This window comes from Pleuronectes platessa, chromosome 15 (assembly GCF_947347685.1).
Source record: "Pleuronectes platessa chromosome 15, fPlePla1.1, whole genome shotgun sequence".
NCBI lineage: Eukaryota > Metazoa > Chordata > Actinopteri > Pleuronectiformes > Pleuronectidae > Pleuronectes > Pleuronectes platessa.
Window position 1 is genome coordinate 7,638,427 of NC_070640.1, and position 60,948 is coordinate 7,699,374.

Sequence of the window (60,948 nt, forward strand, 5' to 3'; positions counted from 1 at the left end):
AGGTGTAGGGCAACAAGTAACTAACACAACGATAACTATAAAGCAACACTGAGTTGTACCAGTTGTAAAACAGGTCTCGCAGAACAACCTTTATGTTAAGTACGAGGAACAAATGAATGATAAGTGATGCATAAAATGGGACTTGAGAGGAACCCAACAACACATCGCCTGAAGCAGTAACTAGAGAGGAGCTTGGCACCGTCGCAGCTGAGACAAACAGGGGTGAATACCATTAGCATGGATGAGTCCTGCTGGAGGCCACAGCACCGGCTAGCACAGCAGGATCATGGCTGGGCTTAATGTGAAGTCACAATATTGTTACAGCTGATAGACTGTCGGATGTGCCAAAGTGTGTTAGGAAGTTTATCCATATTTTTTTAATATAATGCATCTTTAATAGAGACTATATTATTGATATCAGGAGCAGAAAAGCCTCTAATACTGCCGAACATGTCAGGTGAGTCATTGGTGAGTACGCAAATCTATGTACTGATGCAAGTCTTTGAAGTTTATTAGTTTCCCCTCGATAAAACTTCCATTTCCTGGATATCACTTCCTCTTCGCTGCTCCGAAGAAGCAGTTGTGCTGTTCTGCCACTGGCAACTTCTGCTCCTACAGCGGCAAAGAAGTTGTAATTGCTGGTAGTGTAGCGTTAGGCCAGAGCCAGTTAAAATGTCAGCAATTTGGAAATATTTCACACTGGAAAGTCCCACAAGCAAAACCACGACGTGTATCATATGTAAGACTTAATTTCCGAGCTATTTAAAAGGAAGTAATTGTTGTGTATTCCTAGATTTGTGTGTTTTTTTCAGTTATGACTGACAAACTATATGATAAAAGAAGCTCCGAGGTATTCATGATTCTCTTTATGGGTAAATCGTTTTCAAAGGGTTAAACCTGAGCCAGGCCATACCACCATGATAGCATTCATCACTTTCATACAGGGTTAGTAGCATGAAGCTGCAAAAATACCGGCCGATAGTTAAAACCCAGGTATAAGAGAAACGGCGCTAATACACTCTATGGTTTGTCCACTTCTCTCATATTTACATATAAAAGTTTCATCACAGTTTTGTCAAAGAGCAGGTGTCACGTGTGCATGTGTGTGCACTCGTGTGTGTGTGTGTGTGTATTTGCTGAGACAGGTGTAATCTGACAGCTGTGAAAAACATATCCTTATTTTAAAGTGCAGGAAAAACGATTATCTGAGCCATTGGAGTAAATAAGGTAGAAACGTGTGTGTTGTGTGTGTTTGCTGTGTGTGTGTGTGTGTGTATCCGTCATTTCATTAATGAGCACCTTCCAGGCAGGTTACTGTGATGACAACTGGTGCTCTGCTTTCCACACAGCGATGACAAATGATGGTGGCAGCCCAGAGTCTAATTATAAAGTGGGGCCTAACAAACCAGTGTCTCTCATAGCTTATTGCCTCTGAAGAGGAAAGCGTGGATTTTCCTCTGGTGTTTGTCATTTTTTGTTTTTTTTAATCTTTCATGTGTTTCACTCCTTCAGAAACGTGATGGTTGCTGTGCGTTGTGCCTCCTCCTCCTCTTCCACCTACACACACTGGACCGCTCTCATCCACCAGCAAGATATCTCTCCCCCCCGTGACTTTTTTTCCAGGAAGTAATGACATCACCAACGGAGGTTGTCATGGAAATTAAACTGTAATAGTGTGTGTTGAGATATTCAATCTTTGTTTGTTCATTGTGTGGTTTGAGGAGTGAGTATTCCTGCACATACCCACGAGTAGAGTGAAGAACTTTAATGTCCTACGGATGATATTACGTTTGCTTGCTGGTCATATGGCCCCAGGACTGACACTTTAGAAAAAAGGAGCAGTGTGAAGGATTTAGGAACAGAAAGGGAATTTGATATTCATATTTATGTTTTCATTGGTTTGAATCACCTGAAACTAAGAGTAGCTATGTTTTTTGACAGCTTAGAATAAGCGCTTCACATCTTTAAAGATAGCGGGTCATATTCACCAAACACTGGCTCTTCAGAGGGTCTTTCATTAATTTACCTGAAGGCCTTTATCCTGCATGCTTGGAAGGGGGGGGGGGTGAAGGGAGTGGTATTCAGTTGACTGCAACCTCATTGTGAAACTAAAGGGGCTATAGAGGTAAATGGTTTAAGATTTAAGGGTTAAGTAGGTAGAAATGTTCAGATACAGATACCAGCATCAGAAATACCAGTATGGTATTGCATGTAGCTGATCTGATACCATGTCTTTATGGTAAATTGGTTTCTACCAGATAAAATTGAAATGTACTTTTCATGGAAATCACTTCTTCGTTGTCACTGTCACTGTTTCTAGAGCAGCAAAGGAGAAGAGATTTCAGGTCGTGCAGCATTAGCCGGCGATGGGGATGTCCGAAATTTGGCAATATTTCACACTGGAAAGTCCCATAAGTAAAACAGTGACGTGCACCATATCAAAGACTACAGTTTCCTGTGGTGGCACTAGCGCTGCCCATTACAATCACTAGCACTAGGCCACACAACAATCATAGCAGGCTCACCTACCGAAACCTTAAATATAAAACGTCACACAACTATGAAATGGAACAAGAAACACACATCTGGGCTTTAGATTCAAAGATGACAAACTCCTGCTGCCAGTTTCCAACAAACACCACTAATAAACCAACAGTTCTCACCTCTACAGACCTAATGTTACCTGAACAAGCATCAATAACTATAAAGAGTCAGAGTTAGAGCCTCAACCACCAAATACATTAAAGTTATAAAAGGCACCAGAGGAAAAGACTTGTGTACTCACCATGGAGACGTGAGGAGAAGACACAGTGTGTTGTTGTTGTTGTTGTTGATGATGGGTGGGGTTCAGTGATAGTAGTCTCAGTCCAGGCTCCTTCTTCTCTCACTGATATCAAACCGTCACGTCACCTGATGGTGGTTTCTAAACGACGCAGACAAGACGTCAAACTTCTCTCACAGTTTCCAGGTGTGAAGGGAGGCGTCAGAGAAATACATTTCCCGAGATGAAGCAGGTGCAGCTCAGCTTCCTCCTCCTCTTCCTCCTCATCTTCCTCCGTCCTGGGTCTGTCAGTGACTCCGGCGGTAAAGTTGTTGTCCAGTGTGCTAATGCTAATGCTAACGTCGCCCCAAAACAGGAAGTGAAAGTCTCCAAAAGGTCAGAAGTTCAACACCTGCGCTGCCCCCTCTGGTGTAATCAGGTCACCTGTGTTTCCCTTATTCTAGAATAATTGTTTTTATTCACATACTTATATATTATTTCACTTTTTAGGGGTTGCTATGATTATCCCATAGACTTTATAGAGATGCACAATGCGTCTCAACTTCCTCCCACAATCCAGAAATGAGAAATACAAATATCAGGGATACAAACACTGCCATGTTGTGCATTTGGAGCCAAAGTTCGCACTGTAGTGAGGTTCCAACGATAAATACACAAAAGAAACACTTGAACATGCATCAGTGAACAACCTCCTCCATGTTAATGATTTTAGATTTGACGACCTATACTGCCGTCAGCAACCAGATGACAATCGAGATGATTTGACTTGTCCTCTGGGGAGCTGCCATGTCGTCCATCTTTTAGAGTCTATGGAGTAAACAAAGTCGAACGTGAAAGTCAAAGTCAACTTTATAGTCAATTCTGCCACATATACAGGACATAGACAAGATTGAAATGTTGTTTCTCTCCGATCCTCAGCGTAAACATATAAGTAGACAGATCATGTAATTGCACAAAAACAGAACGTTTAAGTACACAACATGTTAAGTACTCAAAACAAAGTACAACATAGTGTGCGGTCTTAAGGCAACACAGTGGATAGGATGAGAGTAGTGCAAAACGGAAAAGTGCAAAAATGGATTGAGATTTCAAAAACACTTCATGGGAAGTAATGTCATGCATATTAAGATACGATTAAGATACATTTATTTATCCCAAACACATGCACACGCAGTTGGAATTGTAGGGAAATTTAACCTCTGCTTTTAACCCATCTGGTGCAGGACACAACCATGTACGTCGCCCCGGGAGCAGATGTTGGGGGAGTAAGGTGCCTTGCTCAGGGGCACTAGACAGAGCAGGGAGAATCCTCTCTTTTTGGACAGATCAATCCAGGTTCATCTTTATGTTTTTTCTCCGTGGAGTCGAACCAGAGACGAACCAGAGACCTTTTCTGCCCATAGTCCAAGTTTCTGCCACTAGTCCACCACCTCTCCTACATCGACAGCATGTAGTAAATACCAGTTAAACATAACAGCATTTACAGTAAAGAAAAAGGTGAATGTCGCCGCTAGTTTGGCTAAAGAGTCATGAAATTCTTGCAACCCCGAAATCTCCTGACATTTCCAGTGAATAAGTGCAGTCAAGTCGTTACATAAGAGAGCGAGCCAAAGCAAGCAGATGAAAAACAGTTGGAGAGGGGTGGAGGTGGCGGTGCAGCAGGAAAACTCAGCAGCTGCAGCTCCTCCTTCACCTCGGTGAAATTAGATCAAACGGGTCTTTGATATTCCTACACTGACGAACAGGCGCTATCATGAAGGGAAAGTACACTATCCAGAAATGTGCTTTCAGGGATCAGTGACGTCGATTTCATACATTAACACAATTTCATTGTTCAGCGTGTAGATTATAAAACAGCTAATATTTCACATAATGAGTAGAATGTTCTCCCTAATCTCCAGTGAAATCAGGATAAGTGTAGAGAATGCCCTTGCAGGTATTCCTGCTAAAATGATATGTACAATAGTGGACAATTAGCTGTGCAGTAATGATTATTATACAGTGGGTGGTTTCCGCCAAGCAATCTAAAGCCATAAATTGTAATTTGTTTAATGCCTGAAGTAAACCCACGCTCAATACTGATTAGGCCTACATTTAATTCTGCACCCAAGGTGCTTTACAACAGAGAAGTGATTTAAATGGAAATTTGCTTATTACATTTCTAGCTCTTTCATGAGACTGGTGATTTCAATTTAATTTCTAAGTTATTTCACAATAGTGAAGCTTAGCTGATTACAAATACAAACGCGACCAAAGATTTTGATACGTTATTATGTTTGATTTTTGGGTACAGAGATGAGTGACGGCAATTTAAAAAACTGCTCTCACAGAGTCAATTATTGACTCCTTGGTCTTCAATTTAACAACACAGGAACAGTTTGATGCACTTGTGAAGTATCAGGACAAGGTTAAATCGAAAGGCAAACATCCAAGGTTTACTCTCCAATCACAGAATCAGATGCCAGGAGAGCCACAGCCAACACAAACTGAACTCTGGAGGCAATGCTTGTGATGGAGCGCCCTCTATGGGCCATGTGCCACAGGCCAGAGCTGTTGAATTGAATGTCACCCACGGCTGTTATGTACTTCCAACTGATTATGTGCTTGTCAGACCCTGAAGAAGACCTGGAGTCGATGCACATCGGTTTGTTTGTTTGCCAATATGCTCGAGGAATGAATTAATATCGTTTCACCTGCAGACCTGCAGAGCCTATTTTGTATTCATTGGTTCTCTGTATTATTTAATATCTACCAAGACTTTGGGGACTCTTTTTTATTTATATTTTCAGATTAAAAGTTTCTTTTTTGCCAGTATTAAGATAGCTTTAATATGAAAGGCAGATGGAGATAAGAATCAGGCAGAAACTCAGACACCGAAAGATATTAGTTTCCAGAAATTCCTAGGCAACTGCTGCTTCTGCTTCCAAGATGAGTTTATTATATAATATTTTTCTCCTTTTGTACTTCTAGAGAGCTTTTGTGCAGTGGATATTGAAGGCGGAACAGCTCCTGTGTAACCATACTGCCCCCTATTGAAAATAAAGACAACCCCAGCATCACGCCTGGTGCTCGCCTGACTTCAGAGCCAAATACTTTCTGTCACAGATTATTTCATAAAGTTTATACCTTTCTAAAACGTTTGTTAAAAGGATAAACTCGTGAAAGTGAGAGCTCAGGAGAGGGAGAAGGAGTTAAAGCTATAGAAGAAAACACCCTAACAGATGTAAATGTAACTGCAGCCCACAGAAGCATATTTCCTAACCTGCATCATTTCATGCATGGGATGTATTTTTGCTGAACAAAACCATAAATGATTAATTTTCAATCAAAATTAAGTGAAAGCTTCTGATGAGTTTCCGTTGAAAACTATTTGAAGTCCTCGTTGCTCAGGTTTCAATAACACAGATGGGCTGGTGATTTTACCTTCCACTGTTTTATGTTCATCCATTATTCCACATCAGACACACTGACGACAGAACGTAATAGGACAACCTGCCACCTCTCTATTAAACAGACCATGAAATTGACTGAGCCGGCCTGAGCCTTATTATCTTGATGCTTTCCACCTTCAGCGTGCAGCATTTAATATGACATGAGGGCAGAGAGAGGAGCCGTGTGTATTTAGTGATGGGGGTCAAACTATAAGCAAAGGAAATGGTTTTAATGAGAAGTGGAATGTGCATTTTAATATTTTATTTTTGATTGGGGGATAATGGGATTCTGCTGAATGCTGTGCGCCTGTCGTTACAGCTTTAAACTGGCCTCTGTCTCCCTCCAGTGGTAGGCGGTCAATCTTTCTTTGAATCGTTACTGTATGTTAAATATTACTGTGGCAGGTGGCAGGAAGTGGGCCGATCTGCCGGTGATGATTCAAGCACTATCTTCACAGCCAGTTTTCAGTCGCTCCTCCTGTATCTGCATTATGAGAGGTCGATAAGTCAGCTCTGTAGGCCAGGAGACATCTGCTATAATCTGCTATAATAGTACGACTGTATTTGTACAACAGATGCTGACACAGCACAGCCGGAAGGCCAAATATTAGCACCATGACTCTCTCCTCCTGCAATGCCGCGATTAGATTTCACACATAGACACAAACCGAACGCAGATGAGGTCATTTTGTGTTCCAAACACCGTCCTCCTAGAAGGCAAGATTTCATTGTCTGTGTGAAAACTGCTCAGTAAGCAGCCATCTGCTGATTTTTCTCGCCAGAAGATTAGAGGTATGAATTAAAACTGGAATCATTTTGGTTGCATGTCATTAAGAATCCTTATTTTGTATCCTTCTTATTTATATAAGCCTCATTTTTATAATACTGTGTATTAAACGATGTCTAGTAATTGTGAAATTATGTATATTTTTCATCTAAATGCAGCACAATTTTAGCTTCAAGCCATCTGTCGACCTGTAAATCACCAAATCATGACCCACCTGAACAAATCATAAAACTTAAACGTGAAAGCTTTTAACTGTACTTCTGCGGTAGGAGTTAACGTTTGGAGGGTTCGTGCTGAGAGAACAACTTGATTGTCCCATCATTAGAAATTTACTCAACAATTTTGATAAAGAAGTCATAGCAATGTCACTGTTAAGGAAAAGGATGAAATCACAAATATTTTTCTTTCTCAAGCAACTTTTCAATAAACCTTGGTTAGGCATTTGTGATGGGTATTTCTCACTATTATGACACCTTGGACTAAATAGATCAAGGTTTGATAAAGTAAAACAGATCAAAAGATTTGATCAGTGGCTCTCTATAGGGCTCTGTACCATGATGCTGTCTGCACATTATGTCCAAAAGGCACATTCCAGAAAAACTGCCCAGCCCTCTGTGAACTGCAGGCGCACATACATGTACGTTTAGCTAAGCCGGTGCCGAGGCGGCGGTGCTTGCGAGGGGCCTCAAAACCCATCTCAACGTGGCCCCGACACACAGTGATCAAAGGCCGAGATCAGATGTGACTTTGGGAACATAATGTGCTCAGCCAAGTGCACCGAGCCTTCCTGACAGGACAAAGTTGGTTCAGGGTTGACATTGATTTACGGTGCGGTGCAGAGTGTTCTTTCTCTTCGGCGGTGGAGAGAGGAGTCATGGGGGGTCTGCAGAACATATTGTAGATTCTTGTTACGGTGATCGGATCACACTGTGTTCAAACCACAACTGAGACGTCCAACTAAACATGTAGAGTCTCCCCTTCTGTTTCATACTTAAGATCCAAGAAGCTGAAGCCAGTGTTTCCCCCCCGGGCTCTGTAAGTGTTTTCATCTCTTGTACAAGCCGTCCATCTGGGCTCCCTTGAGAATATATGGTAGCTCTGTGAATGCTTATATATATATATATACGTGTGGATTCCTTGTGAATAATTCATTGTTTAGAGATATCTCAAACTTGAGATATGTAAATCTTCTAACCGGGTTTATAGAGTGTGAAGAAAATGTGCCTGAGAAAATATTCAAACAGTATTTCTTTGGAACATACCACTCAAAACACATATTCATACATGTATATCACTTTCACTTTAAATTACACTTTTTGCATAATTGAAAACCATTTGGTGAAGTTATATTAGAACTTTAAAATGTAACATTAAAATACACATGATAAAAAGTTTAATTAATGATATTCTATGATTATAAAATGCACTGAACGATTGAAAAGTTCTTTGTCATCTGATTGATTTTGATTTGATTTATATTCACATCAGTCTGTGGACAGTTGTGCAACACTTCAGACAGACGTGCACAGAGTAGATCACGTAAAGGATGAATGGAGTGATACTTTACTATTGTCAATCATTTCCATGGAAAACTGAATCCCAACCATGAACTGATCCCATTAACAGGTTTTGTCTGTGTGGACGAAGCTTAACGTAACTTATTTAACACGTCCAGCAGTTTTAGGAAATGACAGAACATTTTATTAGATGAAAGTATATGTTTGAGACTTGTTGCTAAATATATCACCTCTTCAATTGGAGCAAATAGACTTGAGACAGAGCCACAGACATTATGGTGAAGTGTTGAGAGATTGGCTGGTGCATTTCTGGTTTTGATCTTTCTATGTATTTATTAACTGTAGGAAAATTATAGAATAATCATTCTCTCCAGTGACAAAACAAAGGTCCCTTCCTTGAGGTCAAATGTCAAACCAAAAACAATAACGTATCAGTTGAAAACTTTGTTTTTCAGTGTTTTCATTTTTTAGCCTGGCTCTTACTGGAAGCAGTGGGGTTACTGCCGGGCTCTTTCTCCCACAGCCAAACAAAACCAGGCTAAAAAACAACCTGAGCTGAGTGAGACAGATACTTATGTTGCTAGGTTGTGTTCCATTAGGCTGCAGCTTTGCACTCAAGACCATGAATATCCACAGTTTCCCACCCAGCCTGGTTCCCACAGGTGATTGGAGAGTGATGGAATGTAAACACCCACATTACTGTGCAAACACATAAAACGTCCTATCAGCAGAAGCAGCAGAAAGCATGAGATACAGTTGGGTTTGTGGAGTTTGGGGAATTGAGACAAATGAAGAGACTCAGTGCGACAGGAAGATAATGAGAGAAATATGACGATTCAAGCCCCAGACTGAGGGAGGATAGACTTATGATATGAAAACAATCCTCAGTATTCACAGTGTGTGTGTGTGTGTGTGTGTGTGTGTGTGTGTGTGTGTGTGTGTGTGTGTGTGTGTGTGTGTGTGTGTGTGTGTGTGTGTCTGACCAGTGGTAGCACACAACCCCTTTGTTCACACTGGCTGCTACACTCGGTCAACATGCAGAGATGCTGCCTGCTGCGAGCGTCAGTCCTGCAGTGACCTTGGCTCAGACACATGGGTCAACCACTTTTTTTTTTTGTATCAGTCAGTTGTGTTTATTTGTCACACAAACACTGGTGCTTGCAGCTGATATGGGTTGGCTGCTGTGAGGTCAAGTGTGTTAACTTTACATGTAGAGAGCTTCTGACCGCGTTTCTGAGGTTTCCAGTCAGAAACAGACAGAAACAGGAAGTAGAGACGCTGCCAGGAAACTGTGAAGCACAGATGTGTGTTTTATCCTTTTGTGTTAGTCAGTCAGGAATGACACTATCTTAGTTTGCACAGCTAATCCTTGAAGGTCAGAAAATGGCATGAAGCAATCCTGCAGCTGACCTCCATCTGGCACTGAGAAACTACTACAATCTGCAACAGCTCAATGGACTGCATTGGAATCAACAAATTATATCCTATTTACATCATAACTTTTAGTAAATTAGAGCTAATTGAATTATTTCCCTTATTACAAAATAGAAAATAAGTTAAATGACTTCCATTTAAGTTCTCTTTGCCATGTATTTTGTGAGGCACTTTGTAGCCTTGCTTAAATAAGTCCTATAACAATAAATGTATTATTATAATAATTATTAATATAATTATTGCATTGCCATGTGATGCAGCTCATTGCTAACACACTCTCACACACGTCGTTTCTTCATGACTTCAGAGAACATTTCATTGTCTGACATTGATTTCATGGAGTCTTCACCTTAAGATGTAATGATTTACATTTTGGGGACTTGCTCTTCGACCCCACATAAAAGACAAGTCACTGTAATGTGGCTGTTTAACCGATGTATGTGGAGCAAAGAAGGAAAACAAGCCACAAAGCAACACTGAGTGAGGTTTGCAGCATTTCCTGGTCTGTAATCTTTGTTTTTGATACGTTTGAAGGAACAAGGTTTAGTTTCCTCATCAGTTGTGAGATATTACAACATGTAATACACTGCAATGACCACAAAAAAACACCAAACAACCAGTTTAGGTCAATGCTGTGACGTAATTTCAAACACAATGAAAACTAGAGCTACGTTGTAGCACTAACGGGCCCAGAGCACAGGCGATTTCAAGTATGTTGCAGTCGGGGAAGAGAGAGCGATCGATGACCAAGCGCACGTCTCCGCCTTGTGTGCGTTTTAAGCTCTGCAGCAAGGATAAACGCTTCACTTCCTGTAGCCAGCAGGTGGCGCTATGATTTGAAGTCATGGTGTCTTTGTGGATGTCATCAAGTCGCGACTCTTGTCTTACATGTCTAGTTTGGACTCGATTGGACCAAATATGTCAAAGATACAGAAGCTTGTGTTTTGATGGCCTGTGATCAAACTTTGACGCCACGCAACGGTCACACCGTGTGAGTAGAAATGTATCTTTTAATAACTTTTAATCTCCATCTTGTTGTGATGACACTCATCTAAAGTTTTACTTGATCTGATGAAAGCCCTACGACAAGTACATCGAAGTAAAACTGTGGAATATGGCCAAAATGGCCACCAAATCCAAAATGGCGGGCTTCCTGGTGAAGCATATCTGTCTTATTTCTTTGTCATGAAAGACACATGTCCCTATGTATTTTTGTAAATGTAGACCAATCGTAGTGCCGGGGCTACCCTTTAGGGGGCGCTAGTCAGTTATTTTGCCATGCCCATTCCTTAAAACCATAACTTTGGATCTCCATTTTGTTGTGATGACACTCGTCTACATTTTAAGTTGATCTGATGAAAGCTCTACGACAAGTACATCAAAGTAAAAATATGGAATATGACCAAAATGGCCACTAATCCAAAATGGCGGGCTTTCTGTTGCGTTTTTCATAATGGTCCTTGAGGCTTTTTTGTGCATCTGGTCATGATACACAACTATCCTCATTTTCGTGAGGATCAGTGAATGCTAAATGAGGGGCTTTTCCGTAGGTGGCGCTGTTGAGCCATTTTGCCACGCCCATTTCTAAATTCTCCAGAATACGTGAATTTTCACCACTTTCTAATTTACTTCAAAGTTTTACAACTTTTTCTAGCACGTGGAAAAATGCTCAGAATAAATGGAATGTTCCGGAAAAAGAGAACTGTTTGGGGGGACGTTTAGCCACCTGGTAGAGCTGCTGCCTCGGTCCCCCTTTAACAACTAAGCCTCTGTCCTATAAAAATAAATAAATAAAGGTTATACAAAGCCCGAAAAATACATGCAAAAGTCAAGGACTGTTTAAGATCAAACATGTTTAATGTTAAAGATTAAAGACATGTTCAATTTTCTATATATCAAAGGCTCATGCTCCTTGGTCTTAACGGTTCCATTGATAGGTCCTTTATAGCAAAATAAGAGGAATGGGATATACATATCCCTAAAATGGGTATTGTGATATCATTTCAGAAAGTGACACCCACTGTGATCAAGAGAAAACTTCTGACGCAGAGATCTGTCCAGAATAATTCAAACTTTCTACTTCAAACTAATCGATTAAACCAGTGATGGAAGATTTTTTTCACCAAAACGTGGGGACTATTCATGACCCAGCAACAATTCTGCAGAACTCTTTTCTTATGTCTCAACAAATAAGCTACCTCATAGACCTGCTGGCCAAGAAGAATGCCAACCTTAGTACAGAGTACCCCTGGAGGATCCAACTGAGCAAAGAGTTGGAGGAGAACAAACAAGAGCTGTTTCGACAGAAAAAGCTGAAGGTAATGTCCATTAACAGAGGAAAGAAAACAAAGCAAGAGCTGGAGCAGTTACAAAGGTACAGCAATGCAGAAGCCCTCAGCGCCACAAAGATCGCCTCTCAGGGCAACAACACCATCAAAAGGAAGAATAAAAAAGATCTTCAGAAAGATTACGAGGAGCTGAAGGTGGCATACATCATCAACCAGGAGAAGTTCAGCACTGAGCTCCAGGAGGAGAAGACTAAAAAGAACCATCTCCAAGAAGAGGTGGAAGCTCTCAAATCTTCTTATCAAATTGTCTTCAAAAGTCGTACAACAAACCAGGAGAAGTTCAACACCGAGCTCCATGAGGAGAAGAGGATGAAGAACTCTCTCCAAGAAAAGCTGTAGAATATCAAAGCTTCTTATCATGAGGTCTGCCAAAGTCACACAACCAACCAGGAGAAAATCAACACCAAGCTCCAGGAGGAGATGAAGAAGAAGAACTCTCTCCAAGAAGAGCTTGATAAGCTCAAAACTTCTCATCACGACGTCTGCCAAAGTCACACAACCAACCAGGAGAAGTTCAACGCCAAGCTCCAGGAGGAGATAAAGAAGATGACCGATCTCCAAGAAGAGCTGGAGAAGCTCAATACTTCTCATCAGGAGGTCTGCCAAAGTCTTACTACCAACCAGGAGAAGTTCAACACCGAGCTCCAGGAGGAAAAGAAAAAGAACAACGTTCTCCAAGATGAGCTGAAAAAGCTCAAAGCTGCCTACCACGTGGTCTGCCAAAGTCAAACAACCGCCCAGGAGGAATTCAACAGTGATCTCCAGGAGGAGAAGATGAAAAGGAACATTCTCCAAGAAGAGCTGGAGAAGCTCAAAGCTTATTATCACCAGGTCTGCCATAGTCTTGCAATCAACCAGGAGATGTTCAACAGCGAGCTCTTTGAGGAGAAGAAGAAGAGGAACCATCTCCAAGAAGAGGTTGAGGTTCTCAGAGTTTTTTATCACGTTGTCTGCCAAGGTCGCGCAACAAAGCAGGAAAAGATCATCACCGAGCTCCGTGAGGAGAAGAACGTTCTCCAAGAAGAGCTGGAGGAGCTCAAAGCTTCTTATCACAAGGTCTGTCAAAGTCATAAAACCAACCAAAATTATTTTAACAGCGATCTCCAGGAGGAGAAGAGGAAGAAGTACATTCTCCAAGAAGAGGGGGAGGCTTTCAAAGAGTCTTATCACATTGGCTGCGAAAGTCGCGCAACAAACCAGGAAAAGTTCAACACCGAGCTCCATGAGGAGAAGAGGAAGAAGAACGTTCTCCAAGAAGAGCTGGAGAGGCTCAAAACAACCATTTCGATGCCTCTGTACCTTTACTCTGTGTAATGACAATAAAATTGAATCCAAAAAGCTCAAAGCTTCCTACCACGTGGTCTGCCAAAGACAAACAACCACCCAGGAGGAGTTCAACAGCGATCTTCAGGAGGAGAAGAGGAAAATTTAGATTCATATATAGATTCATTACTGTTCAGTTCTTGCAGCAGCTCAGTGGTGGCCTGTGCTCTGTTCTGCAACATGAAAGCTAAAATCAGGACCCTTACACAAATTCTCATAAAAGAAATGCAGAGAGCAGGTGGGAAGACAATAGGAAATTGTGTGTAAAACAAAAAAGTACAAGATTAAAAGCCATACATTAATTTATTTTGGCAAAGAATACCTTCCCAATGCTGTTGTTGCTCAGGAAAAAGCTGCAGGACAAGATGACAAGGTTCATGAGCGCACAAGTAAAACCAACACATATCATTCTCACTTTCACAGGAACATCACTGTCTTACTTGTTTCCAACATCTTCCCCAGACACCGTGTGTCCATTGACTATGGTGAATGCGCCGATACCTGAAAAACACATAAATGAATCCAACAGAGAGATGCATTCAGTAGCTCCTTTCCTGTGATTTACCTTTCATTTTGTTAATAAACTGTGAATAGTGAAATAGTTAATAGAATACTAAGATTCAGAAAACTAAAGAAACACGTTGAGGTTTTTTTGTCGATCAGTCTAAAAATCTCTTTTCAATGATATAAAACCATGAAAATACAAATATTTTAGAAAAAGCAAGGGTTACTGGCTAAATTAACATCCTCATATTATCATATATATATATGAACATTAAAATAATTCAGAGATAGCTAAACATACTTAAGACTTTCTATGTAATATGTTTGTGTATTTAAGACTTTTTCAAACAGCAGTAATTGTGGATTCACAGTTTTATTTCATTATCTTAAACAATGTGAGACAAAAGACTTCTTTTACAAATTTAACCGATTTCACAGAGAATAATTCATGGATCTTAATGAGAATAATAATACAGTTAGGGGACTGCTTGAATCCACGATTATTAATCTAGATTTTTGCATTTTGTGATGAAATATGACTATTGAAAGGAAACATGTAAAAACCAGGTTCTACGTTGTAGCACTAACGGGCCAGAGCACAGGCGATTTCAAGTATGTTGCGGTCGGGGAAGAGAGAGTGATCGATGACCAAGCGCACGTCTCCGCCTTGTGTGCGTTTTAAGCTCTGCAGCCAGGATAAACGCTTCACTTCCTGTAGCCAGCAGGTGGCGCTATGATTTTAAGTCATTGTGTCTTTGTGGATGTCATCAGGTCGCGACTCTTGTCTTAAATGTCTAGTTTGGACTCGATTGGACCAAATATGTCAAAGATACAGAAGCTCGTGTTTTGATGGCCTGTGATCAAACTTTGACGCCACGCAACGGTCACACCGTGTGAGTAGAAATGGATCTTTTAATAACTTTTAATCTCCATCTTGTTGTGATGACACTCATCTAAATTTTTAGTTGATCTGATGAAAGCCCTACGACAAGTACATTGAAGTAAAAGTGTGGAATATGGCCAAAATGGCCACCAAATCCAAAATGGCGGGCTTCCTGTTGCGTTTTTCATAATGGTCCTTGAGGCTTTTTAGTGCATCTGGTCATGATACACAACTATCCTCATTTTCGTGAGGATCAGTGAATGCTAAATGAGGGGCTTTTCCGTAGGTGGCGCTGTTGAGGCATTTTGCCACGCCCATTTCCAAATTCTCCAGAATACGTGAATTTTCACCACTTTCTAATTTACTTCAAAGTTTTACAACTTTTTGAGCACGTTGAAAAATGCTCAGAATAATCCTTTCAATTTCAATAGGGCCTCCCACCGGAGGTGCTCGGGCCCTAATGAAAGAGACCTTTTTTCTATGTTCTATTCGTGATTATACATAACATGGTAAGTTGTGGGCATGAGTAGTGAAATATAATATAATCTGACTCCAGTGGCAGAGGAAGTACTCACACATTTGTCTTTGTTTAAGTACAGATACCTAGACAAAAATGGACTGACGTAAAAGTAAAAGTAGCCCATTGAGTTTTTCTACTTAAAAAAAGTAGGTACAAGTATAAGTATTGACATAAGAGTACTTGTAGAGTGTAGCCTATCCCCTAATGCAACAATGGCTGAGTCTCAGAGTCTTCATTAGGGCCCGAGCACCTCTGGTGAGAGGCCCTATTGAAATTGAAAGGATTATCCTGAGAATTTTTAAACATGCTCAAAAAGTTGTAAAAGTTTGCAGTAAATTAGAAAGTGGTTTAAATTTACGTATTCTGGAGTATTTGGAAATGGGCGTGGCAAAATGGCTCAACAGCGCCACCTACGGAAAAGCCCCTCATTTAGCATTCATCGATCCTCACGAAAATCTAGACAGTTGTGTATCATGACCAGATGCACAAAAAAGCCTCAAGGACCATAATGAAAGAATTAACAGGAAGCCCGCCATTTTGGATTAAGTGGCCATTTTGGTCATATTCCATATTTTTACTTTGATGTACTTCTCGTAGAGTTTTCACCATACCAACTTCAAATTTAGACCAGTGTCATCACAACAAAATGGAGATCAAAAGTTATTGAAAGATCAACTGTTCGTCATACCGTCTGACCGTGGCGTAGCGTCAAAGTTAGATGAAACGCCATCAAAACACGAGCTTCTCTATCTCAGACATATTTGGTCCAATCAACTCCAAACTATACATGTAAGACAAGAGTCGCGACTTGAAGACATCAACACAGAAATAATGACTTAAAATCACAGCGCCTCCTGGTGGCAGCAGGAAATGTCTTGTTTTTGGAACATTTTACACTTGGATGTATTTCTCCTCATTCACTTTGTGAAACCATGTCAAACTGTGTCAAATAGGTCTCAAGACATTGATAATGTAGGCTTACGATTACTGTGACTTTTCATCATGCGGATTATTAATGGCGTGTCATCAAAGTTCAACTCGCCATGACACACGGAATTGCTGTAACTTCCGTGTTCATGGGTCCAGCTCCCTCAAACTACATGTGTGTATCAACAGCCCACCCCTGAAGATATACAGATAGTTTTAAGGACTGGGCGTGTCAAAATAACTGACTAGCGCCCCCTAAAGGGCAGCCCCGGCACTACGATTGGTCTACATCTACAAAAATCAATAGGGACAAGTGTCTTTTCATGACAAACAAATAAGTCTCTTGGACAGATATGCTAAACCACACAGGAAGCCCGCCATTTTGGATTTGGTAGCGATTTTGGCCATATTCCACACTTTTACTTTGATGTACTTGTTGTAGAGCTTTCATCAGATCAACGTGAAATTTAGTTGAGTGTCATCACAACAAGATGGTGATGAAAAGTTATTAAAAGATATATTTCTTGTCTCACGGTGTGACCTTGGCTTGACGTCAAAGTTTGATTACACGCCATTAAAACATGAGCTTCTGTATCTTGGACATATTTGGTCCAATCCAGTCCAAACCAGACATGTAAGACAAGAGTCGCGAACTGATGACATCTTCAAAGACACAATGATTTAAAACGATAGCACCACCTGCTGACTGCAGAAAGTGAGGCGTTTATCCTTGCTGCAGTGCCGAAACGCTTGTAACACGGAGACGAGCGCTTGGTCATCGAACGCTCTTTCTTCACCGACCGCAACAGACTTGAAATCGCCTGTGCTCGGGCCCGTTAGTGCTACAACGTAGCCCTAGTTATATATGTTTCATGGAAATGTATTATGTAACTGACACACATAAAGTCAGAGCTCAGATTATCATCATGTTTGTCTCTCGATTAAAAAATCAAGTCACAGGACAAAATGAGAAATAAAAACACCCCTGGGTCTGGAAGAAGATTCTCCAGCTCCTCATCAGACACTGTTGACTCTGACTCAGAAGAATCTTCCATTTCCAGAGAAAGCTCGACCATTTTGTGTGACGTATCCCGTATGTCTGACCCACTAACACACTTATGAGAGGGAGAGGCGGCGTGACGTCACGCGAGAGGGGGCGGGGTCCTCTTCGTTGAAAACAGAGACTGCCTCTAATCCCTCTACTTCCGGTTCTCTGGAGCTTGTTTTTTTGCGCTTAATTCTTCTTCTCTCTTTCTTTACGTCAGGTATTTAGAGAACACCACCTCGGCAACTACTTCAAAGCTTTAACATCATTTCCTCTCACTTTTTTTTTTAAATTTATAATGCGGCTGCTTTCGTTGGATTCGACGCTAAACCCTTCCGAAGGTTGTCCTCTGCTGCCCAATCCCGGTTGTGGTGTTTTGTTTGTTCGCTGCTCTGGAGGAGTGAAGCTGGATTTACTGTAGAGCTTTAAAACCCGAGGGAGACTCGTTTAAATGCTCCTGTCGCCGAGGAGCGTCCCTGCGTTCGAAAACCAAGAGGTGAGAGAGAGAGAGAAAGAGAGCGTGAGAGAAAGAGAAAGAGAGAGTGCAAGCTTTATTGTCCGAGGCAGCTGCAGCTCGTTATCCCGCTCTCTCTCCCACACACACACACACAGAGAGACAGGATCCAAACACACCCGCACAGCAGTGATTTTAAACTTTATATGTGTTTGCATTGAAGTCTGGTGAAGTGGCCCGTGTTTGTGTTGTTGTTGCTGTTGAAGCTGCGCCTGTTTCCTGCTGCACACTTTTGCTGACCCACATCACAATAACGGACACACAAAAGTGGCCCGTGCACAGAGGGAATACTTTTCAATACAATAAATATGTCAATGAGTTGTCGAGCTGCTGTTTTCAGCCTCAGAAAAGTTTTATTTTAAGATGATTTTTTTTACTTTTATGATGATGAATTTGTGTTTTTATTGCATCATCTTTTATTTCCTTCTGTTCCTCGTAAACAGATATGAACATTTCAGACAGAAATGAAATGTGAATTGAAATAATCCTACAATATAAATGGCACCCGGTAGACCAACAGTCCCTTTATGAAACCACACTTAAATTCACCAGATCCAGATTTTAATCCAGAGATTTTATCATCCAGGCTTTTAATCCCTCTGCAAAATGTCATGTACTCAGTAGCTTTTGCTTAATCCTGCTAACAAACCAACACAGAGGAGAACATATCCTCCTTGGCAGAGGTAATAAATAAGTGATTCTTATGGTTTGACCTTTGCAGTGGGCCCAGGTCATGGATTCCTCAATTTACATGGAGGATTATAAGATCATGACATTTACAGGAGTCATGTGTAGGTCTTTTTATTCTTAATACTTAAAATCCAAATGGAGATTCTTTCAAGAAAAGACATTACAGCATAGACAGATACAGATTTATAAACTGATATAAACTCAATCATCAATGTTTACATCAATGTTTAAACTAGAATGTCACTAATCAGAGCCATACCTCTACCATGGCCCAACAGTCCCCTCATGAAACCACATTTAAATCCACAAGATCCAGATTGGAATTTGATTCTGCACCAAAAATACTCGTCCGTGTTTAGTTTTTTTCATCAAGATCCATGAATAGTTCTCTGAGAAAGTAACGATCATTTGGGAAAACACTGTATTTCGCAATGTTCAAGAAATAGAAATCCTAGATCTGTACCATAATGTCTTTCCTGATCGACACCGTCTCCTTCCACCAAATGTCATGATAATCCACCCAGTAGGTTTTGTGTAATCCTTCTGTCTAACAGACAAACGAAAACATAACCTCCTTGGTGGGTAAAATAATGAAAACATATCACTGTGGCCTTGTCGTCATGTGTTTGCCAATCATCTTACATTGTACTCTCTCCCTCTCTTCCTCTCTCCCTCTCTCCCTCTCTCTATCAGGTGTGTGTGCCCGGGGCGCAGCCTGGCCTGTGCCTATGAAGAACCCGGGAGCTGCAGAGAGCCGCCGGCTGCTCGGGCTGTTGGAGGGCGCCCTGCTCCGAGAGGCCCGCCTGTGGAAGGCGCCCGTCTTGAAGAATGGATGCATCGAGGTGAGACACGTGATGCGTCCGTGCACACATTTGTATTTCCAGCAGGTTTAAAGTTGCAAGGAGTCTTTTTATTAAATTGTTTATCCTTCTGGTAAAATTTGAAGTTAACGTCCTCACTTTTTTTAAACATGGTCAAATATGGCTTTAAAATTACATAATTTATCCCAGTGTCTTTTGTCTGTTGACACATGCCTGCACAATACTAGTTTGTAGTTTGTAAAACAAATAGTGGAAACTTGAGGCTGGATCCTTTCAACCGAAGTTGTTTGATTTCTGTAAAACCCAATCGCTTATCATCCAATGTCCCCCGCCCCCCCCCCCCCCCCCCCCCCCCCCCCCTCCTCAGGGTGCGGACATCTCTTCATCCCAACACAAAGAGATGATCGTCTGGCTCGGAGAAATGAGCCGACTCTTCCATTTCTGTCCAGAGACCTTTGCACTTGGAGTCTGTGTCCTCAACCGCCTGCTGTCCAGTGTCAAGGTACGTGGCTACAGCCTATAGTGGTTTCCATTCCAATCAGGTCCAGTATGTAAGCGTTACTTAAAAAAAAACAAATTCTCCTTGAGCCAGTGGTCTGTATTTATGGAAGCTATAAATTATCCTGTATTTGACATGTGATCATGAATAAACGTATATTCACTTAAGTCCATTTACTTTGAGTTTTAACAGTATAAAATACTTTATTAAGTACTAATAGTTATTTGACATGGAAAAGAAACAACACTCCAAATTCAAACTAGTATCAACACGTCCGATCTCTCACAGCCACTCCTTACATTTCTTCATACTCTTGTTTTTTTAAATGCATGAACTGAGCAGTTAAAGTATAAGTGTAAGAAGTTATTAAATGTGCTTGTTTCCCAGAGTCACTCACGTTTATATATGTTTATATATATGTTTAATCTGTCAAATCAGTGAAAATATTTGCTACATGTTTAACGAATGTTTATTTTTTTAGGCCCAACCAAAATACCTGAAATGCATCTCGTTCACCTCCCTGGTCCTAGCCGCCAAGATCAATGAGGAAGATGAGGTGAGATCACACACAGACAATAAAAATCAGCTTTATAGGAAGAAAGAAAAAAAATCACACACTGACTTGAATGCTATTTGAAAACAGTACGTTTATTTGCTTCCCTTTTTGTTTGGAACAGGTTATAGGTTCTGTCAGAGACCTGGTTGTGCAGAGCGGATGCAGCTTTTCAACAGCGGAGATTCTTCGCATGGAGAGGATCATTCTGGACAAGCTGAACTGGGACTTGTACACAGCCACACCGGTCGACTTCATTCACATAGTAAGTTCAGACTTCAGCAGAGAGACGGGCGAACAGAACACTCCCCCCCCATCTGTTTCTAACCGGACCTGAAGTCGTCGGAGCGTCTCACACGGAGCCGCTCGCACTCGGAGACGCTCCGTGACTCGGGTCCCGGTCTCGCCCTTAAAAACACAGCAGTACAAAAAGCACACGTTAAAACCATCATGCTCGCTTCGAGGTGGTGCTCACCTACACCCCCTCCCTCCCCTGCCCCGGGAATCCCCCCACCCACCCACAGCAAAGAATTGGTCCTAGTAGAGATTGTGCATTTAATTGATTTGACTCCTTGTGCCCACGATTCTTGAGACACTGCAGCCAAGCGTGAGAAATAAAATAAAATCTGTCACTGATATGAAATAAAAGGGTCCGATGAGAGGATAAGTTAATTAACGTGTAGTTGTCCAACACATCGGAATAAACCATATAAACATTGGCTGTCAGACAGATTCCTTTTCACCAATATTATAATGTTACTGCCTTATCACAGCTCAGATTAATCTAATAGAATAAATCATTTTGCTTTAAATCGTTAGTTCTCAAAGTAAATTCAGTATTTTGGTGCTTAATTCTATACCTTTTCTGTAATAGAACATGTAAAAGTCTTATCAAACCTGGGTCTGTATGAGTCAGTTCACGGGTCCTTGACATGCAGGCGTTTGAGAACCGCTGCTTTAAATGAAACGTTAACCTGAAACTCGCTGCTTTAGTGTCACGTCTTTGCAAAAGCTTTCTGCAGCTTCAGAGCAAAAGAGACGGCATTGGACTTGAAAACCACATATTGGACAAAGTTAAGTTATATATCGGAGGCCAATGACTTACATTGCACGTATGAGGGCAAAAATCTGTGCACATTTCGGCGGCAGGTCTGTTCAGAGCTGGATGAGATTCCTCTGACTGCGTTTTTCAAGCTGCCAGCAAAATAACATGCGTGTCGCACATCAGGCCAAGGCACTTCTGACTCACTCTTCCCTGCAGCCCGACAGTGGAACCCTGCTGCCACCAGAGGGAGCGTGTGCAGACGGATCATCTTTTGCTATCAAACCTCAAACATAACAAAAACATACACGGGCTGTTATTGTTCATAAATCTCATGCACACTCAGGTTTTGGCACAACACTGTCTCACTCTCTGGTTTAATTATTAACCCTGACGAATCATTACCAGAGGCAGACAGTAGCATCTGACTGAGCCGTCGACAAACACACACACACACACATACAGAACGTTGCTCAGGCCTTCATGCAGTTGGGTTCAGGGCTGTATTCATAATGCTCTTCAAGACGAGGTCAGGCAGGATGTTATGTTTTAAGATCTGTATTTAAAAGGTCAGGAAAGCAGTTAGAGCAGGTTTTTAATGAAGTAAACATAGAGCTGAGTGATATTTAAACTCATGTTGCTCCTTGTTTTAGCCACACTAGCATCATGAGCTCTCACACCGACCCCCCCCCCACTTCAGTCCAGGCTGATATGAATCGTAAAAACGTAACTTCTTTCTTATTCTACCTAAAGTTAACTCGGTGTTGTACAGTCAAATGTAACTGCTCTGTTACAGATTAACCCTCAACGTTATGTTAAATAACTATTAATATAAAGAAAGACAAAACAAATATACTTGAAATAAGAAAATACATTTTCTACATTTTCTACATTTTGTAAAATATAAACATCATCTCTGGGTTGTTCTGTAAAATACAAGTTTTCATATCGGCAAATAAAAGGGCAATAACTCTGGGTCTGTAAAAAGCTCATAGTTGAAACCTGTTCATAGAAGATGATGAAGAATCTGACCTGAGAACCAGATCAAACAGGAAGTAAATCTGGGGGTTTGCCTGCGAGTCAGATGCTTTATGAACACAGCCCATCATTTTCCTGACATAAATAAACACTGTATCGATCCACGCATCAGGAAGGTTTTCAATGGAGAAGACATTTCAGGAGATAAAGATGATTTGTCCAGGAAACGCCCTTCGGGTTGATTTGTGAAGCTTTGTTCTGTGAATCAATAATCTCCCACGATCCCTCGAGAAAGAAATAACAGTGTTTACATTTCTTGTGATATTGACGTTGGCAGAGGAAGGAAACCGTTTTCTTAAAGCCACAAACCATAAATTGTCACCCGAACGCTTCTTGGCACATTAGATATTTTCAATTGAACCGTTTCAGGAAAACAAAACAATTGCAAATCAATTCCCTTTTTACCGTTACAGTGTGAAACTGGTGTCGCAGGTTTACAGCGTGTTATTGGGAATCTAATATTGTCCTATCACTTCACTTTGAGTAATACAAAAAACCAGGACTTTCAAAGTAAACGGACGTAATGTATTAATAAATGCTATAATAAAATAAAGACATTTTCTCTTTTTATATCATTCAAATAAATATTGTTTTTCAAATAAATACTTTAACTATATTGTTTAATATCTCACACATATCACATTCCCTCTGCTTTCCCCTTTTTCTATGTCCCCCGTCTATAAAACACGATCAATAAAATCTATCAATAGTTTGTCACAGACTCTCCAGTAGGACACGGTGATGTGAATAAATAGGAGGGTTTATAGAGATGACTCATCACTTTACCTCTCGATATTTATCAATATCAATACCTCTTCAATATCCAGCTAAAACTCTTTGAAGGGGAGAATCAGCTGTGATGCTCCAAACTTTCACCACCTGGAGTTTTTATCATAGATTGAATATAAAGATGGACAACGGCTCCCCACGAGGGATGATCGCCCCCTGGTGGCTGGCTGCAGTATAGGTCATAAACATGGAGGGACAGGGACCAATCAAAAAAAATTCAATTGGACGTAAAATGACGGAAGATATTTTAGCTTCAGTTTTTTAAGTGGAGACGCGTCGTCCATCTTTCTATACAGTCCATGGATTAAATGAGCGTTTACTGTGAGAATCCAATATTCTTGACTTGCTACATTACCCTGCATCTCGTGAAAATGAAAACAGTAGAAGGAGCAGACATTAGAAAGCAGTAACTGACTGGAGCAACAGTTTTAGGGACGACCGCTCGACTTTGAAGCCATGTTACTGAATCCGTCTCCCCGCCAATTCCACTTTCTTTTAAAACCCATGGCTTGTTGTTGCTACAGAGCGAGACACAAACAAAGCAAATGAGAGATCCACAACAACGTGAGTGAAAGAAACACAAGAGAACAAACGGAAGAAGAACGTGTCAACGGTTCTAACTCTAGTCGGTGACTTCTCTTCACCGGCCGCTCGTCAGTGTCCCGCTCACACTCTTCATTTAAACCAAAGTGGGTTTTACCGGCTCTAACAAGACGTTTATTAAACTATAATTTCTTCTTTTCTTTTTACATTGAGCCCCCTCAGAGTTCCTGCCTGCAGATGGGAACACAAAGCACTGCACATACGATACAATACGAAGATTACTATGATTCCTCAGGCAGGGGAAGGGAGTGGGGGGGGGGGTCTTCATGAGTTAAACCTGATGGTGAGAGTCTCTGTCTGTTGCTCTAAGTGTTGAAGCAGTGATGGACACTTGAGCACAGAAGAGAGAATCACAGACAGAGACAAGTGTCCTGGGTGGATGAGAATGAAGATGATGTGCTGTCCTTCTGGTTGGACATGAAATGCACTGGAGTGTTTGACGTTGATATGAATGATGACGTCGCAGATGGATGAATAGATGAGACGGCGACGACATCGTTAAGCTAACGTTTTGGTCTCGTTCCTCTTCCTCTGTCCCCAGTTCCACGCCCTGCTCGTCTCCGGCCACCCCCACCTCATTCCGTCCATCGGGCTCGGCCCCGGCTCGCTCCCCGGCGGGCCCGGCCCTCAGAAGAGGCCTTCCTTCTTCCAGGCGGCGTTGTGGACCAGGCAGGTGCAGCACTGTATGGCCTGCCACCAGCTTTGGCAGTTCAAGGGCTCCACGTTGGCCTTGGCCATCATCACCTTGGAGCTGGAGGCGCTCACGGCCGAGTGGTTCTCCGTGGTCACCGACCTGCTGAAGAAGGCTCAGGTCAGAGAAATGCACCGGACAAGGGACACGGGCTTGTCCTCATCAGCTGCTGTTTGAAAAGAGATGAATCAATATCGTAGCCTGTGTTTTCATTATTGAGATGTTAATTAATATGTTATAATAAATTGTAGCAGAGAAAAGCTAAAGATCAGTTTATTGAGCAACCATCAATAATATTTTTATATAGTTTAATCTTTTTTTTAAGTTCTTGATTCTTGACTAATAAATCCGATATATCTTCTGTTGGTAACAAATGACTTAACAGCTTATAAATACATTTTAATCATATTCTATTACTATGCTTCATTGGATTGATTGATTCATTGAGGCTGGAAAGAATGTACGAATTTACACTCTTCTATTGATTCACTACATATTCATAGTTTTGGAAACGGGTCCTTTTCTCTAATGTTGCTTCATTTATTTATTTTCCTATTTCATTGATCACATTTGCACCTTTGTGATCCGGAGCAGCTTCTCAGTGGCTGCAGCTGATGAAGGCACAGCGGTAAAGGCACATTCAGATGAACCACATCACACCTCTGTGGTTCAATCGGTTAAATGCGGCAGCATCCACAGATTTAACAACGTCCCAATAATGATCACAACAAGGAAAACAGGGAAACAGGATATTTATCCTAGAGATATTTGTGCAAGTGTACAACTTAAAACTCTAGAACACAAACGTGGAATCGTAAATGAAGCCTCATCGTCTTATGTATTCAGTTCTTCATATTTAATGACCCCGTTCACAATGTTGATCTCCTGAAATCATTCCTTTGGATCCATTTTTGACTCTTTGACCAATTAAGATTCACCTTTTCTTCTTCTTCCAGGTCGACAGTGCAGAGTTCATCCACTGCAAAGAGACAGTGGACCAGTACCTGCACAGCTTGGAGTTCTCGTTGCCGGCCAACGCCATCTACATCTTCGACAGCGCCCAGATCCCAGAGGATGAGCGAGCCTGGAGCCCCACGCAGCCCCTCTGGCAGGCCGGGAGGGGGCGTGGCCGCGGCGAGCAGGGGAACTCGGATGAGTACTACGACGGGATTCTGCGTTTGTACGATGAGGAATCGAACCCGGGCTCGGAGGGAAGCTTGTTCGACCCCCAGCTGAAAAACGTGTCCCCCTGCCCGCCGCTGCACCCTGCTGTCAACTAGCTGCACGTTTATCCACGACCATCCATCTCTGTACAAGTGCACAGCGCCCCCTAGTCCACGTTTAAGATATTAGGAAGTCACATTAGAGTCTCAATCATTAGTTATGAAATTAGAGAAAATTATGGCAGAAATAATTTAGTTGTGACTTGATTTAAATCAATTTTGAAACCTGTTTTATTCCCGTCTGTGCACTTGTCGACCAAATGTGAATGTGGATGTGTGTGTTGATCCGTGCACGAGGTCTCTGCCGTGCACGAGAAGTTGAATGTTCCTCTCTGGTGAAGTGTTATTGGTCCATTTCTGTTCTCTACTTATTAATAACGCCAAATTTTTCCATATTTCTTAACCATTTTCTCCTTCTTACAGCCACCACAAATTTTATTTCCACACGTCGGTGGTGAAAGACGATTATTATGCAGTTGTATGCGTGATTTTTTATTAAGTGTGTTTGAGGCCAAGAAGTTTTTTATGTTTGAGAGTTGATCCTGGTTTTGTTTGTCGGTGCTCAGGCTCCCTGCAGAGCCACAAAGCACTTTGAGAAAGAGAGAGATTTTTTGTAATGCATATATATATTTTTTGCTATTTTTATTATTATTTTAATCTTTTACTTGTACTAAACATTTCTGTGTTGTGTTTAATTAACTAGTTATTTACAAAAACTACACCTTGCCAAAAAAAGCTTTAATTTCTTAACGAAAAGGCTGCAATTTGTTTTCAGTCTGTGAAGATTTAGTTCAACTGTTGTTACTTTTGGACAACGAGTCCAACACTTGACATCATGAGATGATTGGATTATTGATCCAGCATCAAGGTTCTCATTTATGTGTTCATTCAATGGTAGAGCCAATAATCCTACTCAACATGTCCCGCTGGATATTATACTGTTTTACTTTGTTAATATAATTCTGTTTCGTCAATGTTACTGAGTTTATCCTTTTATATGACGTTGGCTGTTAGCGTCCGCGGGGACGTCGCTCCACTGCCGAACAGTCGAAGCCTTGACACTGAACAGATCTGATCTCCATTCAACTGGAGGCTGTTGAAATCGGCATTAATGTGAACTGTCCATTTTTCTGCACTGTTCAATCTGCTGCGACTGAGTGAAAGCGACAGCAGTGACCAATGTGGAGTTGTTTTTGTTCTGAGGCAGCTAAATCTCTGTTTGTGTTGACGACAGAAATAAAGTTATGACTTCAAAAATCTAAACCTGTGATTCTCTGCTTTGTGAATTTTCAATGGACGGATGGAGAACATTTTAAATGTCTGAGGACCAGGTGCCTTTGAGCAAAACTACTTGAGCCCTTATTTTGCTTTGCCGACACGCGTCTTACTATAAATTACATTTATACTAATGGCTTGTATTCAGTGTTGTGCTCCACCCACACACAGATGTTTAATGTCACCTGACACTCTCGTCAGACTTTATATTTGTGTGCAAACAAACTAAACTGGATTTTATATTCCTCTCTTTCAACTTCCACTCGACAACACCTGTATGGATAAGTTCAGTCTTTCTAAATCAGACCTTAAAGGGAACTAAACTGCTGTTACGCACCAGTCTGGTTACTGGTTACCACTACTACTACTAACTTATGTTAAAAACAAAGCTGAATGAAGTCTTTTGACGCTCAAGAGGCAGTTGTGTGAAACCTTTTCATGTCATCAGTTGCTGCAGAGTAATGACTGACTTAACTTGGTCAAGTTGCATTGTGGGTAAAGCAGACGTCAGGAATGCTTGGAATCAAAATATATTGATTTGGATTTTTTCCGCAATATTACTATTTTCAGAGACAAAAATACAGCTGTATGTAAAATATCAACCATAGAACATCTTTTAGTTAAGAACATAATTATATAACGTAAACCCTCTTACCGTAATAATTTGAATACATTTTCGAATTGATGCAATCATGAAATTCAAACTAAATCCAAATAAACATACAATTCTATAAATAAGTTTTAGCAAGTCAGTAGAGTTGTTTCTGTTTTCATATCAGTCATTAGTCCAATATTTAATATCAGCAGTTTTGATGGCTTAATCTTTTCCATGTTTATCATGTGTGTATAAATACCAACTTATCAAATAGCATCTCAGCCCCTAATGTAATTTCATAATATCTATTCCAGTTAACCAGTGTAATGACTGTTTAAAAGTGCAGTGTTACAGCCTGTGTGTTGAGTCCCTGTCAGCAGAGTGTTCATGTTCCACAGGACGCAGAGAACACGGAGCTCTGGACACATTGTGCTGCTGGACCAGATCCAGTGGCTCTGCAGGTGGTGACCAGAAGAATAACAGTGCTGGCAGAGGACGCTCACAGTCAACAGACCCATCACAGTGAGTCCTTGTCAGTACTTCACTATGAATCACTCAACATATTCTAATACAATGGTTCTTCAGAACAAATTCAACATTTGAACGAGGCAGCTTGGGAACTTTGTGACCATTAGATCAAGTACTAATGAAACTAATTGATAGTCGCAGGCCTACACCACACATTGTTATGCATTTTATAGCGGAATTGTTTATTGAATCTTAAAATGTCCATTTAAACCGCTGCTTAATTGTCTTCACCAATTATTACTTTCCCATTAATATTTCAATCTTGATGTTTGAGATGCAGTTGTGTGTGTGGTTGTTCTAAACAACCACACACACACACACCAACACACACCTCTCTCTAACGCCCTGTCCCATTTGGACTTCCTTCACTGACAGACAGTAAATTTGACAGTTTTCTTTCTCACACACACATATATTGTTCTCCACCTTCCGAAAACACACACATGAACAAGTACCCACACAGCTGAGGTTGGCAGCTCAGTGGTGAAAACAGGGAGGATAATGTGCAGAATAAGCAAACGTCACTCAGCTCTGCAGCCTCGGTTCTCTAAAACAGGAACCACTGTCTCTCAAGCTGACAGCCTCTCGTGTCGTGTGGTGTGTGTCTGTGCGTGTGTGTGCGTGAGGGTTTAAGTGCCATCACCTGCCTGTTTTTCACTTCCATCTCCTTCCCGGTTGAATATCGGCTAACGGATCGTTGTGAGAGAGACACATCAAAGCAGAGAAGGATGGAGGAGGAGGAGGTGGTGGAGGTGCTGGTGGAGCATTTATTTCCAACGACAGACAGTAAATACAGCTGCTCTCATCTGAGTGTAAACTCTTCTACGGCGAGCTGAGGCTTGTGTGTTTTCATGCATCCTGTTTGTGAGCGTGTGTGTGTGTGTGTGTGTGTGTACTGGCTTCATGTTCTTGTGCATGTCCACTGTCACAACACTCACCTCAAGGCGTTACTCGTGGTTTACAATAAAGTTACATCACTTATTGACAATGTAAACACAGCCTTGTCTGCTCATTACAATAATATTACAAAAATTAGTACATTTTGCATAATAGGCTGAGTAAGCTCTACAAAATATTCACATACATTAATGAGTTAATATGAAACAGCACCAGAATATTGCATACACTTTTATTAAGAGTTAAGACTAAGGTTTAGGTCGTCAGTACCGACGTATATGCAGTTAATTGTACAATATACAGGTACTCGGTTTTATATTGCTATTAAAATGGATTATTTGGGCTCATTGGATACAGGGATTTATTCTCCTGCATTAAATCTAAAGTCTCGAACAAAAAGGTAAACAGAAACACCAGGACAACTTTTCAAACAGTTTGAGATATTCAGATAAAAAAACCTTAAGAAAGAAAGAATGATCTCTATTGTATCTGCAGTTTAAATGTCAGACCTAAGGATTTTCTTAAATACTCATTGAGCTGTTTACAAAGATGTGCGACATGTGTCCACTTCCTCCCACTATCCAAAGATGAAGCTGAGACATCCTGGATACAGACTCTGGCGTGAGAAGAACAAGATGGCAGCCGCCGAACCCAGGATTGTTTGGCTTCATTTTTTTGTGCAACATGAGGAAGTGGAGACGCGTCGTCCATCTTTATATTCAGCCTCGGTTTCAAATATGCGACCCTGGTGTGTTACACTGTAGTACCAAAAAGTTGAAAAGGGGTTGACGGGGTTATAACCTCTCGTTTTTGTATGAATAATCGAAACAAAACAGAAAATCACAACATAGGAAAACAAATTGCATATATATATATATATATATAAAAGTGTCCAAAACAAACGGAATGAAAGATCCTGACTAAATGAGACGGCCACTGATGGCAACTGAACATCCTTTTTTTTTTTTTCATGATTATCTCTCACCATCTTTCATTCTTTTCTCCCCTGTGGCTTCATCATGATCATCATCATCCTCAGTGTCTTTGGTCCATGTGCACAATGTAAGATGGAATGTCAAAAAGAGAACAAACAAACAAACAAACAAACAAAACATAAACAGGTGTTGGCGTTGCTATGGTGATGGAGGACAAATCCGTGGTCGTGTGTGGGGGGGGTTTACAGCGCCCATAAATTAACTGAAAAACAATGACAAACAATAAAGAAAAATAAATTGAATGAATGAACAACTAGGGAATGGAAACAGTAAATTAAGAAGACATTGAAATTCGACAGAAAAAAACAGAATTTGTGTGGAAGGGAAAAAGTTGCTTCAGCTTGTGTTAGTGAAGAGCAGAGGACAGTGGGAGACATGTTCAACTCCCTCGCCCTTTTCAAGTGTCACTTCTCTGTCTCTGAATAAACACTATTTTAAATTATCAACACGTTGGCTCTCGTTTAATTGACGGTTGAATGGCATGAAGAAATGAAAGGAATGTCAATGATGGAAGTGTTTCTTACAGCCGCGATGACAGATGAGTGTGAGAGCAGCCACAAGAGGGAGCCACGTGTCCTCACTTGAACGCTCAGCCTCAGACTAACGACTATGAGGAAGTCATGTGCAGATCAGCTCACTGCAGACCATTGTCTAAAGTTGAGCAAATGTTGGATTGTTTCCAGTCTCCCTGGCAGGACATTAGCTTCAGCTCCTCACAGCACAGTTTGACAATCAACCTGCAGAGACGTAAGAACCTGCTCTGATCATGTCTCCAATCCATCACAACTACATGTTTATTCTCCACCTTCCTGTTTGACTAGGAGTTTTTCCTCCAGCTGCATTTATAACCTACACTGAATAAGAAGAAATACCTGAACAACAGCTGTGTGCGATTTCCCACAAACACAAACAGCGACAAAAAACTTGAAGAATATTACCGTCTAAATTATGATTTGCTGTATGATTATGATTTACCTAAACCGAAACTAAAGAGTCATTAAAGTTTATGTAGCGAAGAAACAACTACGGTGTCACAGAAAAGTAAAGCCCTCTTAACTTACAGGAAAAACAGCCCCAGTTCACAAACACTGCAGCCACATGAACCAGTTCCCTGAATGCACCTGGAGACAATCCCTGCTGTCAACTGTATCGCCACACAATGAAAGCAGCGAGGCAAATGTCACATGATGTGTTCACTACAACCGGTTACTCAATAATGCATGTGCCACGCGTCTCTGCAGGTGAACTGTCACAGTGTAGTGAATGAACAGAAACCAGTGGCTGTCTGCAAGGTAGGGGAATCCAACATTGTACTGAATGGTTCGCAGTGCAGTGAAATATACATGATGTGTAGTAAGAGCTTAAAGTAGTAGTATTATTTATACCTGGACCATCAGCATCCCCTTACTCAAGGTAGGCTGTATTCTGCATCACCTATTTATGAGCCAAGCTCGCTATTGTCTTAGAGTGGGTTTGCTGCCTCCTCCCTGAATGTCCTGAATAATTAGAGCGAGGCGAAGGGAAAGAGTGAAAGGACAGGAAATGTTGAGCCTGGGCAGGACATAAAGGGAAGTTCCCTCAGCACATGCCAGGCCCTTTATAATGGACGACATGCTTGTGTATTGGAGATAAGTAGACAACAGCGCAGCACATTGGATTCAAGGCTCCTGAATGTGTCAAGCAGAATGAAACCCCCCTGCTAGAAAAGAGCTAAAGAGCAAAAAGAGAAAGATTTCAGGCTTTAAGGCACAAATTAAAAAGTAAATAGGATTAGTTGGAGAAAGGAGAAGGGGCTGGAAAATAGGAGCTTCCTGTTATGGGTGGAAGAAGAAGAGGTGACTGAGAGACTGACTTACTTTTTCTTGTCCTTGTCTTTCTTGAGTGGCTGAGATAAGGAGAGTGTCTCGGCTGCCACCTTCTTCCTGTTGAAGGCGTTCATCTCCTCCTCCAGATCTCTCCGCTTCTCCTCCACCTTCCTCTTCTCCTCCTGATGCATCCGCTTCAGCTGCTCGAACTTGTCATGCAGCTGACAGGGAGGAGACGAGAGGTGATGATTGACAGAGGATAAAGGGAACAGATGGCCAGCACTGATATTTATTCTGTTTCTTTTAACAATCAATGTGTCAGGTGAAAGCGTTTGCTCAACACCAAGCTGCAGCGGGAGATTAAATCAGGTTATTATTCAACAACAAGCTGATTGTTCAAAACACTTTGTTACATAATGGACAGATATAACAGATACAAATTTGCTGCGATGAAACGGACTCTATGAATGAATGAAAATTGATCATTTTCACAATATAAAACAGTCAAAAGTAGGTCATCATTTAGTTCAATCTGAAATAATTTTGCATGTGTTTAACGTAGTTTCCTTTTGCCCTTTGCCTCAAGTCTCATCCATTGTTTTTATATATGATGACAGACTGGACTGAATTATCATGAACTTGTGGTGTTTACATACCTGTAATGCTTTATCCGAATCAAGGGTCTATTGATACAATTTGGCTGAACTGGTTCAATAAATAAATAAAATAATAAACCAGTATTGTGCCTCTGAATTCGCAGGGTTGTGGAGATAACTGTGTTCTTTTTTAAATGACATATTTCTGTCCATAGCCTTGGTTTCATTTCCCTGGACTCACATCTCTCTCCTTTTCTTTCAGCTCTGCTTCCGTCTCTTTTACTTTGTTGACGAACATTTGTCGCATTTCTTCCTCTTTGCGCTGCAAGTCGCCCAAGAACTCTTTCCTCTTCGCCTCATACGTCTCCTGCAGGCTGGAGAGAAGAACACACAGGAGAGGATATATTAGGTACTGTCTTGAAACGGCTGTTGACAGTATCTCTGTGGGTTCAGATATTGTGTCATATTGAGTGTGTGTATGTGTTAACTCTCTCTCTCTACCTGAAAGGCTGGCTGTCGGGGTCAGTATCTTTGAATCCCATTTCTTCTAACTTGCATCGCCGGTACAGCTCGTAATGGCGGGCATGGGTCTGCTCCCTCAGATCCTCCATGTTGACCCTGATCAGCATCTCTCGGAGTTTGACAAAGTCGCAGTGGCTCTCGTTCTCAACTGAAGAAGAAATGGAAGACACCAGAATAAGTGACTTTGTTGTTTACGATGACAAATCCTGTTTCGTGAAAAGATGGTGTTGGATTGTGTTAGTGAGTCAGAGCTATACCCTTGTGTCTTGTTTCACATTCTGAGTCTTTGCTTCTCTTGTTCATTTCCCTCTGTGCCCGGCAGTCTTTTTCATTGCTTTTACCATATCTTTACTCTCCATCTGCCACCCTTTCATACTTCCTCCATGTCTCTCTACAAACCAGGAAAATCTAACACACTAAATCAATTCGATATCAATTAAACCAGATCTACCATCCTTTGCCAACAAACAGGAGTTAATACAGATTGAGATATTCTACACTTTTAATTCTGGAGCGACTCTAACAACTTTAGTTTCATGACTGAGTGACTTTCACAGTTAAATGAATTCATGGAGAGGAAAGGGCAGTTAAGTGTTTCCTGCCTGACAGACTGACAGCCGAGGGAGAGGAGGAGGGGGGGGGGGGGGGGGGGGGGGGGCATCATTTCCATCCCGATGAAGCCTTTTTACTCATAGGTCACCTCACTTAACTCTGACAGAACAATATGGGCTGTTCCGGATATTAAAAAGTAGAGTTTTTTTGCTTGGTTCGAGGCCAGAACAAAGTTCAATGTGGGACTAAGATGGACTGAGGCCACTTGTAGTGAGAATCAGTCTGGGAAAATATAGTCAGCATGGATATACATACCACTATGTGTTTTCTGTAGGGTTCAACAACCTTGAATTTGTTATTGAAAAATCTAATGTTTCTGTACTTCTCAGCTGCATTAAATAAACACGAGGTTAAAATAAGATAAAAGATAAAAGATAAAAAATCCATAACATAAAATAATGTTCTTCAGAGCTGCTGTAGCTAAAATAACTGACAGTGGTTGTCGCAGGTCGTACGGTTCTCGACAAACTCGAGGAAAATAGAAAAGTACTGAGAGCTTCCTCCCCACACACTCCACTGCTGCTCGAATCCCACTCAGTGTATTTGTGTGTAATGTCTCCCGACGGCCCACAATAGATAGATATATCCCTGATCACTAATGTTATTGCAGATGGTGAAAGGACAAAACGAGTTAAACTTTCATTAAGTAGGAGTAAGACTTTAATTGAGTGTTATTTAAGTCAAATAGCCAGATTTCACTTCTGCTGACTCATATTCTGCACTGTTCTCCAGTTTCTCCTTCTTGGCTTTATTTTTCCTTATTTACAGACTTGAAATCACCTTCAGAGTCCAAATGGAAACTAGAAAAACTCTTAAGACTTGGATGTGATTGAGCAGAAATAAAGACCACAAGAACCTGGAGCATAGAACTCAAAACATCGGCCAAATTACCCTGGCAAAACAAGAGAAGAGTGGCCTGTTAAAACAGACAAGCGATGTCAAAGGGAAAAAATAATTTTCCATTTTCAGGAAGAAAATGTGATCAACCTGTTAAGCAGAACTCAGAGAACACTATTAAGAGATTTTCTGTTGTGTCAGATCTGATGTGTGCGGTGGCCAAGTGCACATGAAGAGAGGAGGCATGTGGTCTCTCGGGCGCTGAAACATATGCCGTCCACTCAGCGGTGGAGGGACAGGATGTGTGTTGTGTTTAAATACCACCACAAGCTGTGAGCTCGGAGGATGTGAAGACGGCAATAATTTTGACGGCACTGCCCAATTAGTGTGGCATTCAGCTTCTCCTGATGGAAAATGCTGTTAAAGCAGTGCAAGGTAGCAAAACCACACAGCAGCATAATACATGTCAGATGCTGTAACTTTCCTTCATTAGATTCAGATGAAAACAGCAAAGGAACGGGACTCATCCTCTTCTACTTAACGCTACAGCTGCTTAAATCGCTCGCTCTTAATTGTATTCAAATTAGCTGACTAACCACACGTCATTAGAGGAAGACGACGAGTTAAAAACAGAAATGAAGTGTCCTCAGCGTCCAGGCTCCAGGCGGTGCCTGTTCATTTGGTATCTAATGGCCTCTTTGCAGTGGCTTCCCTGCTGAGAGCTGAGTGAGAGCCAGTCCTGTGACCGACTGCAGCACTGAGCCCTCAAGACATCTGAGCACAGGCTCCACAAACACACACACACACACAAATTGACTAAAGAGACATGCTGCAGACAAATAGAGACAAATGAGCTAGATAAAATGTTACTCACTGGACACTGAAAGCTTCTATGTTTACAAAGGCTGAATGTATTATTATTAATATTAAAACAAACTCCTAAGCTCAGTGGTAAATAATTATAATGTATCGGATAGCTTTATATAATCAGCAAGATTGACAGAAATAAATAGTCTCCAGTGTCAGAGAGAGGCTCAATATCTTTAATTAGACACTTCTTTAAAATTAAGATAATTATTTATATATGTTCACCCCAAACCAGAGGATGACATCATTTATTTTTAAAGAAATTGAATTATGTTGTCCTTATAAGAGAATTAAAACAAGTATATTCTAAGTGTTAGTACTTAAATCAATTATCAAATAATTTTTGATTGACCCATGTGAATAGAAATGTAATTCACCAAACACATTATTTTAGGCAGGGTTTTGCATCTACTGCATTTGCCATATCATGATCTTTATCAATAAGTGTGTTGCCACTTTCTGGTTTTTATTTGCATCGTCAATTTGTATATAGTATGACACTGCATGTAGTAAAACCTTTTGCACTTGGCTTAGGTGGAAATGTTGGTCTATCATTAAAAGCTCAAGTGCAAAGAAAACAGACAGTAAATAAATGATGACGTAGAAGAAGCATCCCAGTAGAGGTGAAGGAGCAGGTGTGTGTGGAGGGAAGAGGGGATGAAAACCTTCCTCAGATTAACACATAAAACAAATATAAATCCCATTGTAACGTTTTCCATCCCGTTTAAGTTTGACTAGCACTTTTTAAATAATTTCATAATATGGTTAAAAGTTACAACATGCAAACACACACACAATACACTATTGATGCACAAAAGAAATATCACACAGTAGCTTGCGATGAAGCAACACACTGTCGGGTAGGTCACAGATGTCTGGAGTTCAGAGATAACAGAGCACTATGATTCTAAAGAAAGATAACACACACGCTCACACACAATCACGCACGTACACACACACACACACACACACACACAGTCTTTCCTCTGTCCTCTCTCACGCCGGTGGAAATTTCCCATGGCTCTTTAAGATGTTACCATAACCCATCTCCATGACATCTGGCATCTACCAACTGTTTGTACGGACACAGACCCTCCTTTCAGTCGGCCGAGTGTCGTGAAACACAGACCCTTCTGTCCTCCTCGGCCCCTGCCCTCATGACAAACTGCAGTGCATGTATGGTGAGCCATCGGTTTGCATGTCTATCCGACTATTAGCTAGACAGCAAAGTAGTGTCCGAGTGTTACATCCCATTAGATCTCATTTCTGTTGTCAGACAGAGATGTGCGAGGGTGAGAGGACGAGAAGATGGAGACAATAATGAAACTAAGCCTTAAATCTTAAGATGCACATGGAGCAGCTTCATCACACAGCCTCAGTGACTGACTATCAGAAAAATACTTTTAGTACACAAACTTAGCTTTTCATGAAAATCTGATGTGTAAATTTTAAATATCATCAGGTTTCACAAAGTTTACTGAGCTAAAAAGGGTTTTCAGCTAAACAGGACTGGACTTGACCCCAAGGGACATGCAGTAGGCTTTATAAATAACCATGTGTCTTCCGAGGGATGAAGAATGAGCGTTGTCAGTGGGTAATGGAGAGAGAGAGAAAAGGAAGAGTGTGAGGGCAGTAAACAGAAGAGTGGAGCGGAGGGAGGGATGGTCGGAGGGAATGAGAGAGAGAATAACTCCCCTCTGAGCAGTAATATTCTCACAGCACAACTCTGCCTGATGTTATTAAATTAAGCTGTTTACCCTCGATGACAAACACAGAGGAATGAGCTGTGGGAAACAAAGGTCCCTGACACTAAAGGTGACGTCTCCAGGGACAATGTACAAACGAGGGGAAGGCTAAAGTTTTTACATGCATGCAAAGAAAGATATTCATCACCATGGGCATCACACACACACACACACACACGCACGCACGCACGCACGCACGCACGCACGCACGCACGCGATTTGCCAAAACCCTCCCCACTCGCTCGCCCTTCATCTCACAGTGTCACTCCTCATGAAGTCACAATCACAGCTGTGCAGGGCACTGCACACTGAGAGGGAGGGTATAAATAAACAGGAAAATGGTGGGACGCACTCGTCCCTCTGAAAAGAGCAGGAAACATCCCTCACCATGGATACTGATTAGGAGGTTTGAACGTTCAGCTAACAACCAGAAAGTGGTGCAATAATAGATCCTGCATCATCTTGACTGAAGTGCAGGATTTAATTTTGTGTAAAATGAAAACGTTCCAGTTTGCCCATTATCTTGCATGTGTTCCTATAGACCATTTCCACTGGTGAATAAACCCACCAACACCTACTAACTTACTGATTATCAGATATTTACAATATTTATAAGAAACTGAAGAGAGTGAACTTTTGCTATGGTATTTTTTTTAAGGTTCTGTTATTTGACAAATCGATGAATGGCATTATCATTGCAGCACTTCCTCGGATGCTAATGAATCAGTGGTACGATGAAAACAGCACACTTCCACACTTCCACACTTCCACCCTCTGACTTGTGTCTATCATCACACCACACAAGTGCCAACGTCACAGTGTGGCCTCTCTCTGTAGCGGTCTGGAGAGAAAGGAGTTAAACGCCAGCCGTCCCCTCCGTGTTGCGTTTGCTTGAGAAACACCCACACACACACACAGCACGAATACCTTGCTCTTAAATGCTTCTCACCTTGCACAACACCCCAGGGGTACTGTCTGGCCCTCACTGTTTTGTTCCCCACTTTGACCTCTTCCAAGCTGCCCACCACAGCGAACGGCAGATGGGCCTGCACAGGAAAAAAGGTGTGTGTTAGAAAGGTCAAGAGGTCACAGGGGTAACTGCAAGCATAACGAGGGACGGATTCCTGGCTATTTGTCTTCTGGGGTTACACTTCCTCTGAGATGTTTCCCCCTTGTTGCTTCATGCAGGTGTTCAAAGTCTTAACAGCACAGATTTCACTGGACACATGTTGGCATGTTGCTGCGCAGCACTAATAATTCAACAGAGGGGATTAATGAAAGTGGAGGGGTCTTTTCACTGTGGCCGTCCCCTCTCTTATCTTTCACAACCAGACCACACCAGAGCGACTTGACACCACGTTGGCACACGAGCTGAGGCTCAGTGGAGGTGGTAAGGGGCTATTTTGTTGCAGTGATTAAACACACACACTCACACACACACACTTTCTTTTAGCTCTAAACCCGTTGGGTTTGACATGTTGGCATCAGAGGGGGAAACATGCCCAATAGCAACCTCAAAAATTAGGCGGTGAGTTGAAACCAGCTGGCCGGTTGCAGCTCAGAGGAACAAGCTGGTGGAGTGTGGGCGTTGATGCAACCAGCTATGAATAGATGGGGACAGTGTACAAGCTCTGTGCCCGGGAGAACCAGCACCACATTTATTTCCATGCAGTATTATTTATACACAAGAGAATTAACTGTATAGGGGTCTGTTCAAACAGTCACTTCACACACAACCTATTTTGTACTAGCTACCTGAGAAAAGGTCATTAGTTTATGTTCAATTATATATTTACTCAGTTTCTGACTTCGTTTGACATTGTAAAGTGTGTAAATGAAAACAATAACCCAGTTGGAGGAAGGAATGTGTGCCACCAAATTCATAAATTATTTTACTATGGAAAATTGGGTAATTGGTGCAGTTGAGCAGTTTTTAGCTATTTATAAATTCTATGTATACTGTATGTTCAAGCACATGCCCAGGAACAGCTATTTGGAAATATTTTTAGTGTTTTTTACCATGCACGTAGTCACAAACTTTGTGGGATTTCAGTGTCGTGATAAGAGTAACACTACAGTTGAGCACATATTTTAAAAGCCAATAAAACAGCCTGAGCACATACTGCCATCACCAGATGTGTAACACATGTGATGCCTAAGACATGAGGGTGCAAGTCTTAAAGCTGAATCCTCTTTAACAGAACAATTTTGAGACAAATGTAAAAGGTGTAAAAATCCAATTGTTTTATTTGTGAACATATGCTGGTGTGTTCAATCTATTAAAAAAAGTGCATGAGACCTTTTTGGGAGTGTTTCTGGTTTACTTACGTTCATGGAGGCGTTGATCTCACTCACGGTTTCGTCGTCTGTTGGGAACTGGTAAATCTGGACGCCGTTGCTCACCAGCTCACTCATGATCTTTATCTTGAATTTATGGAGCTCACTCTTGGAGATTGTGTCCGCTTTGGCAATGATGGGAATGATGCTGACCTGAGGAGAGGACGAGAAGAATATAGAGTAAAGAGCGGCCTCCGAGTCAAACAACAGAGTATAATGCATTTTTAATTGACAGCTGTGTGTCATATTACATTTATATTTATGTGATTATTTGGTTTAACCTGGTTTCATGACAGGACTAAACAACCCTTTTAAATCAAAGATGCACAGAGAATCAACCAAAAGTTTTCACTAATTTACGAATTGGACTTTTTGTCTGATTGTTATTGTTCAGAGTCGGCATGAAGAAAAATGAACAAATCGTACAAAATTCATATTGAACAACCGAATCGGATTACACAAGCAAAATCTTCAAGTGGGTACAGGCCTTAAGTAAACACTGTAAGAAAAAGCTGAATGACAACCTCGTCAAAAAAAGCAAACCAAACATGTCTGAGGATGAATGAGATCATATGCAGCTGAACTATACAGCAAAAATAAGCTCAGTCAAATCCCCAATAGATAAAATAAACAAACAGTGATTATGAAAACAAACGAGGCACCATGTCCAATCAGCCGCAGATGTGCAGAAACAAACACAGTGTGTCTGCATTCCTCTGTGTGGCTGCATTACCCACATCTCTAACCAGGGGGGTGGGGGGGTGGGGGGGGTGGGGGGGGAGTTCCTGCAGATTCCCTCATCAATTCCATACTGTGCCTCCCAGAGCAGGAGCCAGTGCTTGTTACAAGTCAAATTACAAGCTCATCATACTTATTTGGATCATTAATTTACAGCAGGTCAGCTTGTATCACGTTGTAACCCTTATTAAATAAAACAACTTCATTAATTGCTTTAATTCAGTGCTGAGTAAAACTGTCTTTGGAGGGACGGGTTCCTGATATTGGCTGATTTCCCATAACCGGGATTTTCCCAGCTGGCCTAAGAGTATTCCTAAATAGTACTCAGTGTTTGTTCTGAGCCAGTCATGCAGCTGTGACCACATCAAAATAGTTCACATGTAAGATAATCACTAGAAAAATAAAAAAATCTTTTTTATCTTTTATTAACACACTGAGTAAAACGTCAGTTTTCCAGGGATACAAGAAACATGTCTTTATATCCTGAGCTTTAGTAATGTTAAAAATATGTTAAAAAACATTTAAAAAAAACTTTGTTTATTAGTCTTTTCCTTACTTTAATATGGGGAATAAGCATGTTCTTCTTATTTGAACTACATTTCCCATAATCTGGAGGCAACAGGGGATGTAAACACCAAATACAGTGTTGTGTTACAGACAGCTAGCTGTGTGTAACTTAAGGCATATTCAGTCTGTTTCATTACATTATGTTTCCCATAGTAGTAGTAGGAAATATCATTCCTCTTTGTCAAATGGAATTTACAAACTGAATCCTCTCTTCTTAATTCAAAACAAAGGACTCCTCCTTCAAACTGTTATTTCTCTTCCTGTCTTAATTCACCACAAACCACAGTCGCTCAGCCGGCCCTGCCACCATCCTCTGTAGAGAGTATTGATTTGTATCCCCGTTAACCAGAAAAACACTATTGTCTAGCCTCGACAAAAAAATCTTCAGTCTGAGGGGAAAACGGTTTCTGGTCGGCTTCCTCTGCTTTTCCTGTGACAGGGCAATCTGTTCGTTTATCTGTAGTGTCCAGATTGATGCTAATATTCACCCACAGTAATGCTTCCACTGACTGGACAGCCAAGACAGTCTTAAAATGACTCATGGAAATAATCTGATTATTGGGACCAGTGTTTGGGCTCTAATCTCCACTGTTATCATTCATTTTAGTGCTGACACAATTAGCAGATTAATTGATCCACAGAAATATTTTTGGCATCAATCCTATTTCTTTTGCTTTGATGATTTTCTCAGTTCTATATCTACAGATGTAAGTTTAGGGTCTGTGAATATAGAAACTTACTTTTAACTTTTGCAAACACATCACAGACTCAACAGTGAATCGGGTCATTTACATAAAACAAGTTTGATGACTGAATGTTTAATAACTTGCCGAAGCAACACATATATGGGCAAACTAGGAATTTTCTTGTGTCTACCTCTAGCCATCAAAAAGCCACATACAGAAATAATGTGATGAGTGGCTTTCAGGATTTATTGCATTCAAAACATTTATTCTATCTGGAAGAGAGACCAGTGCATAAACCTCACCGAGCCAGTTTAACAAAATATTGTCACATCCACATTGTGGTCACTCAACACTGGCCTGGTTTCAGACAAAACACTGGTCGTGTTGCACACTGTGGAAAGATGTGCTGGGACAGAGTCACTGAGGTCAGAGTGATGTCCACACTGTGGCCACCCACTCAGGCTAAGAACTGGGTCCATTGTTGCACAACGCTGTAAATCACTTTGGACTGAGGTGCCTTCTGGTTCTTTAAACTATCAACAATTTCTGATGCTGTGCAACTGTAAAACACAGGGAATTTTTAATAGTCACACTGGAGTTGGGTTCATCGGGCATTTAGCTGCGGTAAGCTGCTTTGCTCCCACTCATATTAGTGCAGGGTATAACAGGTAAGCTGCTCTACGTTAATAAACACGTGTTTACTGCTTCTTCTGTGGCTCATATAAAAAGAGATAAAAATAATACATTTTGGCTCAGGAAAGCTACCATGACTCGGTTCAAAGCAGAGGGTTCAGAGAGTTGGCCCTGTGTGTTGTGTTGGTTTGGATGGTGTCAGGAGCCAGTTGGCAAACACCCGGTGGCAGGTTTTGATCGCTCTGTTGGCTGGTGGTGACGGCACGGAGGCTCCGTGGTCAGCGCTGTCACCTCACAGCAAGAAGTGTCCTGAATTTGGATCTCAGACCCATCTTTGGGGTTTGTGTAGGTTTTCCTCTCACGTCAGAACGCAAGTCAGGTCTTCTTATTGGGATGATTAAGAAATGCTGAGTTTTTCTTGTCATATGTCTGGATTAGTCAAAATGGTCAGGTATTAACTTCAGCATTTTTACGATTATTATAAAGAATTTGCGCGTTAAAACATTATAAACAAATTAAAAATGTTCCGGGATTGCTAATAAAACTACAAAGTGTCCCTTCGGAGTGAGTTGACTGAGGTAGCCGGGGTCACTCTTTTGAAGAGTTTCAGGAGACATGTGGCTGAGATGTGCAGCCGTGCGTCGACAGTTGGCAGAGGTAAGCCAGCAGGTTTCCATCACAAGCTTGACCATCTGCTTTGTTCTGGATTTATTATCATTGCATCAACAGACTCACACACAGGCCTGAAGCTGCCACTCTGTCCTTCCTTCAGCAGGGCTATCAGTGGATGTACCGTATGGATACACTGAAGGACTGTGGAGGCAGAACGCAAAATCGTAAGAGTGATGGAGCGGTAAATCTATTTGACCGATGTATTTAAATTTGAATAGTGATCGGTGGAACAGTTTAATGGCCCGATGTAAACAAGCTTATGCACAAAGAACATACAAAGGCAACAAGGTGAAAATGTAGCTGCTGTAGAACTGCAATAAACGAATTAGCATTTCCATGTCATCATTGCAAAAATAATTGCATTCTGTCTCGTGTCAGCCGGTTCCACTGCTTTATTTGTTTGCACATTCTCGGCTATGGAGCCGACAGGGTAAAGTCAGTTTGATGTAAAATTCATGTGACATGTGCGTTCACACACACACAAACACACAAGACTCCTCCGGGTGATGTCTAAAAAAGTTCAGGGATGCGGTGTGTGTGTGAACCTTTGTCTCTCACACAGCGCACAGCCTCAGACTGGGCAACAAACTCTGCCTCTGTGCCAATCGCTGAAATGAATAGACGTGGAGAAAGGTCCGATTCTCACTCGCAGGGCAGCACTGGGGACTGTCTCCAGAAAGAAGTCGATAAATCTGTTGCTGGGTAATTCTTTTTTTTTTTAAAGTCACTGAGGGAGTCAGAGAAAGTCTGGAAATCTGGCAACAAATGTTAACTTGGCAGTTAAATGCAAAACGTTGGCACAAATCTATTTTGAAAGCGCAATGGCCCATGGGAAAACAAAACTCGGGCAATGATCTAGCTTTAGTCAGCGTCACAGAGCACTCGCTTGGTCACGGATATTTTGAGGATGGAGCAAAAAGGAGATAGATGCTACTTTATTCTTTTCATGCAGTTTCCTCTCTTGACATGTTGGTAGAAGTAGATTAAGGCTAAAATGTCTCCAAAAATCCTGTTCCACACATTTCTTCTCTCATTATGGCCTAAAGTCAAACCCCAATCTTCACTTATCTGGCTCTGTCTTTTTACTCATTCTCCTCTACGCTTTGGGAACACGTGTTTTCCACACTGCCCACACTTTGACACCATGATCGAGGATAAAAAAACACTCTAAATGCTTTTAGCTGTGTTTATGGCACTGAGCAGTTCTCGAAAAATATTTGAACAAAATGTCAACAGGTAGAACTTATTCAAGTGTGTCGTAAAGGGGAATAAAAATATCTGACAGTAAAGAAATACGATGGGTAGCGGAACTCAACCTTTAATAGAAAAATTCAAGAGAAGCCTCAGCAAACAACTATCACAGTTTTTTCCCACAAAATCAAGATATGAAATGGCTGCAGCTTAGACTTTAAAATCCACGTACCTTCTCATTCATGACCCTGTCCTTCCCCACTGAGCCCCCCCCCCTACTTCCTGTCGTGCTCCAAGTGATGTTGTGATGAGATTTTTCCCACCAGTTGTCTAAATGAGGCCACACCAATGATGGTGCCTCCAGTGTTAATGTGCCAATAATCTGTGTAGCAATACTCACGCAAGAGCCACAAAAAAAGTCACAAATCCATATGACTCAGAATGCGAGTATTGACTGGTATAGAGTATTGTGTTGTCCTATAAACATGTCAAACTGGAACACAGCACAACAAGGATGCATTTCTATTCGATGGATGAGACTTTAAAAAATGTGACACATCTGCCTCCTCAACAGAGGAAAGCAGGTCTTCCCAAGTATCTGGACTGTTGGCGTTCAAATCTTTTCCATGGAAACGGCCAAATGAGTTCACTCCAAAGAACGGCATGTGACTAGTCTTGAAATCCTATGCGCTGAAATGGAAGCTCTGCACGTTCACTGAAACCTTTCACTTTTCAGCTTTATTCTCTTGGGACAGAGTCCACACCCTTGCTCAGGGATCAGGGATCTCCATGTCTCAGTGGAGCGCAAACTGGTCACAGTAAAAGGGAGATCGGGTTTCAGTGCACTGATACTATTCACAGATAATAGGAAATGAATGGGAGTGTGCTTTTTGCCAAAGGGGAAGAGATTAGCACATAGCACAAATATATGGGTGTGTGTTTGTGTGTCGGTTTTGTGTACCTTGCTGTCCAGTTTCTTCATAGTGACGAGGTCCAGAGACTTGAGGGAGTGTCCTGTTGGGGCGATGAAATAAAGGCAAATGTGGATCCTGGTGTCGTGGTAGTTAAACAGCGAGCGCTTGATCTTCAGCTCCTCCTGGAGATAGTTTTCAAACTGAGTGTCGATGTAGTCGACGATGGGCTTGTAGCTGTGAAGAAGAAAGACAAAGAGAAAACTGTGAGGATTTACGACTTTGGTTAGGCACAAAAGACTGTATCTGTCCTCTTGATTATGCTTTGGTAAGAATATGGACTCGTCACTGGGGAAATGAACTGGAGACAGTTATGTTTGCAGAAACTGTGTGATCTGATTCTATGCCAAGATTTCAGCTTAGAGTTGTAAAGCTTAATGCTGCATGAAATTTATGTCCAGCGAATGAGAGTCTGGATGAAACAAATCACAGAGGCCGCAAAACATCCTGTCCACTCTCACAGCACTGTGATGACCTGTGGGCTCCACAGTATCCACAGTACATCATTGAAAATTAAGAAAAGGCAATCTGAAAATATCACAGTTATGTAATATTTTCGTATTATGTAGTATGCTCGCTAGTGCAGCAGCACAGTTTGTCCCTGTGAGTTGATTTCATATATTTCAACAGCACAAGAGGCCGCAGTCTAACTGGAAGGATCGTGAGACAGCTCGAAAGATGTTTCAGATTACATTCACATTAGGCTTGTTTGAAGAAATCTGCAGCTATAGTTGATTTACTTTAGTTCAGACACATTAAAGGGGATTTAACGACCCTTAAAAAATTTGCCACATATTTAATAAACTGCATCATTGCTGCACGAATGCAAATCTCTTTCAAGTGAATTGATTGTTTGTCACTATAGATACAAATCACAGTCACAGTTTGGTTCTCACTACACCACATGGCATTTTCAGAAAATGTATCTCTGCGGTCGGAATAATCTTTGTTGGAGATGTTCAATAAACTTATTTACTCTCCACGAATCAAGCAGCCCAACATCGAAAAGATGTTTCCAACAGACGCTGGTCCAGTTCCGGCACAGATGTGGATTCATTATGTTGTAGAGCCCGACCGTTAAAGATTATTAGGAGCCAATACCAGTATAAGGGATATTTTAAAGTTTAACTATAAACTCAATTATAAATTAGTATAAATAAAAAAGAAAACAATCATGCAACCTCACATATAGTACTTGGAAGTACATTAGAAAATAAAAGCTTGCATATTGGCAAACATAAACCCTGATATGCTCATATTTTTCAGCCAACTGATAAATTGATCAGTCTCCATTACGTTGCTATGCTTGGCCACTACACAAATACCTCAGTTTCATTGATTCCAGCTGGTGTCACCTCTGCATTCACATTTCTACAGTGTAGAGTGGTTTCTTTGTCTAATCTGTAACAATGTAAACACCAGAAAAAGAAAATAACATCGATAATTACAGAGTTCATTGTGTCAAACTTAGAGTTATGGACTTGAATTAGATCTTTGATTTATAAACAAGTGACAACAGTAAACCAAAATTATTGCTTACGTATAAGATCTCTAGGCTTGTTGTCTTGTTAAAAACAATCTGGTTTAATGACCATCCCCTAAATTAACAACCAACCGTCTTGGTAAACTTGTTCCATGTTCTATTCAGCTCAGAGTGAGATTCAAGTAAACATTAATTCTGTTTCCTCAGCCAGAACCATGTTTACAGTCGTCTGTTCACTCCCATCGCATGCATCTTCAATCTTCTCTGTGGAATGCACCAGCTCTGACCTTTGGGAGCTCTCTATGTGTGCATGTACAGTTTATGTGGCCAGCAGAGAAAGCTGCTACCAAAGGGCGTGAGAGTGCTGCTTGCTGGATAGGTCACAACAAGAATGAGCCATTCCACAGCTGAATGTTAGATTAGGAAAAAAAAATATCTATTTCCTCTTTAGTGCTGCTGCACTTCTTCCTATTTTCATCCTACTGAGAAAAGAAAAATGTACAGGATTCTGGACTGATGTTAGTCTTTATCCGTTTCTCAAATATTCCTCCCTTGGATCTAATTTAGGCAGAACTATGAAACTGTCATCTTGCCACTGCTAAAAGGAAAGTTTGATCAAGAGAGACGGCAAAACCTGTGCTCTGAGTATTTGCACAATTGGACAAAATAAGTATTTTTTATCAGAATATATCAAAACAGTCCTGATGCAATAAATGACAGTATTGGGTGGACGCACCAAGTTTTTTTGGTGATCGGCAGGTCAGGAAACATCTGAGTTCGGCATAAAAGTGGGTCAAATTTATTTAAGGCTTTTTAAGACATCTATATTATATATATTATTAAAATCGTCCAAAATTATATTCTTTGATTTATTTCAATGACTGAGCTGCCTTCAAACTTGAACCGAAGTCATCATCATCAAATGTTCCAGACTGGCTGTGTATGAATAAGGAATAGCTTCTCATTAATATCACAACTGAGCTGATGCTGCCACAGATGATTTGTATTGTCTCGTCCCGTCACTGTTAACATCATCCATTACCAGTTCACCGTGCTCACCTGTCCTCTTTGTTGATCTGATCACCGAAGCCAACACTATCAACAATCGTCAGTTTGAGGTGGACGTTGCTTTCTTTAAGGTCGTAAGTTCGTGGCCGCAGGTACACGCCGTTCTGGTAATGGCTCGCCTCTTCGTTCTCAAACATTGTGTTGAAAAGTGTGTTCATTAACGTCGACTTGCCGATACCAGTCTCCCCTGCGGGCGGCAGCAGCCAGAGAGACGAGACCGATGGAGAGAGAGAGGGAGAGACAGAGAGAGAGGGGAGAAATTCATCAGCTTTCATACTTTGCTTTTTACGAGAACATCTGGGTGGCCTGTATATTTCTATCAAGTCAGAAAATAAAAACTAGTAGAGGAATGTTCAGAAGTTGCAACACATTCTGTCACACATATGCTGCCGTTTGATACTCACCTACACAGAGGATGTTAAAACAAAATCCCTGAGTGACCGATTTACTGACAAGTTGGTCAGGGAGGCTGTCGAATCCAACATGGCCGCCCAAAGTCAGGTTACGCTTCTCTTCATTCTGAAAGAATCAGACAAAAAGAAATGAATTGAAAAAAGAATCACAGGTCTGGCTGCGTGTGAGGAAAACACCAGGAGAAGACATTAGACAGAGGTCTGAAGAGTTGGGTGGTACAGAGGTTGAAGCCTTCACATTCCTATGCAAATTATCATCAAAGTGCCTTGGTTCATTCTGCAGATGTTAAATCCATCAACTAACAGTGAGTTCAGTGAGCAGGGCCTGCTGTGAGGATGAGCTTCAAGAATAATCCTTCACGAGCTCGAGCCGCTAAAGTCATTTCCACACACTTTGAACGAAACAACCGGGGAGAGGAGCTGATTCTGTGATTTAATACAGAGTATGGAAAATGAGAATATCTTTAGAAAAAAACTTTTGTCTAAGTTCAGCACTGACGGGTCAACACACCCCTATAGTAGAAGCAAAGTACATATATGATGTGAAACCATTTATCTTAATTCAAAGCTCAGTAACAACACATATTATAAACTAATCAAACTGAGTGTGACTAGCTTCACCAGTCAGAAATGATCTGCATTCACCACAGCTATTGTGGATTATTGCACATAACGTGCACAAACACTTTTCTAATCAATCTGCATGAGGGGAGGAGCGGCCTGGAGATTCAGCCTCAAAGACTCTGATGTACAACAAATCGAAGATCAACAGACAGACACTTTTGGATTGTAAGCGTTTCACCTCTGATCTCCCTTATCTGTCCCACCTTGACTGAGGCCCAGACAGCCGCTGAGCAGGGGGAGCGCGTGTGTGAGAACTGTAGAGGAGGGGAGGCAGACGGCACCTTGAGATGAATGGGGCCACCCGAGCTCGTCTGGCTCAGCCACGACGGACTGCATATTTAGAGGCTGATGTCACCGAGCGCAGGCAGCCAGAGAGCAGGGCTCAGCTGAACGCAGCCTGGCTGTGCTGAGCCGAGAGGGGGAGGCCGGCTCTGCGTTTACTGCAGATGAGTTATAAACCTAACTGAGGTGTACAATACAGGATGAGCACTATATATTTATATATATATGTACATAAAAACACACTGACACGTGTGTAATTATGAGATATAAAAAGGGAACGAGCTTAATGTGTCAGCGAACACAGCTGAAGTAATCGGATGTGAGCTGAGCTAAGCAAAACTGAGCTGAGCTGCAGCACTGGGAGTTTCTTACATTACGTTAGCACAAGCATTCAATAAAAAAAAAATCTATACAAGCTGTAAATCTGCCGGGAATGTTATTAAATGTGTCACGGTTTGTAAAACATCAAGCAAAATGAAGAAATATAAATTCATAGCAATCTAGATATCAATATCTGGTTGGATTGCTGAAGGGGGAGGGCGTGGCCCATGGTGTCGGGCCTGCAAGGACACCGGTGCAATGACTGGAGATTGCTGAGAAGTGTTTAAAATCTGAGAAGCTGATAATTTGTATTTGCCTTTTTTTGTTTTATCAAGGAGAGGATAAATAAAGACCTGCATGCTCATTTTATCTGGTTTTTCATGTCCGGTTTCACATGTGGCAGCTGCATAGTCTGTGGAAGTGGGAAAAGTTTTGATCCCACGCTCCAAGTTTGGGAGTTTACATGTGAGGTCATAAGATCACTTCTGAAAGCTCATGGTACACACTAAAAACTGTTAAGGCCTTTAGAGAAAGGTGAGCTTGCCCTTGAAGACAATGTCATCCGGGGCAAGCTTATTTGATAAGCAGCGTTCAGACATGAAGTCCAGACACTTTCCAGAAATTGTGAGTATTTTTAAGTCTGATAAATCAATCAGATTCAGAAAAATGCCAAATATTCTCATTCGTGAGAGAGCTGTGGGTTGACCTCCCTGTCATTAGCACATGATCTTTGTGTAAAAGTATGCGAGAGGCTGATGACTGTATCTGTGACTGAGGGTTACATAAGAGAATGTAGACGTGACAATCAGTGTTATCTTTTAGGGATCAGACAGAAGAACTGCAGTAAGTGATTTATTCCCCCGGCTGTGACTTCCATTCTGCTCATAACCATCTGGATTTAAACAACACTAACAATGATGCCTTTCCTAGTTCCTAATACCTTTACACCAATCAGCAAAAAATGGGATATAACCAACCAACAAGAGCAATTAAGAAAACTGTGACTAATCTGTTCTCCCATCTACGCAGGCTACTCCAGAGAGTAGAAGAGCCGCAGCAGGAATTATGACAGGAATGAAAAGCTTGTGAGTAACTGCTCCTGGGTCAAGAAGGAACACAGTCCCCAGGCCACCGTATCACCAGGCCAACAGGAAATGGCTGCGCTGAAAGAAATGAGGCTTGACTCATGTGGGCCTGTAACCAAAGAAATGCATATGTGTGAATAATAAAATAAATATTCGCTTTTACACCTTAAATTAGCAGGTACACATTTAATCCCTTCCCATTGCCAGTAGAGGAGTTTGAGGTTTTTCCCCAACTGCATTTGAAATATTGCTCTTGCCAGAAAATTCCCAGTTGCATGTTCTTCCTAAGATGTTTAAAAAAAAACATAAGTACACAAACGTTTGTGGCTATATATGCAGCAGAACCCGAAAGTTAAATGTGTGTCTTAATGTTGCACTGGAAAAGGTGCAGCATCAGCGTCTAGACTGCCAAAATAAAGAAGGGAAAGAAATTTGTGCGCTTCCCAAGGTGTTGTGTTTCCATAACTTTAAAACCTGTGTCATTTGACCGAGGAGTGAACGCCAATTGTATGTATTCCCATTGCAGACAAAAGCCAGATGTTATTGGGTGTTGGTTGATTTTTTTACCATTGGAGAAAAGGGGCTCTAGTGTGAGAAGCTAAATAATAATGATTATTTTCATTAGGGATTGATTTTCCACCGTGTTTCCAATTAAATCATAAATTGTTTAGCCTTTAAAATGTCAATGGATAGTCAAATATATCCGGTCCCATTTTCATTTTGCTTAGAAAATGACTTGCATCCGCCTCCAGTCAGTAAAGACACATTTTACAATGATTTATGTTAAAGGCTACAACTGTAGCTTGTATTTTAGCCTGTGTTGAACATGTCTGCAAACTGCCACCATGAAAACCATGCTGAATAAGCACTTTCATTTCATTTGCAGTTTACTCCACTGCTAATCAGGCCTCTCGCTGAATTGTCTTCAGCACTAATCGGCCGTTGGAATTACGAGTCAAAACAATAAACTGAATCATCTCAACCTTCGACTATGCTCACAAGGCAGCCAACTGTGACAACAACTTCCCAGAAGGTTAAATAAATACAGCATGTGACACAGACTCAACCTGACAGAACCGAGGACAAAACAAAGATAACTCCACTAAGAGAAACCTTTTCTGTGAGCAGCCCTGATGCGACCCGAAAAATCCTCCAAATCAGTTGTTCCATCTTTCACCAGACGCCGCTGTTATTCTGTCCATCACCCCCTCAGCTTATCTTCCGCCTTCTGGCGTGCTCCCACCTGACTGGTGTCTGACCTGTGTTTGCACCTCGTGTCGGCCTCAGTGAGCCTCCACTGGACGGACAGGAACAACCTGACAGACTTCGACACACACCGCTGCCGTTGATGCTTGTGTGTGTGTGTATTTGTTTTGGGTGGGGGGGGGGGGGATAAACAGAGGGGGAGGGGTCTTTGAAAAGGGTTTTACATATTTACAGGATATTGAGGTGCACTTTGGTTTACCTTAAATGTTGTTTCACATTCAGGCAAGATCAAATGTAAGGTATTTTTTTCCTCAGATCAATTAACTGGATGTTTTCCACCTCTTAAATACTATATTTATATGTATTATATATAAGACATACATATTTATTGTACACGTTCTGACGCATATTTATGAATGTGGTAACTCGGTGTAGGAGGAAGTGTTTTTTTTGGAGACTGACATGTATTGTTCAGTCGCTATTGGACGGAGTTGTGTGAAAATCAAGCTGCTCTGGAAATAATTGTTGCATCTCTACAGAGACGTCCTTATCTTGATTTGAGTTCCAGTAGCTTTAACCTCGATCCGACTAGTCGTTTAAAAAAAACTTGACACTCCAATACTGGACGGTAGCAAAACTGAATTGCCTGTGGCGTGACTGGACAGTAGAAACGGAAATTAAAACAGAGACCTGTATACAAAATGCACCTCAAGCCAAGTTAAAGGATGAGTAAAAACTGGGGAACTGAGCCGTGAGTTACTTGCTGTAGGCAAAATAAGCTTTATTTTGTGTCACAAGCAGATGTTGGTTGTCTGTGAGGGGCGGACACCACATCACAGTAACCTCAGTGATAAAGCCACATGTACCAGCAGTACACTTTGAGCGAGGTGGCTTGTGATGGTGCTTCCTGTCCAAAGGCTGTCACGTACACTTATGAAAGTGTAGCTTGACGTCCTCTATAATATTTTTACAGCCCTTTCTTATGCCACCAACCAGTATTTCAAACCACACCTACAGATTTTGCCCTCATGTGCTGCTGTAGCCATTCTCCTGCTGCTACTTGTGCCGATGGTGATGTAGTAATGGTAAAAATGTCGACGGTTGGGATGCGGAGGACGCAAGGACAAGGAATCCGCACGCACATATCGACAAACAAGTTTTTATCTGATTATTGTCTAATCAGTACACTCGTGAACAACAATTGCAATGACCTGCTCAGCTTTGTTTACTCATCTACCGAGGGCCCATCTGGGAAGACTGAGTGAGAGCGAAGGGAGTCGAGACGGGATCCATTTTATGGGACAGATGTACAGCATACTTTACAGGGCCTTTAAAAAATATGCAGTTTCCTTACTTTCACTGAACGGACACAGACCAACATTTGCCAGCTATTTCCCCTCATGTGTATGTTAAGCTTTTATACATGCAGAGTCAGATGAAAAGCATTCCTGATTCAGGATCTAGACGAGCTGCGCACAATACTAAGGAGAGGTGAAGTTGATTTAATCATAGAGTGCACAAAAATGTGAATCCTAGTAGAGCGTGCCTGAAGTTAGTAATTTAAGAATCGTATGTGAGTCGCTGTGAGGTGTTTGTGTCACAAAGGATGCAAACAGAAATCTGGCATATCGGTGTGTTGCAAATAGTTTTGACTCATGAAAATAACCTCATGCATTTTTTGGGGGTCTTTTTCTGGCTTTTAAGTTTACAGAAATCACAACCCAACAGAATTTGCCTTACACTCACTATTGTAAGGTTTAAAATGTTTTACTTTCTATCAGTTTTAAGTCTTTGTCCACTCTGCTGGTGCTGACTCAGCCATGTCAGGCGAATGAGCCAAGACTGACATTCAAATTCATGACTTGTGCAAGTTGCTTAATTCAGCACATAAATAGCCACGAAACGGAAACAAATGTTAATAACTGCAGTTTTTTAGTGACCACACTGATGAAAAACACGTCTACATCCCATTTAAGCCGAATAACACATAAGAATAAAAGCCTTTGAGCTGTAACCCCATAGTTTTAACAAGCCACAGGACTGCTGATGGATTCACTGGGTGCTACCAGGATCAAACCTGTGACTCCTTTTATGATACCTAAAAGGAAGCACTGGTGGTTTTACAACAACTAATAGTTCAGCCTCAAAATCTCCCTTCAGCTTTGGCGGAGATTATTCTGAAAACCATTTTAGAGCTTCACGATTTTGAGCTCTGTACTGGTCTTTGAGGGGGAAAAAACTTGAACCTATTCTATACATGGATATTGACTCATCACCACAGGCTGCAGCTGGGCTGTCATTATTCATCTATAACACTGGATTTCACAAACTCGCCTCTAGGCAATTTTGGCCTGCACGTTCTATGTACAGCTGACAACACTAATGACAGCAAACAGTCATTAAACCAGACCTACAACCTGACCTGATCAACAAACAGATGGGGAAAGCAGTATCTAGGGTTTCCGGTTAAGCGTACAGTGTTTTAGGTCCTCTGATTTGTTTAAAAATTCATTGTAGACTGATTCTAGCTACTCTGTAAATAAATGTAGCCGGAGAACATATGTAAATCAGGAATTCACAAGTGAACAAGACAGCACAAACAAGAAAATCAACTGTTTTAAAAAGTACAAGCCTTCCCCCACAATTTGTCAGTCCACATCTTCTGCCCTGAGGCACTTTGTGAAGCTAATTTAATTGTATGCAAGCGGGCCTCACAGGAGAGACGATACCATTCAGGGTCAGCAAGCAGTGTACATGAATACGTTGGCGGCCATTTCATTACGTAACCACCGACACATATAGCATCCTCTTTATGCTACACACTCGAATGCAATCAGCGGCTGAAAAAAAAAACAATAGAAGTTGTTAGCTACATTGATCACCTCATGCAGCTCTGGCCTAGAAAGTAATCCCGAAGCTACAGCCTCCATAGGACGGGATTGATGTGGGCCAACAACGCAACCAACCACACATCCCTATCAATAGCTGCACATAATTAACAGCGTGCCCTGTACACAAACTGCCGGGCACACATGTGAGTTTGTTCAATATGGTCTCACTTAGTTCCGAAAGTTAGACAGGAAGTCAGACTGTCAGGCAACTATGCTGTTCCTAGGACTGGCCTGTTTCACTGCATTCTCAGCATTTTTCTCATTAATCAGCTCTCCAATTTCCCCTCTCCCAAAAGAGACAGTTAAGAAGTCGCAGAAACCGCAATGTCTTCCGCCAAAACCCGAACTCCTTCTTGGACAGGTTCCTAAACGTCAACTGTGCAATGTCTTTCTCTGGATCCTCTTTTTATTTGGGATCCTCTCTTCCGCCTTTTTCTTTGTAGGCATTGAGTTGCACCAATAAATGGAAGGAGTTGCCCGGAGTGTGTTCTTAATCTCTTTATCCCTGCAGCTCAGTGCTGCTTACTGTCCAATTCCACACCACAAGTATCTCCTCAGGCATCTGCCAAAAAGTTAATCACCCTTTTGAAATCTCCCCCTGTGCATTCGCCTCGTCACTATAATGTTGAGTTCTCCATAACGCATGCTTTGTTGTGTGAATTCTCCACATATAGAGCTGCCTAACCAACCATGTGTTGTTGCAAGTTTCCTCAGCCTCTGTTGCATCACCATGATAAAGCCTAAAAATAAGGTTACACCTGAATGACGACAGGGCTTGGCACAATGAATATAATGCAGGATGCATGCATTCCACTGTCATCTACTTCCGTGCCCAACCTACTGCTGAGATATGCAAAGAGGAATGAAGCAAAGTATGAGCCTGCTCAGCATCTGGCGGGAAATGGCCTTTGGAGTATATGTGAGAAAAGAAGTTAAAAATGAAGAAACGTTTAATTTTGCAGCTAAACATCAGCTAGGACATGATAAAGTATTAAGCGCTGTAGATTAACACCTAATAATTAGGCAGTTCTACACTAGAACACTCAGATACATAAAATAAGTACAATTGCCTCAGTGGTATAGAAGAAGGACTTTATAACAACCATTTCCTGTTTTATAGCATCTTAACAACTAAGCTAGAAATAAGTTTGCCCTCCTGAAGAGGAAGTTAAAACGAAATAAATTACTAACTATGGCATGATATAGTTTTAAGTGCTATAGACTCACCCTCAAAATAATATAGCAGTTCTACACTAGAAAACTCAGGTAAATACATACAGTAGGTACAGTTGTATCAGGAGTACAGGGCATTGACTTTACAACCACTATCTCCTGTTTTATGGCATTTCATCCACTAGGTTCAAAATAATTTTACAACCCTGAAGAGGAAGTAAAAATGAAACCACATGGCAGCACATCATGCAGTATTGAGTACTAATTCAAAGTAATACTGCAGTTTTTACACAACAAAACTGCAGACACTTCCCATTACAGGGACTGTGGTGAACAACACTGACTTTAAAGCAACTACCTCCTGTTTGTATAGCATTTTCACATGTTTTCTGTGTGTTGTGACTTGATGTTTTTAACGTGTGTTTGGAGACCAGGTTGTTTACAGCCACTTGTAAATGACATACACCGTGGACAGTCCAACCAGCTACACCCCCTGGATTCAGCCATACGTGATTTTCCAATAACAGACAATAAACGTTACGTGGCACATTGTTCGCCCCAGTGATGGCAGCGTTGTCTTCGTTTGTGTGTGAGGTGAGAAGAAGACATGACAGTCACCCGTGCCACCGCCTCGACTGAGCCCCACGTCGGGGTCTAGAAAGCGGACAGGGGGTGAAGGAGGCGGCTCGGTTAGCTTACACGGCGGCTAACACCCACACTTCTACTAATCACAACCCGAAGTAACCCTCTCTCCCCGGGGCTGCACTTAGCCAATGTGTCCCAGGTCAGGGGAAAGGGAATAAAACAGAGAAATGCGCCTCCACTCACCGAGAACACGTCAACGTCCGTGGCAGCCATGGTGCGGAATGTGCGGCGGTGAGTGTGACCGAGCGGAGGCGAAAGGGAGCAGCCCTCGACTGACTCTCCGTGCTAGCCTGGTGCTAGCCTGGTGCCAAACTAGCGAGTGAGCGGGAGGCGGCTGTAGTGACACGGGAGGAGAGGCACTCAGGGCGGGGGAGCGCTGGCGAGAGTCCCGGGAGGGAGGGAGGGAGGCTAGCAAGCCAGCTAGGCGTCGAGATGACTCCCTGACACGTCACTTCCCCTTCGTTTGCAGGCTGAGTCGTGTATTTCCTTCGTTTTGACTCGATGTGCTGTTGATAAAAGTGCAGAATAATATATTAATTAAATGCTTATTAGGCTAGGTGGTGTTTAACATAAAATTAATTAAAGAGATACAAATAGTTGTTGAGTGAGGTAGTTGTTCCCGTTTAGCTCCGCACAATTACCTCAATTTCTTATTTAAAAAACAGTTTCCCTTCTCATTAAATAAAATATACTTTTATTTTAGTTAATTGTGATTTATTCTGTACTATGACCAGTTTGAAGTCTCCTATAAGATTCTCCAGGCGGATTCTACCATTAAAATGCAGCCAGGAGGGGAGGGGGGGGGGATCATCTTGACGTCGTGAGGACATCTTTGGGCCGGACAGACAGGTTCCAATATGGCCGCTGCTCAGGAACTCCGCTCCAGGAATGTGACACTGCTCAGACCCTGCATGCCCTGACAGGAGGGAGCGATTCCGGGTTGGGATGAGGGTTAGAGAGGGGGGTGGGATATGGCCCCCTTTTCAGGATATAGATTGTATAAGTGTAGAAAAGTATAGAAAGACTTTATTGCCTTTCTATCAGCAGAATATAAAGAAATCCAAACTGCTGCTCAGGTGATGCATTGACAGGGGAATAAAGCACAATGCACATTTTACTACAATGTGACTCAGCCAATGAGAGCAAGCTGAATTATTAGTATTTGTTATATTCTTAGTTTATTCCCACTGTTAGTTGCATTGTGGGTACTGCAGTCTTGGTGTTCTGAGGGCTTTTTGCAACGTTATGCTGACATCACAGTTCAAAGAGTTTTCCAGGTCACAACAAACACTTTGGAGCTGATGATAATATTGATAAAACAAACAGGATACTCTATTTAGAGTAACAACAATGGGACAAAGGCAAATACCGATTATTTCGATAAAAAAGAGGACATACCAGAAATTAACTTGTGTGTAAAGATTCAAGATTCAAGACTTGATTGTCATGTGCAAACCAAACTGGGTGAAAGAGAAAAACATACACACATACATACATGTTACACACAGTATTGTACTGGTTTGATAATCAAACAAAGTACAGATAACAAGGCCAGATAAATGTATATTTCAGAACATTCAGAAGTCTGGCTCATATGTTATACATAGGACATTTTATTTATTAAATTATTCTTTTATTCTTTTGTTTGTGTTTGTTATTAGAGAGAATATAGGACTATTGGTATATTATTTAAATCATTAATAGTAGGTTAATGGTGGGAGAGGTTATTATATTAATGTATAATTTCGTCATTACTTATTTATAACTAAGTTCTGTATAAATAAAGTATTAATTATTGTTATTATTATAAATAACTGTATGCAAATGAATGAAACACACCATTTGAGTTTCAAATCAGTTCTCATTTACTTGTGTATATACTTTTATAGTAATGAGGCTGTTAAATTTCTCATGTTTAATTCTAACCCAGGAAGAAAGAAAGATAGAAAGAAAGAAAGAACGAACGACTCAAATAAAAGAAAGAAAGAAATGGTTTGCAGTTTGTCCTGAGTCAGCACAGAACAGACACTTTAACTCCACTTGTTATTTCAAGTGCAGGTTTGCATATTTTATTCAAATCATATCCACGTCCGCACCTTTCCCGGAAAAAGCCTCCTGCGGGTGAGGTGGAGGTGGAGGAGGAGGAAGAGGAGGAGAAGCGAGCGGCCAGGTGAAGGTGCTGCCCTGACTCCGGGACAAAGGTGAAACCCCGCGTCTATTACCGGAGTTACACGTTTTGACTCGAACCAGCTTGGAGCCTGGAGAAGTTTTCACATCATGTCGTTGACGCAGGAGTCCGTCCTGTCTCTGCTCGTGTCGGAGGGAGGCCGAGTGAAGAAGTCCGAGCTGGTGAGGAAGTTTAAAGGCTCCGTGGACTGCGTGGACCCCGCACAGAAGGAGCGGAACAAGGAGCTTTTCAAGACCTTCGTCAACAACGTCGCCGTCGTCCGAGAAATCGACGGCGTCCGCTATGTTGTCGTCAAGAAAGTGTACCAGCATTTACTGGAGGGAGTCAAGACCGAGAGCGAGGAGGAGCCGGGAAGCGAAGGACCTGCGGGGGCAGGTGAGCAGCAGCGCCTACCTGTGCGGGACCAGGGCTCTGCGGGTCCTGGAGAAGACGAGCCAGATGGTCCTGACCTGGATCAGGCGAGTGAAAGTAGTGACGACCCAACCGAATCTCTGTGTCCCATACAGCTGGCTCTGCGGAGGACCAGGTTCCCGGACGTCAGGGTTAAACGGATGCTGAATTTTGAGGTACAGAGCCAGGGCACCAGTGGAGATGGTTGCTTTCCAAGGGGTGAAGCAATAAAGTCCAAAACCATCCAGAGCAAACCTTTCGCCTTGCCTCTGAGATGCCCCCCCAGCGTCACTAGGGTGGAGGTCCACAAGCTGAAGGTGGACCCAGATGATCCTCCTGAAAGTCCAACACCAGATGCCCACAGGTCCAAGAGAGGACCCCCCTCAGTGGAGGACAGGACGGGCAGCAGTGTGGGCTCACCCCAACTCAGGAGGCCGGTGAAGAGCACCAAGGCGTCAGAGGAGCAGAAAGAGAACAGGGTTCCCTCCCTGGTTCCCCTGGAGCCGTCGGAGCATGAGTGGCTGGTCAAGTGTGCCGCCGGCCACTGGAGCCAGGCGTACGGCCTGCTGCTGAGAGACAGCCAGCTGGCCGAGAAGAGGGACTTCATGTCAGGGTTCACCGGCCTGCACTGGGCAGCAAAGTGGGGAAACAGTGACATGCTCACAAAGATTGTCGACCTGTCGAGGCAGGGGGGAGTGGAGCTCGACATTAACACGAGGACACATGGCGGTTACACTCCTCTGCACATTGCCGCCTTGCACGACCAGGAGTATATCATGGCCACGCTGGTCGGGGAGCACAACGCCGACGTGAGGGTCAGGGACAACTGCGGGAAGAGGGCCTACCACTATCTGCACAAGGGGGTTGCCAAGAGTGTAAGGGAGATGCTGAGTGAACCCAAGGTCCAGCCGGCTCCGGACAGGGCCCCGCCTGAGAGAGAAGAGCCGGAGCTGTTCCCAGATCTCCCCAAGGGTCTGCATTCAATAAGCCGTCTCTTCCAGCCGCACGTGACGGGCCTCAAGAAGAAGCCCAAGCAAAGGTCAGCGCTTTACTCCCTGAGCGACGACCCCGGCGAGGAGAGAGAGGACAGCGGCTTCAGAAAGAGAGTCCTGTCAGAAGCTTTGATCTAAAGGAAGAACTCGCTCTTGTCTCACTTGAAAGATGTATATTGACATTTCACAGATTTTTGGGCCTTCTTTCACACACAAAAACTGAAAAATACTCGAAATAATAATGATTTGAAGTATTAATTCTATCAGTTGACGACTTCTGGAGATAATTAATTACCGGGAATGAGCAGATTTGAGATTCTTACACTAGGTTTCCGATAAGAGGCAAATCTAAAGGTGTGGGTTTCAAACTGTGATTCAGACGTGACTCAGAAAATATTCGACTTATTAATCATCATCTGTGGTCTCCTGGTCTTCTCAGTCTTTCAGTCTTTATTATGATTTTATATGTAGTGAATTATTTTATTTTGCAGCATTTCTGTTCAGGCAACAAAAAACTGCACCAATTTTTGAAATTTATGGCAATCATTCAGGAATTTAACTTGATTTTTACACTGGCTGTTCTCAAAGAATAATTTCTCAATCTATTTTTTGTCGCAAAAAGAAACTGATCTACAACAAAGACAGTTTGGTACTGATTTAACTTTTTCTCCTGTGTTTTCGTCTCTGAGTCAGAACTGAACCGAGAGCAGTGAGATGGTCAGACTCTCGATTTCCAGATGCAAAAAAAAAAAAGGAAGAGGGTCGGGGGTGTGTTGACCCATTGGGGAATCAAACCTGTAGCAGCAGACAAAATAAATTCATACAACTGTGAAATGTTTGTGTCTCTGAGGAGCTTTTAGAAAAACTCTCTTCCTCATCACTTCACTTTATAAAAGATTAATAATTAAACACTGTGAAGCGTTAAAGAGAACATCCGCTGGTTTTACCCTGGAAGAAAACAAACACTGGGTTTCTCATTGAGTCACATACATTTGACTAAAAATGGGCAGAGGCTGTGTTATTCATTGAGGTGTGTGTGGGTATTTCATAAATCATTAGTGTACGTGTTAAACCCCCTGAAAAACGGCTTAGGTATTTTTTTTTGTGGCTTGTTGAGACATGATTCAGCCAGATGTGCAGCTGTCTGGGGATGA

The 60,948-nt window shown here is 41.8% G+C and overlaps 3 protein-coding genes across 3 annotated transcripts; 2 read left to right on the plus strand and 1 right to left on the minus strand.

Annotated features, from left to right (window-relative positions):
* The first annotated feature begins 17,632 nt into the window (after window positions 1–17,632).
* On the plus strand, window positions 17,633–27,227 carry ccni2 (cyclin I family, member 2). The gene is made up of 7 exons (XM_053441009.1): window positions 17,633–17,997; window positions 19,399–19,547; window positions 19,894–20,028; window positions 20,507–20,581; window positions 20,703–20,843; window positions 24,592–24,861; window positions 25,698–27,227. Exons 2-7 carry the CDS (start codon window positions 19,434–19,436, stop codon window positions 26,019–26,021), a joined length of 1,059 nt encoding a protein of 352 aa, XP_053296984.1. The 5' UTR covers window positions 17,633–17,997; window positions 19,399–19,433; the 3' UTR covers window positions 26,022–27,227.
* Window positions 27,228–29,477: 2,250 nt separating this feature from the next.
* Window positions 29,478–56,561, minus strand: septin8a (septin 8a). Its single transcript, XM_053441008.1, has 10 exons — window positions 56,408–56,561; window positions 47,989–48,103; window positions 47,576–47,771; window positions 45,024–45,210; window positions 39,567–39,728; window positions 38,188–38,284; window positions 33,157–33,325; window positions 32,897–33,029; window positions 32,111–32,280; window positions 29,478–30,456 (listed from the first exon to the last, which is right to left on the minus strand). Exons 1-10 carry the CDS (start codon window positions 56,435–56,437, stop codon window positions 30,453–30,455), a joined length of 1,263 nt encoding a protein of 420 aa, XP_053296983.1. The 5' UTR covers window positions 56,438–56,561; the 3' UTR covers window positions 29,478–30,452.
* A 1,794-nt stretch (window positions 56,562–58,355) lies between these two features.
* LOC128457006 (ankyrin repeat domain-containing protein SOWAHA) lies at window positions 58,356–60,628 on the plus strand. The gene has a single exon (XM_053441480.1). The coding sequence runs from the start codon at window positions 58,502–58,504 to the stop codon at window positions 59,930–59,932; it is 1,431 nt and encodes a 476-aa protein (XP_053297455.1). The 5' UTR covers window positions 58,356–58,501; the 3' UTR covers window positions 59,933–60,628.
* Window positions 60,629–60,948: the final 320 nt, after the last annotated feature.

Excerpts from the sequence above, each read along its gene's own strand:
- ccni2 (XM_053441009.1), top strand. The coding sequence starts at position 19,434 with ATGAAGAACCCGGGAGCTGCAGAGAGCCGCCGGCTGCTCGGGCTGTTG. Across the intron at positions 20,844-24,591 it reads CGGTCGACTTCATTCACATA|TTCCACGCCCTGCTCGTCTC; the intron begins GTAAGTTCAGAC and ends CTCTGTCCCCAG. Across the intron at positions 24,862-25,697 it reads ACCTGCTGAAGAAGGCTCAG|GTCGACAGTGCAGAGTTCAT; the intron begins GTCAGAGAAATG and ends TTCTTCTTCCAG.
- septin8a (XM_053441008.1), bottom strand. The coding sequence starts at position 56,437 with ATGGCTGCCACGGACGTTGACGTGTTCTCG. Across the intron at positions 47,772-47,988 it reads TTTTAACATCCTCTGTGTAG|GGGAGACTGGTATCGGCAAG; the intron begins GTGAGTATCAAA and ends TGCCGCCCGCAG. Across the intron at positions 33,030-33,156 it reads CCCGACAGCCAGCCTTTCAG|CCTGCAGGAGACGTATGAGG; the intron begins GTAGAGAGAGAG and ends TCTTCTCTCCAG.
- LOC128457006 (XM_053441480.1), top strand. The coding sequence starts at position 58,502 with ATGTCGTTGACGCAGGAGTCCGTCCTGTCTCTGCTCGTGTCGGAGGGA.